The 71705-nt window shown below is 46.1% G+C and overlaps 3 protein-coding genes and 1 long non-coding RNA gene across 8 annotated transcripts; 1 reads left to right on the top strand and 3 right to left on the bottom strand.

Moving 5' to 3' along the window:
* Window positions 1–1830: 1830 nt before the first annotated feature.
* LOC130282990 (protein kinase C delta type-like) lies at window positions 1831–10009 on the bottom strand. 2 transcript variants are annotated; one of them, XM_056532073.1, is made up of 3 exons: window positions 9277–10009; window positions 4690–5006; window positions 1831–3123 (listed from the first exon to the last, which is right to left on the bottom strand). In XM_056532073.1, the coding sequence occupies exons 1-3, from the start codon at window positions 9943–9945 to the stop codon at window positions 2565–2567; spliced, it is 1545 nt and encodes a 514-aa protein (XP_056388048.1). In that variant the 5' UTR covers window positions 9946–10009; the 3' UTR covers window positions 1831–2564. The 2 variants fall into 2 exon arrangements, with proteins under 2 accessions (XP_056388048.1, XP_056388047.1); XM_056532072.1 differs by having other exon boundaries at window positions 9250–10008.
* Window positions 10010–27427: 17418 nt separating this feature from the next.
* LOC130282994 (protein spinster homolog 1-like) lies at window positions 27428–30405 on the bottom strand. The gene is made up of 2 exons (XM_056532076.1): window positions 30256–30405; window positions 27428–29018 (listed from the first exon to the last, which is right to left on the bottom strand). The coding sequence occupies exon 2, from the start codon at window positions 28991–28993 to the stop codon at window positions 27479–27481; it is 1515 nt and encodes a 504-aa protein (XP_056388051.1). The 5' UTR covers window positions 28994–29018; window positions 30256–30405; the 3' UTR covers window positions 27428–27478.
* Window positions 30346–35293, top strand: LOC130283011 (uncharacterized). The gene is made up of 3 exons (XR_008846588.1): window positions 30346–30460; window positions 33911–34098; window positions 34210–35293. It is a non-coding gene; the product is annotated as an uncharacterized LOC130283011 (long non-coding RNA).
* Window positions 35294–39870: 4577 nt separating this feature from the next.
* On the bottom strand, window positions 39871–54042 carry LOC130283004 (protein kinase C delta type-like). 4 transcript variants are annotated; one of them, XM_056532097.1, is made up of 3 exons: window positions 53846–54042; window positions 43109–43425; window positions 39871–41168 (listed from the first exon to the last, which is right to left on the bottom strand). In XM_056532097.1, exons 1-3 carry the CDS (start codon window positions 53891–53893, stop codon window positions 40610–40612), a joined length of 924 nt encoding a protein of 307 aa, XP_056388072.1. In that variant the 5' UTR covers window positions 53894–54042; the 3' UTR covers window positions 39871–40609. The 4 variants fall into 4 exon arrangements, with proteins under 4 accessions (XP_056388072.1, XP_056388069.1, XP_056388070.1 ...); XM_056532094.1 differs by lacking the exon at window positions 53846–54042 and adding an exon at window positions 48254–48571; XM_056532095.1 differs by lacking the exon at window positions 53846–54042 and adding an exon at window positions 48392–48570.
* Window positions 54043–71705: the final 17663 nt, after the last annotated feature.

Consider the following 71705-nt stretch of genomic DNA (forward strand, 5'->3'; position numbering starts at 1 on the left):
GAGATTCAGGTAGTAAATGTAAATTAGGGAATCACATTTATATTAAAGTCTTTAGAAAAGACCACCTCTTTGAGAAGACCACCCACTTCTTCAGACCAGATTTTATGTGATGGATTTTTGGACCACCATACATTATACATAGTGGTCATGCTTTTAGAAAATGCTTTTAGACGCTGCTTCGTCCACCAATAAAAAAAAAAATGATATATATAATAAATAAAACAACAAAAACATTTTTATATATTGATTTGCAATAAAATCTACATCTTTATTTAAAATCCTGCATCTTTGGATTATTGGTGGACGAAGCAGCGCCTGGATACGGTGGTTTTCTTCTTTTTTTTTCTTTCTGACATCCATACGGACGGGTTGGGTTGCCCCCTTCCAGTGACCACCCCTAGGCTGAGCAGCTTCCTCTGAAATCTATGGTACCCCGGAACTAAGGGTGATGCGCATTTTCTTTTCTCTAAGGTGAGTGGCCGCCCAGACCAAACCCTGGGTGTGTTTACTTCCTTTATTCCTAGAATCCCCCACCTTGCGAGGGTAACACACGAGGCTCTGCCTCCCGATTCTTTTTTATTTTTACTTCTACACAAGTTTTTAAAAAGACCACCCACATAGAAGCCCACTTTTAACCCCTTAAGGACCACTGGTTTTTCCGTTTTTGCACTTTCATTTTTTCCTCAACTTTTAAAATCATAACCCTTTCAATTTTGCACCTAGAAATCCATATTATGGCTTATTTTTTGCGCCACCAATTCTACTTTGCAGTGACATCAGTCATTTTACCCAAAAATCTACGGCGAAACGGAAAAAAATAATCATTGTGCGACAAAATTAAAGAAAAACACCATTTTGTAATTTTGGGGGCTTCCGTTTCTACGCAGTATATTTTTCGGTAAAAATGACACCTTATCTTTATTCTGTAGGTCCATATGATTAAAATGATACCCTACTTATATAGGTTTGATTTTGTCGTACTTCTGGAAAAAATCATAACTACATGCAAAAAAATTTATATGTTTAAAATTGTCATCTTCTGACCCCTATACCTTTTTTATTTTTCTGCGTATGGGGCGGTATGGGGGCTCATTTTTTGCGCCATGATCTGAAGTTTTTAGCGGTATCATTTTTGTATTGATCAGACTTTTTGATCGTTTTTTATTCATTTTTTCTACCACCTATGTTTATATTTATTTTTATTTACATGGTGTTTTTTTTTATGGGAAAAGGGGGGTGATTTGAACTTTTATTAAGGAAAGGGTTAAATCACATTTATTAACTTTTTTTTTTACACTTTTTTTTTGCAGTGTTATAACTCCCATAGGGACCTATAACACTGCACACACTGATCTTTTACCCTGATCCCTGCAAAGCCATAGCTTTGCAGTGATCAGGGTTATCGGTGGTCGATTGCTCAAGCCTGAATCTCAGTCTTGGAGCAATCAATCGCAGAGGGGACACGCCGGAGGCAGGTAAGAGGACCTCCGCTCTTGTCCCAGCTGATCGGGACACCGCATTATCACTGCGGTGGTCCAGATTAGCCCCGCTGAGCAGCCGGGCAGGTTTAATAGCGATCGCTGCCGCGCGCTATTAGCCCCGGTTCCCGGCATCAGATACATGCCGGGACCGACCCGATATGACGCGGGGTCACTACGTTATATCGCGGGAGCCGGCCAAGGATGTAAATATACGTCCTTGGTCGTTAAGGGGTTAAATACATTTTTTTTTTTTTTTGGGGGGGGGGGGGGGTGTCTTCTCAAAGAGGTTTATTAAAACAATACATGACCATCCAATGAAAATAAAGACACAGACACAATGATGTAAAAGGAAAAAAGGACTTTTTATTTATAGGAAGGGTATACTGGGGATACTGCGAGGCATAGAAATGTGTGTTATGTTCTATTTTGCTATGTGTGAAATATAAATGTATAGGTAAAGCATTTTTATATACTGTGTTGATCCAAAGGAAGACGAAAACCCCCTTGAGGAAAGAGCCAATTATCCTTATGTAAGGGGGGAAAATTTCTTCCTGACCCCAAATATGGCGATCGGAACAAGTCCCAGGATCAAAAGCCAGTACCTGACCTATCTAATATGGAAAACTATATGTTATAAATACTTTATATGCTATACCTTTTTTTTATAATTTATTTTTATATTATTTTATTTGTGGGAATATTTAGTAATAAATTAAAGATTTATCATACTTGACCTATTTATGGCTGAGATGATCCCAAGGAAGGCAAAAAAACCTTGAGGAATAAGCCAATTGTCCTCAAAGGGGAAAAATTCCTTCCTGACCCCAAATATGGCGATCGGAACAAGTCCCAGGATCAGAGCCGATATCTACCACTATCTGTTGTGTGTGTGTCTGTGTGTATGTGTCTATACTATCTATATATGTACCTGTGTGTATATTTCTATCTACCTGTATGTGTGTGATCCTAATGTATGTGTGATGATGTGTGATACTTACCAGGTCTGTGCTGAGGTGTTACAAGCACAGGCCGCTCCTGGGTGCAGCACTCAGATGGTACAGAGCTCTGGGCCGTGGGCTGATCTTACCATTCCCAGCTTGGAGCTATGAAGGAGAATCCTTCCAAGGGGTGAAGAGCTGTCTCTACCTCTGACCACCGCAGGTCTCCCTTCTTCAGAGCTGCCTCGGATGGTGTAAATGGCGGCTGTGCTCTCTTCTGCTCCAGTTCCTCCCAGTTGATGGTGGTGAAGAATGGATGGTCTCTGATGTTCCTGTTCACACCCAGCCGCTTCTCAGGATTCTTGTGCAGCAGTTGTTGGATCAGATGTTTCAGGTCAGCAGGGAGCCAAGATGGAATATTAGGCTTCTCTCTGGTGATGGAATCGCGAGCCATTTCTCTGTTGCAGCCAAAGTAGAATGGGGAACGTCCTGCTGACATCCGGGATACAACAATCCCCAGGCTCCACCAGTCAACCGCTGCATGGTAACTCTTCCTCTGGAGCACCTCTGGGGCCATGTAAAGTAATGTGCCCGTCACTCCTTGGATCTTGTTGGAGGAGGTGACGCCATCTTGGGCAAGTCCGAGGTCTATGATGCAGATGTGTCCATCTCGATCCAGCATGATGTTATCTGGCTTGATATCTCTGCAATTAAAGAAGAAAAAAGATTGATAAATAAAAAACAATAGTAAAATTATTCAAAATTCACTGATGGAAAGTTGGGTGGATTATTTACAATAAAGAAGGAAAAATGATTTTTTACAGCTCACCACTTAGATGTAACCGGTTAATGGGATGTCCAAGGGAGGTCTTGTGGATATTAAAAATGGATACTAGAATTCCCAATGGTCTTAAACTAGTACTCCGGCCCTAAGACATCTTATCCCATATCCAAAGAATAGGGGATAAGATGTCTGATCGCGGAGGTCCCACCGCTGCGGGGGTCCCATTTCGCATGCACCTGTGGGAGCTGCATGTAGCACTGCAGCCTCCGAGTCTGCTGGGTCACGACTATGGGGCCGGAGTATTGTAATGTCCCAACTCCGCCCCCATGTGATGTCCCGCCCCGCCCCCACAATGCAAGTCTGTCATTGTGCCAAAAAAATAAAAAATGTTACTTAGTACCTAATCCTGATAATAAACATATATAAATGTTATGGGTCTAGGACCTATATATCCCTAACAAGTAGCATTCATATCTTGCTCTCTTCCTTTGTCTTCTTGCCTTGGGGAAGGGGCGTCTCTCTCTCTCACTGTGGATAAGTCATCTGCTCTGAGTCTGGGAGCAGCCTGGCAGTCTGCAAATCACTGCCCTCCTGTAACCCTTTCCTCTCTGGTTTCATGCTGTACATGTTACACAGAGAGGAAGATTATTGGAGTTTGCCTGCAGTATTCCTAAGACATTATGGGGAGTATATACAATATTAAATGTGTAAATATAAAAATAGATCTTTATAAATTAGTGCAAGGATTTCAATGATAAAAGCACAGTAGTTTTTATGCACATATGTTCTATCTGTTCCTAGTAAAGCTGGATGCTAATCAACATAGCTGTCACTATATGCGTCATTCAGCTTTCACATACTCATGAATGCATGGTCAGCCTCTTTGTCATTCAGGAGTCAGAAAAAGCTTTGGCTGTTCAAGCATGCTGGGAGTCGTTGTTTTACAACAGCTGGAGCTTTAGTGTTTGTAAAGCACTGTGTTAGAGCAGTGGTGCCTTCAGCTGTTGCAAAACTACAAATTCGATCATGGGAGTTGTAGTTTCAGAACAGCTGAAGGCTGCAGTGGTGCAGCAGTGATCTCCTATACTGGATACCAACATGCTTTATAGTATTTAGTATGCTGCAAAATACAGAGTAGTCTGTCTGCATAAAGATAGATGACCTCTAGTGGCGGCTATGTAAATTTTTTATTTTTTAGTAAAATTTATATGTTTTTAAATAAATGTATTTTTAATAAAAGTCATTTTATCAGTAGTACTACAAAATATAAAAAGTTTTTTTTACATGACAGTGCCCCTTTAAGCCTTGAAAAAGACATCAGCGAATCGCGTTGGTTTTTATATAATCTGTAGCCCACTGGACATTTCAATATATTCAAAATAAAGCTGGAAGATTTTTAACCCAAACCTGAGTGCTGGATCTTCTCTGGTATTGGAGGCCTCTTTCCTATTCCTTATTCACAACATGACAAGGAAGTTATACTTACCGGTGGACGATGTTCTGTCTGTGAAGGAAATGGAGGCCACATGCAATCTCTGCTGTGAAGAATCTTACTATTTCGATGTTTAGACTGCTGTACACTCTGAGTAAAGCCTCCAGGCTGCCGCCGGACAGGTACTCGGTGATGAAGAAGGCATGGTCCTGAGACTGCTGTGCAGCATACAGGTGACACAGGAACGGGCAGTCTCGGGCCAGCAGGAGTATCCGTCGCTCTCTCTGTAGGATTGCTGCATTGTCCGCTGTTTTGGTGATACCTTTGATGGCGACGTAGTTGTTTCGGCCGGGGACTGATGCCAGGCCCACCTGAAAGAAAGCAAAGGGAGCAATTGAGCAAATGGAAGACTATGGGAAATATTATGTATTTCCAATACCATATAGGTTAATTTACAGAGTCATTACAACGAGAAAATCTATGGAATCTCCAACCTAGCATAAATGTACGCCCTACAGCGTTAAGTGACTTTTTTTTTAATTCCACTTCCACTTTGATTTAATTTCTGTGAAACAAATAGGGCTCAAGTCCTGCAGGAACGCGCAGGAACGGCGTTCCTTTGTTTTTTCCACAGGAGGAACGCCGTCCCTGTTACATTAGTTCTGCAGAACCGACCCGACCTCTCTGTTCTTACTCTCTCTCCGTCTCCTCCCCTGGCCCGGACTGCTAGATGCTGAAGGTGTAGGACCTGTGATGATGTCATCATCACGTGTGGGGGCGGAGCTTAGCTGTGGAGGAGAGAAAAGATCGTGGTTGAAGGACCTGTGTGATGCTGTGGAGGAGGCGGGGCTGAGCCGGAGGAGGGGTCACATGTCAGCCCAGTAAGGTAATTACATGGAAGGAGATTTGTTACAGTGTGTCACCCCAGTAGTAAGGAGATTACATGAGGAGGAGGTTTGTTACAGTGTGTCATCCCGGTAGTAAGGATATTACATGAGGAGGAGGTTTGTTACAGTGTGTCACCCCAGTAGTAAGGAGATTACATGAGGAGAAGGTTTGTTACAGTGTGTCACCCAAGTAGTAAGGAGGTTACATGAGGAGGAGGTTTGTTACTGTGTGTCACCACAGTAGTAAGGAGATTACATGAGGAGATGGCTTGTTACAGTGTGTCACCCCAGTAGTAAAGAGATTACATGAGGAGGAGGTTTGTTACAGTGTGTCACCCCAGTAGTAAGGAGATTACATGAGGAGAGGGATTGTTTCAGTGTGTCACCCCAGTAGTAAGGAGATTACACGAGGAGGAGGTTTGTTACAGTGTGTCACCCCAGTAGTAATGAGATTACATAAGGAGGGGGTTTGTTACAGTGTGTCATCCCAGTAGTAAGGAGATTACATGGGGAGTAGGTTTGTTACAGTGTCACCCCAGTAGTAAGGAGATTACATGATGAGGAGGTTTGTTACAGTGTGTCATCCCAGTAGTAAGGATATTACATGGGGAGGAGGTTTGTTACAGTGTCACCCCAGTAGTAAGGAGATTACATGATGAGGAGGTTTGTTACAGTGTGTCATCCCAGTAGTAAGGATATTACATGAGGAGGAGGTTTGTTACAGTGTGTCACCCCAGTAGTAAGGAGATTACATAAGGAGAAGGTTTGTTACAGTGTGTCACCCAAGTAGTAAGGAGGTTACATGAGGAGGAGGTTTGTTACTGTGTGTCACCACAGTAGTAAGGAGATTACATGAGGAGATGGCTTGTTACAGTGTGTCACCCCAGTAGTAAAGAGATTACATGAGGAGGATGTTTGTTACAGTGTGTCACCCCAGTAGTAAGGAGATTACATGAGGAGAGGGATTGTTTCAGTGTGTCACCCCAGTAGTAAGGAGATTACACGAGGAGGAGGTTTCTTACAGTGTGTCACCCCAGTAGTAATGAGATTACATAAGGAGGGGGTTTGTTACAGTGTGTCACCCCAGTAGTAAAGAGATTACATGAGGAGGAGGTTTGTTACAGTGTGTCACCCAAGTAGTAAGGAGATTACATGAGGAGGAGGCTTGTTAAAATGTGTCACCCCAGTAGTAAGAAGATTACATGAGGAGGAGGTTTGTTACAGTGTGTCACCCAAGTAGTAAGGATATTACATGAGGAGGAGGTTTTTTACAGTGTGTCACCCCAGTAGTAAGTAGATTACATGAGGAGGAGGTTTGTTACAGTGTGTCACCCCACTAGTAAGGTGATTACATGGGGAGGTTTGTTACAGTGTGTCACCCCACTAGTAAGGTGATTACATGGGGAGGTTTCTTACAGTGTGTTATCATGATGATAGGGACATAAGGAGGTTTTTGTTACAGTGTATTATCAGAATGATAACCCCTTAAGAACATTGGGGGAGATGTATAAAGACCTGTGCAGAGGAAAAGTGGAGCAGTTGCCCATAGCAACCAATCAGATCGCTGCTTTCATTTTCAAAAAAAATAAAGAAGCGATCTGATTGGTTGCTATGGGCAACTGGTCAACTTATCCTCTGCACAGGTTTTAATAAATCTCTCCCATTAGAGGTAAATATACATCTTGGTGCCCTGGTACTTAAAGGGGTACTCCTACCCTAAACATATTATCCTCTATCCAAAGGATATGGGATAAGATGTCTGATCGCGGGGGTCCCGCCGCTGGGGACCCCCGCGATCTCGGCTGTGGCACCCCGCTGTCATCACTGCACAGAGCAAACTCGCTGTGTGCGTAATGACTGGCGATACAGGGGCCGGAGTATCATGACTTCACGGCTAATAGTCATTTTTATTACTTTGAGGGGTACAGTTCATATAATGAGTGGGTTCTAACACGTAGGCCCCTCAGATCCACTTCTGAACTGAATTGGTCTCTAAAAATATAATATTTAGAAAATTGTTGCCAAATTTCTAAACCCCGTTAACGTCCTAAAAAAGTAAAATAACATTTAACAAATGATGCCAACAAAGAGTAGACATCGATGCACATAAATACCTAATGTATGTGGCATAAATTATATATATAATCCTATATCTTTCTTACAAGTAAAGAATCTGGAATAAAAAAAAATCCTAACTTTTCACACAACTATTTCAGAGTATTTCACACAAAACTGCAGAATGTAGTTGCCCATAGCAACCAATCATATCACTTCTTTCATTTTGAAAAGGCCTTTGAAAAATTTAAAAAAGCGATCTGATTGGTTGCTATGGGCAACTGGGCAACCTTATCTCTGCACAGGTTTGTATCAATCTCCCCTAAGGAAAAAAGAAAAAAAGAAAAGTATATATATATTTACTCAGTCAATGCTGCACTACTGAACCAAAAGTGCACAGTGCCAGCGCCCCCCGACCAGATCACAGTCCATGCAATAGAAGAAAATGGCGCAGCGCTCAAAAAATGTAGAAAAAACTGTGAATTTATTCCTTCATGTCCAACAAAAAAATCCTTTTGTTGGACATGAAGGAATAAATTCACAGTTTTGTCTACATTTGTACAATTTTGGAGCGCTGCGCCATTTTCATATATATATATATATATATATATATATATATATATATATATGAGAAAATCAGGCAGATAAATAACAATGGGGAGATTTATCAAACCTGTCCAGGCGAAAAGTTGCTGAGTTGCCCATAGCAACCAATCAGATCACTTCTTTCATTTTTTACAGGCCTTTTCAAAAATGAAAGAAGCGATCTGATTGGTTGCTATGGGCAACTCAGCAACTTTTCCACCAGACAGGTTTTACTAAATCTCCCCCAATGTATTTTCAAAATTTCTGTCAATAAATGTCCTACAAACTATACCATTAAACATTAAATTCTACAGAAACAAAGAAGACTTCCCAACAACAATCTCAAAAAAAGACATCATTTTATTAAATATACGTAAACAATACATCATAAAATACATAAATGAAGAGAAAAACAACAGAAAATCCCACAGGGCAGTGGTTGAATATACTGGTGCTCAGAGGTGTAACTTGTAGCTTCTGGGCCCCATCTGCCAATTATAATACTGGTCACTTATAGGGCAGATGTGCTTTGGGGTCCCGTTAGGCACCAGGGCCCCGGTATAATTACCTCTGTACTCCCTATAGCTTTGCCCTTGCTGGTGCTAAGTAAAAAAAAGTTTTACTCCCAAAAACTTTATTATGGGGAGGAAAATCACCGACATCTATATTCTGGCAATAATTTTACCAGACATAGAAAAATCATTATTAAGGTAACTAACTAGTTAAGGAAAATTAGATAGGGATTACTCTCTAATACAGTCTAATACCCATCTCTAGCAGACCAGATCTAATATGGGGACTTATTACAGTGCAGCGTTATATAAGGGCCCGATATCTGTCACACACAGGGATATAAACATTACTGGAGGTCTCTAGTGCTGCAGATATGTGATATATAGGAGTGATCATGGGGGCTGGTTATTTACTGGACTGTCTGTTATTCACCCCATTATGTACAGCTATCCTCATGAGCATAAGGGCTGATAACAGAAAGCAATAGCCTACATTCAGCTGCATATTAAATACATATGAGATAAAATTACATTGATTGTCCATTGAACATCAAAATAAACTTAAATAAACTTACCACTCCAAAGCTGCCCCTACCCAATACCTGATGGACAGTAAGGTGTTTGATGTTAAATTTGGGGTATTTGCTTGATGTTCCGGGGGCCTGACTGGTGCCTGGTCTTGGCTCCTCATCCTCCAATACTCTGGCATCCTCTCCTCTCCTCTTCTTTTCCTCCTCCTCGCTCTCCTTTTCCTTCTTCCTCTCCTCTCCTCTCTTCTCCTCCTCCTCTCTCTTCCTCTTCTTCCCTCTCTTCTCCTCCTCTTCGATCTCCTCTTCTCTCTTCCTCTTCTTCCCTCTCTTCCCCTCCTTGCTCTCATCTTCCTTCTTCCTCTCCTCTTCTCTCTTCTCCTCCTCCTCGTGCTCCTCTTCTCTCTTCCTCTTCGCTCCTCTCTTCTTCTCCACCTCCTCGCTCTCTTCTCTCTTCCTCTTCTTTCCTCTCTTCAGCTCCTCGCTCACCTCTTTCTTCTTCCTCTCATCTCCTCTCTTCTCCTCCTCCTCGCGCTCCTCTTCTCTCTTCCTCTTCGGTCCTCTCTCCTTCTCCACCTCCTCGCTCTCTTCTCTCTTCCTCTTCTTTCCTCTCTTCAGCTCCTCGCTCACCTCTTTCTTCTTCCTCTCATCTCCTCTCTTCTCCTCCTCCTCGTCCTCCTCTTCTCTCTTCATCTTCTTTCCTCTCTCCTTCTCGCCATCTCCTCTTCCTCCAGTAGCCGCCATCTTTGGGATCCTATAGACGTCCGTCCGCTCGGTCCAACTGACAGTTGTGGGTAAACAACAACAACAACAGCCGTTGTCCAGGTGACGTGTTGTCATAGCAACATCAGGTGGCACCTGCTGCAAGTGGTCCACCTGTGCATCCATATACACTGTAATGTGGGCATCATGGTGATAGCCTAGTGTCCAGAAAAATGGAGACATTCATGGCTGGTTCTTGTAGTGCTGTTTTATTAGTAGATGGAGCAGAGTGATGTGACTTTTATGTGCTGTATAGGTTGGCAGTGGTGCCCATAGACTCTGCTGAAAGGTTATAACAAGGGTGGTTGTGGGGGAATCCAAATAATCCTGGTGCAGGAATAACCAGATATTGTACCTGCTGTAATGGCAGGAATAATAAAGCCTTTTAAGGGCCTGTAATGTTCTGCTACATCCAATAAGTGGTCATCACCCACATACATTAGGTTGTAGGTCCATAGTCATTAATGTACAGTATATATGTCATGATACGGCTTCACCACCATTAGGACCTATTTTTTAAGCCGAGCAACATAAATTATTTTTGAGTGTCCAGTCTTAGTTATGGGAGAAGGATAAGTTCTATATAAGATGTAGACAGGTTGACAATTGACTTTGCTGAACAATCTTCTTTACTAGGTCTCAGATAATAAATGCAAAGTTGTCCATGAACATTGTATGGTTGTCTTTATTTTACACCATAGACAGATTCTAAAAATGGGTAATCTTTAGGGTTTTCCACCACCCAGGATTTACCAATATTTTCCAGAGAGGGTGTTACAGAGTTTGGAAAGTGTTCCTCTAATATTATCTAAGGATCACTATGAGGCACAGGAGAGGATTAAAGGGGAAACTCCAATATTTAAAATGATCATCTGTCCACAGGATCGGTAATAGCTAGCTTATTGGTAGGGATCTGACCAGAATGGAGGTCTCTTTTACCCTGTATGAATAGAGAGGAAGCTCACATAGTCATCCACCACAAGGGGTAATAGGAGAAAAATCCCCCCAAAATTTGTAACCCAATTAATACCTCATATGTGTATGTGAAGTGCTCGGCAAGCACAGTAGAAGGCTCAGAAGGGAAGGAGCAACAATGGGATTTTGGAGAGTGAGTTTTTCTGAAATGGTTTTTGAGGGGCATGTCACATTTAGGAAGCCCCTATGGTGCCAGAACAGCAAAAATAAAAATAAAATAAACCCCACATGGTATACTATTTTGGAAACTACACCCCTCAAGGCATGTAACAAGGGGTCCAGTTAACCTTAACACCCCACAGGTGTTTGACGACTTTTCTTTAACCCCTTCCCGCAGAATGGCATATATAAACGCCGGGTTGTGCAGTGCGTTCGCGCATCCCGGCGTTTATAAATGACATTCAGTTAACCCGGCGATGCGCAGCATCGCACTGGTTAACTGGCAGAAGTCCCGCTGTTTCCAGCAGGGGACAACTTCTGCTTCACCCCCCAGGACCATCCATTGATGGTCCTGGTCAGCGATCACTGTGATTGGTCCCTGTGGACCAATCACAGTGATCTGGGGTGAAAGTTCAGATCCCCCGCACTGCCCGCCCCTGGAAGTCGGGCAGAACGGGGGACGATGGCTGCAGGGGCTCGCAGGGACCTGCGGCATAGGGGGGGAACACCAGGGGACCAGCGGCCTTACCTGGCGGGACCGAGGAGCAGCGGCAGGACCGGGCCACGTGGACGAGCAGCGACGGGACCGGCAGGTAAGTATGTAGTCCTCAGAAGCAGCAGTGAAGATCTTCACTGCTGCTTCTAGGAGTCTGAAAACTACAACTCCCAGCATGCCTAGACAGCCTTTGGCTGTCTGGGCATGCTGGGAGTTGTAGTTTTGCAACATCTGGAGGGCCCCAGTTTGGAGACCATTGTATAATGGTCTCCAATCTGTGCTCTTCCAGCTGTTGCAAAACTACAACTCCCAGCATGCACTGACTGTCCAGGCATGCTGGGAGTTTTAGTTCAGCAACATCTGGCCCTTCAGATGTTGCCGAACTACAACTCCCAGCATGCCCTTCAGCTGTCTGGGCATGCTGGGAGTTGTAGTTTTGCAACAACTGGAGACACACTGGTTGGGAAACATTGTCTGTTTCTAACTCAGTGTTTCCTAACCTGTGTGCCTCCAGCTGTTGCAAAACTATAACAGACCATGCATGCTGGGAGTTGTGGTTTTGCAACAGCTGGTGCACCCCCCCTGTGAATGTACAGGGTACATTCACATGGGCGAGGCTTTTACAGTGGGTTTCTCGCATCTTGAGATGCAGCAAATTTTGCGCTGGGAAACTCGCTGTAATCCCCCGCCCATGTGACTGTACCCTAAAAACACTACACTACACTAAAACAAAATAAAATAAAAAGTTAAAAACACTACATATACACATACCCCTACACAGCCCCCCTCCCCCAATAAGAACGTCCGGTACACCACTGTTTCCAAAGCAGAGCCTCCAGCTGTTGAAAAACAACAACTCCCAGTATTGCCGGACAGCCGTTGACTGTCCACGCATGCTGGGAGTTTTGCAACAGCTGGAGGCACCCTGTTTGGGAATCACTGGCGTAGAATACCCCTATGTCCACCCCTATGCAAATCCCTAATTTAGGCCTCAAATGCACATGGCGCTCTCACTTTGGAGCCCTGTCGTATTTCAGGGCAACAGTTTAGGGCCACATATGGGGTATCGCTGTACTCGGGAGAAATTGCGTTACAAGGCTTGGGGGGCTTTTTCTTCTTTAACCCTTCATGAAAAGGAAAAGTTGGGGTCTACATCAGAATGTTAGTGTAAAAAAATAAAAATTTTTACACTAACATGCTGATGTTGCCCTATACTTTACATTTTCACAAGAGGTAAAAGGGAAAAAAGCCCCCCAAAATTTGTAACGCAATTTCTCCCGACTACAGAAATACCCCATATGTGAGCGCAAAGTGTTCTGGGGGCGCACAACAAGGCCCAGAAGGGAGAGCGCACCATGTACATTTGAGGTGATTTGCACAGTGGTGGCTGATTGTTACAGCAGTTTTGACAAACGCAAAAAAAACAAAACCCCACATGTGACCCCATTTCGGAAACTACACCCCTCACGGAATGTAATGAAAAATGTGAAATTTGGGGGGAAACACACATTTTAGTGAAAAAAAATATTTTTTTTTACATATGCAAAAGTCGTGAAACACCTGTGGGGTATTAAGGCTCACTTTATTCCTTGTTATGTTCCTCAAGGGGTCTAGTTTCCAAAATGGTATGCCATGTGAGGGTTTTTTGCTGTTCTGGCACCATAGGGGCTTCCTAAATGCAACATGCCCCCCAAAAACCATTTCAGAAAAACGTACTCTCCAAAATCCCCTTATCGCTCTTTCCCTTCTGAGCCCTCTACTGCGCCCGCCGAACACTTTACATAGACATATGAGGTATGTGCTTACTCGAGAGAAATCGGGCTACAAAAATAAGTATACATTTTCTCCTTTTACCCCTTGTAAAAATTCAAAAATTGGGTCTACAAGAACATGCGAGTGTAAAAAATGAAGATTGTGAATTTTCTCCTTCACTTTGCTTCTATTCCTGTGAAACACCTAACGGGTTAAAATGATGACTGAATGTCATTTTGAATACTTTGGGGGGTGCAGTTTTTATAATGGGGTCTTTTGTGGGGTATTTCTAATATGAAGACCTTCAAATCCACTTCAAACCTGAACTGGTCCCTGAAAAATAGTGAGTTTGAAAATTTTGTGAAAAATTGGAAAATTGCTGCTGAACTTTGAAGCCCTCTGGTGTCTTCCAAAAGTAAAAACTCGTCACTTTTATGATGCAGACATAAAGTAGACATATTGTTTTTTTTATTTGTAATATACATTTTCCTTACAAGCAGAGAGCTTCAAAGTTAGAAAAATGCAAAATTTTCAAATTTTTCATCAAATTTTAGGATTTTTCACAAGGAAAGGATGCAAGTTACCACAAAAATTTACCACCATGTTAAAGTAGAATATGTCACGAAAAAACTATCTCGGAATCAGAATGATAACTAAAAGCATTCCAGAGTTATTAATGTTTAAAGTGACAGTGGTCAGATGTGCAAAAAACGCTCTGGTCCTTAAGGCCAAAATGGGCTTGGTCCTGAAGGGGTTAAAGTCGGATGTGTAAATGAAAAAAATTTTTTTTCACTAAAGTGCAGTTTGTTTTTTTAAATTTACAATTCTTACAAAGGGTAATGGGAGAAAATACCCCCCAATATTTGTAACCCTATATCTTCTGAGTATGGAAATACCTCATGTTAGGACGTAAAATGCTCTGCGGGCGAACTGCAATGCTCAGAAGAGAAGGAGTCACATTTGGATTTTGGAAAGCAAACTTTGCTGAAATGGTTTTTGGAGGGCATATCACATTTAGGAATCCCCTATTGTGCCAGAACAGCAAAAAAAATAAAAAAATAAAAATAAACACATGGCATACTATTTTGGAAACTACACCCCTCAATGAAAAAAAAAATGTTTTCACTAAAATGCAGTTTTTCCCCCCAAATTTTACATTTTTACAAGGGGTAATAGGAGAAAATGCCCCCAAAATTTCTGACCCCATGTGCGTTTACAAAGCACCCCGTGGTGCCAGAACAGTGAACCCCCCCCCCACATGTGACCCCATTTTGGAAAATACACCCCTCACAGAATTTAATAAGCGGTGCAGTGAGCATTTACACCCTACTGGCGTTTGACAGATCTTTGGAACAGTGGGCTGTGCAAATGAAAAATTACAATTTTCATTTTCATGGACCACTGTTCCAAAAATCTGTCAGACACCAGTGGGGCATAAATGCTCACTGCACCCCTTACAAAATTCCGTGAGGGGTGTAGTTTCCAAAATGGGGTCACATGTGGGGGGGGGGGGGCGGTCCATTGTTCTGGCACTATGGGGGCTTTGTAAACACATGTAGCCTTCAATTCCGGACAATGGCGCTCCTTCTCTTCTGAGCATTGTAGTGCGCCAGCAGAGCACTTGACATCCACATATGGGGTATGTTCTTACTCAGAAGAAATGGGGTTACAAATGTTGGGGGGCTTTTTTCCTATTTTCCCTTGTGAAAATGAAAAATTTTGGGTAAAACTAGCATTTTTGTGAAAAAATTTTTTTTCTTCATTTTCCCATCCAACTTTAACGAAAATTCGTCAGACACCTATTAAGGCTCACTATACCCCTTGTTACGTACTGTGAGGGGTGTAGTTTCCAAAATGGGATCACATGTGGGTATTTATTTTTTTGCGTTTATGTCAGAACCACTGTAAAATCAGCCACCCCTGTGCAAATCACCAATTTAGGCTTCAAATGTACACAGTGCGCTCACTCCTGAGCCATATTGTGCACCCGCAGAGCATTTTACCCCCACATATGGGGTATTTCCGTACTCTGGAGAAATTGCGTTACAAATTTTGGGGTCTTTTTTTCCTTTTACCTCTTGTGAAAATAAATGTATATGGCAGCACCAGCATGTTAATGTAATTTTTTACAATTTTTTTACACTAACAGGCTGGTGTAGACCCCAACTTTTCCTTTTCGTAAGGGGTAAAAGGAGAAAAGGCCCCACAAAATTTGTATTGCAATTTCTCCCCAGTACAAAAATACCCCATATGTGGCCCTAAACTGTTTCCTTGAGATACGACAGGGCTCCGAAGTGAGAGAGTGCCATGTGTATTTGAGGACTAAATTAGGGATTGCATAGGGGTGGATATAGGGGTATTCTACGCCAGTGATTCCCAAACAGGGTGCCTCCAGTGGCTGTCCGGAAATGCTGGGAGTTGTTGTTTTACAACAGCTGGAGGCTCCATTTTTAGAAACACTGCCATACGATACGTTTTCATTTTTATTGAGGGGACAGTGTAATGGTGTGTATATGTATTGTTTTACCCTTTATTATTTGTTAGTGTAGTGTAGTTTAGTGTTTTTTGGGTACATTCGCACTGGCAGCGGTTTATGGTGAGTTTCCCGCTAGGAGTTTGCGCTGTGGTGGAAAATTCGAAAATTTGAAAACTTGAAGCAGGAAACCCTCTGTAAACCCGCAAGTGTGAATGTACCCTGTACATTCACATGGGGGTGGGGGGGGGGACCTCCAGCTGTTTCAAAACTACAACTCCCAGCATGCACTGACAGATGGTGCTTGCGGGGAGTTGTACTTTTGCAACAGCTAGAGGCAGGGATGCTATCAGACATTTTGGGGCCCTTCACACAGATCAAGGCCTGGGCCCCCTTGGCCGTCTCCTGGGCATGCCTGCTATCTTCCCCATCATCTATAAAAAAAATGTTTTAAACACAGGACAAGAAAAACAAGATCCCGTGAGTTCAATGAGTAAGGAAGGAAAAAGGAAATATCACCATAGATATTACCATCATACTGTTACTGACCTAATTCTGTATACTACAGGGCTTAAAGGGGTACTTTACTACTTTACTTCTTATCCCCTATACACAAGATAGATCGTTTCTGATTGCAAGGGGTCCGACCACAGATACCCCTCACGAATTCCTGCATGTCGCTCTCCTAACGCATTCATCTCTATGGAAGAGCCAGAAATACATAACGCTGTAGATAACCCCGCTTCATGTGCAAAGGGAGCCAGGGCACTGTGCCAGGTCCCCTCTGGATCGGACACTTATCCTCTATCCTGTGGATAGGGGATAAGTAGTAAAGTAGCAGAGCACTCCTTTAACAAATTTGTGTTGAATCTAGGAGCCAGAATTAAAAAATATTTTTTTTTATTTAAATAATCAGCGCAATGTTTCAGTTTTTGAGAGGCGGTTGTTAAAAATGTTTTTACACTATTTTCCCAGTTATATTTTGCACAGGGACCTGAGTAACTATTCCTGAGACCCACCCCAAGGAATAGTTCCCAGGTAGCGGCAGAATTTATAAATTATCATTACTCTGAAACACCTGGGTGACCTGAGTGTAATTCATATTGTCCCCCAATTAAAAGACAATAAACAGTAGTAACAGCAGGTCTCCCTTCTCCAGCCTCCCCCCCACCTCACACATAGCAGGACTCTCAGCCCCCCTGACCCCCTTCTCTCCACATAAGAGGCCCCACTATCTAGACCCCCCCAACACATAGCAGGACTCTCAGCCCCCCCCCCCCGCCCCCCTTCTCTATACATAACAGGCACCCCCCCAATCCAGACCCCACCTCATACATAGCAGGACTCTCAGCCCCACCTTCTCTCCACATAACAGGCCCCCCTATCCAGACCCCCCCTAATACATAGCAATACTCTCAGCCCCCCTTCCCACCTTCTCTCCACATAAGAGGCCTCCCCTATTCAGACCCCCCCAACACATAGCAGGATTCTCAGCCCCCCCTGACCCCCTTCTATCCACATAAGAGGCCCCCCCCCTATCCAACCCCCCCTAATACATAGCAATACTCTCAGCCCCCCTTCCCACCTTCTCTCCACATAAGAGGCCCCCCCTATCCAGACCCCCCCCCAACACATAGCAGGACTCTCAGCCCCTCCTGCCCCCCTTCTTTCCACATAAGAGGCCCCCCTATCCAGACCCCCCCCCCCAACACATAGCAGGACTCTCAGCCCCTCCTACCCCATTCTCTCCACATAAGAGGCCCCCCCCCTATCCAGACCCCCCCCAACACATAGCAGGATTCTCAGCCCCCCCTGACCCCCTTCTATCCACATAAGAGGCCCCCCCCCATCCAACCCCCCCTAATACAGAGCAATACTCTCAGCCCCCCTTCCCACCTTCTCTCCACATAAGAGGCCCCCCTATCCAGACCCCCCCCCCCAACACATAGCAGGACTCTCAGCCCCTCCTACCCCATTCTCTCGACATAAGAGGCCCCCCCTATCCAGACCCCCCCCCAACACATAGCAGGATTCTCAGCCCCCCCTGACCCCCTTCTATCCACATAAGAGGCCCCCCCTATCCAACCCCCCCTAATACAGAGCAATACTCTCAGCCCCCCTTCTCTCCATATAAGAGGCCCCCCTATCCAGACCCCCCCCCAACACATAGCAGGACTCTAAGCCCCTCCTACCCCCCTTCTTTCCACATAAGAGGCCCCCCTATCCAGACCCCACCTCATACATAGCAGGACTCTCAGCCCCCCTGCCCCCTTCTTTCCACATAAGAGGCCCCCCTATCCAGACCCCCCCCCTAACACATAGCAGGACTCAGCCCCCCCTGCCCCCCTTCTCTCCACATAAGAGGCACCCCCTATCCAGACCCCCCCAACACATAGCAGGATTCTCAGCCCCCTCTGCCCTCTTCTCTCCACATAACAGGCCCCCCCATATCCAGACCCCCCCTAACACATAGCAGGATTCTCAGCCCCCCTGACCCCCTTCTCTCCACATAAGAGGACCCCCTATCCAGACCCCTCCTCACACATAGCAGTACTCTCAGCCCCCCTTCCCACCTTCTCTCCACATAAGAGGCCCCCCCTATCCAGACCCCCCCTAACACATAGCAGGACTCTCATCCCCCCTGACCCCCTTCTCTCCACATAACAGGCCCCCCCCTATCCAGACCCCCCCCCCACCTAACACATAGCAGGACTCTCAGCCCCCTTCCCACCTTCTCTCCACATAAGAGGCCCCCCTATCCAGACCCCCCCCAAACACATAGCAGGACTCTCAGCCCCCCCCCTGACCCCCTTCTCTCCACATAAGAGGCCCCCCCCTATCCAACCCCCCCCCTAATACATAGCAGTACTCTCAGCCCCCCTTCCCACCTTCTCTCCACATAAGAGGCCCCCCCCCCTATCCAGACCCCCCCCTACACATAGCAGGACTCTCAGCCCCCCTTCCCACCTTCTCTCCACATAAGAGGCCTCCCCTATCCAGACCACCTCCCCCTTACACATAGCAGGACTCTCAGCCCCTCCTGCCCCATTCTCTCCACATAAGAGGCCCCCCTATCCAGACCCCCCCCCCTAACACATAGCAGGATTCTCAGCCCCCCTGCCCCCCTTCTTTCCACATAAGAGGCCCCCCTATCCAGACCCCACCTCATACATAGCAGGACTCTCAGCCCCCCCTGCCCCCTTCTTTCCACATAAGAGGGCCCCCTATCCAGACCCCCCCCTAACACATAGCAGGACTCTTAGCCCCCCTGCCCCCCTTCTTTCCACATAATAGGCCCCCCTATCCAGGCCCCCCCCAACACATAGCAGGACTGAGCCCCCCCTGCCCCCCTTCTCTCCACATAAGAGGCACCCCCTATCCAGACCCCACAACACATAGCAGGATTCTCAGCCCCCTCTGCCCCCTTCTCTCCACATAACAGGCCCCCCCCATATCCAGACCCCCCAACACATAGCAGGATTCTAAGCCCCCCCTGCCCCCCTTCTCTCCACATAAGAGGACCCCCTATCCAGACCCCTCCTCACACATAGCAGGACTCTCAGCCCCCCCTGCCCCCCTTCTTTCCACATAAGAAGACCCCTATCTAGCCCCCCCCCCCAAGACATAGCAGGACTCAGCCCCCGTGCCCCCTTCTTTCCACATAATAGGTCCCCCTATCCAGACCCCCCCAACACATAGCAGGACTCTCAGCCCCACCTGACCCTCTTCTCTCCACATAAGAGGCACCCCCTATCCAGACCCCCCCAACACATAGCAGGACTCTCAGCCCCCCTGCCCCATTCTTTCCACATAAGAGGCCCCCCTATCCAGCCCCCTCCTCATACATAGCAGGACTCTCAGCCCCCCTGCCCCCTTCTTTCCACATAAGAGGACCCCCTATCCAGCCCCCTCCTCATACATAGCAGGACTCTCAGCCCCCCCTGCCCCCTTCTTTCCACATAAGAGGACCCCCTATCCAGCCCCCTCCTCACACAAAGCAGGACTCTCAGTCCCCCCTGCCCCCCTTCTTTCCACATAAGAGGACCCCCTATCCAGCCCCCTCCTCACACAAAGCAGGACTCTCAGCCCCACCTGCCCCCTTCTTTCCACACAAGATGACCCCCTATCCAGAACCCCCCAACACATAGCAGGACTCTCAGCCCCACCTGCCCCCTTCTTTCCACATAAGAGGACCCCCTATCCAGACCCCCCCAACACATAGCAGGACTCTCAGCCCCCCCTGACCCCTTCTTTCCACATAAGAGGACCCCTATCCAGACCCCCCCAACACATATCAGGACTCTCAGCCCCCCCTGACCCCTTCTTTCCACATAAGAGGACCCCCTATCCAGCCCCCTCCTCACACATAGCAGGACTCTCAGCTCCCCCTGCCCCCCTTCTTTCCACATAAGAGGACCCCCTATCCAGCCCCCTCCTCACACATAGCAGGACTCTCAGCCCCCCCTGCCCCCTTCTTTCCACATAAGAGGACCCCCTATCCAGCCCCCTCCTCGCACATAGCAGGACTTTCAGCCCCCCCTGACCCCTTTTTCCACATAAGAGGCCCCCCTATCCAGCCCCCTCCTCACACATAGCAGGACTCTCAGCTCCCCCTGCCCCCCTTCTTTCCACATAAGAGGACCCCCTATCCAGCCCCCTCCTCACACATAGCAGGACTCTCAGCTCCCCCTGCCCCCCTTCTTTCCACATAAGAGGACCCCCTATCCAGCCCCCTCCTCACACATAGCAGGACTCTCAGCCTCCCCTGCCCCCCCTTCTTTCCACATAAGAGGACCCCCTATCCAGCCCCCTCCTCACACATAGCAGGACTCTCAGCCCCCCTGCCCCCCTTCTTTCCACATAAGAGGCTCCCCCTATCCAGCCCCCTCCTCACACATAGCAGGACTCTCAGCCCCCCCTGCCCCCCTTCTTTCCACATAAGAGGACCCCCTATCCAGCCCCCTCCTCACACATAGCAGGACTCTCAGCCCCCCCTGCCCCCCTTCTCTCCACATAAGAGGCCCCCCCTATCCAGCCCCCTCCTCACACATAGCAGGACTCTCAGCCTCCCCTGCCCCCTTCTTTCCACATAAGAGGCCCCCCTATCCAGCCCCCTCCTCACACATAGCAGGACTCTCAGCCCCCTGCCCCCCTTCTCTACACATAAGAGGCCCCCCTATCCAGCCCCCTCCTCACACATAGCAGGACTCTCAGCCCCCCCTGCCCCCTTCTTTCCACATAAGAGGCCCCCCTATCCAGCCCCCTCCTCACACATAGCAGGACTCTCAGCCCCCCTGCCCCCCTTCTTTCCACATAAGAGGCCCCCCTATCCAGCCCCCTCCTCACACATAGCAGGACTCTCAGCCCCCCTTCTTTCCACATAAGAGCCCCCCCCCTATCCAGCCCCCTCCTCACACATAGCAGGACTCTCAGCCCCCCTTCTTTCCACATAAGAGCCCCCCCCCTATCCAGCCCCCTCCTCACACATAGCAGGACTCTCAGCCTCCCTTCTCTCCACATAAGAGGCCCCCCTATCCAGCCCCCTCCTCACACATAGCAGGACTCTCAGCCCCCTGCCCCCCTTCTCTACACATAAGAGGCCCCCCTATCCAGCCCCCTCCTCACACATAGCAGGACTCTCAGCCCCCCCTGCCCCCTTCTTTCCACATAAGAGGCCCCCCCTATCCAGCCCCCTCCTCACACATAGCAGGACTCTCAGCCTCCCTCGCACAGTAATATGAGGAGGCTCTCCTCTCACCCAGTGTAGCAGATCTTCCCCTGAGCAGCTCCTGTTCCTGTGTGCCATCAGCAGGAGGAGTCAGAACCAGTGAGGAGGAGGCAGACAGTAGAGGCAGCAGTGAGTGTCCTGTCTGTACAGTATATAGTAGACTCTGTATCCTCCGGACCTCTGGTCACTGTATCACTCTGTTAGCTGCAGGACCTGTGTGTGCAGCTGTAGCTGCGGTGCGCAGGTCCTGAGTTCTGACAGGCTGACACAGTGGCTGATCTGTATGTGTCCTCCAGCCACTGCAGGGGGGTGCAGCGGGGCCGGGCCTCCTTGGGAGCTCGGGCCCCTTACTGGGGTACTGGCTGTACCCCCCTGATGGCAGCCCTGGCTGGAGGCACACTGGTTGGAAAACCTTCAGTTAGGTTCTGTTACCTAACTCAGTATTTTCCAATCAGTGTGCCTCCAGCTGTTGCAAAACTACAACTCCCAACATGTATTGATCGCCAAAGGGCATGCTGGGAAATGTAGTTATGCAACAGCTGGAGGTACGCAACTACAACTCCCAGCATGCTGAGACAGCTGTTTGGGCATGCTGGGATTTACACTTTTGCAACATCTAGAGGGCCACAGTTTAGAGACCACTGCACAGTGATCTCCGAACTGTAGCCCTCCAGCTGTTGCAAAACTACAAATCCCAGAATGCCCACAAAGCAAACAGCTGTCTGGGCATGCTGGGAGTTGTAGTTTTGCAACATCTGGAGGGCTACAGTTTAGAGACCACTATATAGTGGTCTCAAACTGTAGCCCTCCAGATGTTGCTAGGCAACTTGCCGACTTCCGTAGGATCCAGGGAGCCGCATCGCCGTCCTCTTCTGGCGCCGATGGTCGCCTCTGCCACCGCCGATGGGTAAGTGGATCTTCAGCACCGGTCCCCTTCGGTTTCCCCGGTTTGCCCCACCTATTGTGGTTGGGCAGAACGGATAAACCGAAAGTTAACCCCCCCTCGCCCCCGATCTGCTATTGGTCGTCGCTTCTAGACGACCAATAGCAGGGATAGGAGGGGTTGAACCCCTGCCACCTCACTCCTATCCCTTCAGGGGGATCGTTGGTGTCTTGGACAACCCCGATTCCCCTTATTTTCTGGGTCACCGTAGACCCATATGACCCGGAATAGCCGCAAATCGCCAGTGTGAGCTCACTGGAGAATTGCGCCGACATGGGAGGGTCTCAGGACCCCCCTGAGCATTGGCACGGGATGCCTGCTGAATGATTTCAGCAGTCATCCTGGTCCGATCACCGCCCAGCGAGCAGCAATGATCGGAAATGCGCCCTCAGTCCTTAAGTACCGGGATGCGATGGCGTATCCATACGCCCTCCATCAGGGCCGTACTGGGTGTGAAAACCAGCCCTGGAAAAAATTACATACCAGCCCCATAGTGTTGCGTCATTATACCAGCACGTGGTCATTTTCTTGCTCATAAAAGGTAAAATCATGCATTTTAAAGCATATTAGTTTCCCCACATTAGGTGCAGTATAGTTCCCCACATTAGGTGCAGTATAGTTCCCCCCACATTAGGTGCAGTATAGTTCCCCCCCACATTAGGTGCAGTATAATTCCCCACATTAGGCTGGCAGTATAGTTCCCCCACATTAGGTGCAGTATAGTTCCCCACATTAGGTGCAGTATAGTTCCCCACATTAGGTGCAGTATAGTTCCTCACATTAGGTGCAGTATAGTTCCCCCCCCCCACATTAGGTGCAATATAGTTCCCCCCACATTAGGTGCAGTATAGTTCCCCCCACATTAGGTGCAGTATAGTTCCCCCCCCCCCCACATTAGGTGCAGTATAGTTTCCCCACATTAGGCTGGCAGTATAGTTCCCCCACATTAGGTGCAGTATAGTTCCCCCACATTAGATGCAGTATAGCTCTCCACAAGAGAGAGAGCAGCTAGGGTGGCGGGCGCACTGATCGGTGGTACAGTGAACTCCGACGTTGCGCTGCTGCGCTTAGACGTGCGGTCACGTCACCCCCACGGTGACGTGACCTCACGTCTGAGCGCAGCAGTGCGCCACGCCGGAACTCAAAGTGCCTCTCCCAGGCAGCTGACCACCCAGGGCCGTATTTATCGTCGGCGCCAGGCGGCCTATGCGGGCCACCTGTGCAGCCCGCTCAGGGCTGGTGCAAGGATTTTTGCCGCCCTAGGCGAAAGTGAATTTTGCCGCCCCCTTGACCCCGCCCACTGGCTCCGCCCTTTTACTCGCCCCACCTTACTACTGGGCTGACACACTGTAACAAACCCCTTCCTCATTTAATCTCCTTACTACTGGGATGACGCACTGTAACAAACCCACTCCTCATGTGATCTCCTTACTACTGGGGTTACACACTGTAACAAACCTCCTCCTCATATAATCTCCTTACTACTGGGGTTACACACTGTAACAAACATCCTCCTTATGTAATATCCTTACTAATGGGGTGACACACTGTTACAAACCCCCTCCTCATGTAATCTCCTTACTACTGGGGTGACACACTGTAACAAACGTCCTCCTCATGTAATCTCCTTACTACTGGGGTGACACACTGTAACAAATGTCCTCCTCATGTAATCTCCTTACTACTGGGGTGACACACTGTAACAAACCTCCTCCTCATGTAATCTCCTTGCTACTGGGGTGACACACTGTAACAAACCTCCTCATAATGTAATCTCCTTACTACTGGGGTGACACACTGTAACAAACCCACTCCTCATTTAATCTCCTTACTACTGGGGTGACACACAGTAACAAACCTCCTCCTCATGAAATTTCCTTACTACTGGAGTGACACACTGTAACAAACCTCCTCATGTAATCTCCTTAGAACTGGGGTGACACACTGTAACAAACCTCCTCCTAATATAATCTCCTTACTACTGGGGTGATACACTGTAACAAACCTCCGCCTCATGTAATCTCCTTACTACTGGAGTGACACACTGTAACAAACCTCCTCCTCATGTAATCTCCTTACACAAGTATAGCATACAGTATCACACATTATAGCATTAGATAAAGGGACTCAACAACCAGTATCTGTGTATCTATAGGGGGATTAGATACACAGCTCCGCAGACAATATCACACATAGAGCCATTAGATAAGTGTTTCCCAACCAGGGTGCCTCCAGCTGTTGCAATACACAGTTAATACACAGTGATGTCACATTACAGAGATAATACACACAGTGATGTCACAGTACAGGAATAATACACAGTGATGTCACAGTACAGGAATAATACACAGTGATGTCACAGTTCAGGGATAATATACAGAGTGATGTCACAGTACAGGGATAATATACAGAGTGATGTCACAGTACAGGGATAATACACAGTGATGTCACAGTACAGGGATAATACACACAGTGATGTCACAGTACAGAGATAATACACACAGTGATGTCACAGTACAGGGATAATACACAGTGATGTCACAGTACAGGGATAATACACACAGTGAGGTCACAGTACAGGGATAATACACACAGTGATTTCACAGTACAGGGATAATATACACAGTGATGTCACAGTACAGGGATAATACACACAGTGATGTCACAGTACAGGGATAATATACACAGTGAGGTCACAGTACAGGGATAATACACAGTGATGTCACAGTACAGAGATAATACACACAGCGATGTCACAGTACAGGGATAATACACAGTGATGTCACAGTACAGAGATAATACACACAGTGATGTCACAGTACAGGGAGGGATAATATACACAGTGATGTCATAGTACAGGGATAATACACAGAGTGATGACACAGTACAGAGATAATACACAGTGATGTCACAATACAGGGATAATACACAGAGTGATGGCACAGTACAGAGATAATACACAGTGATGTCACAGTACAGGGATAATACCCACAGTGATGTCACAGTACAGGGATAATACACAGTGATGTCACAGTACAGGGATAATACACAGAGTGATGTCACAGTACAGGGATAATACACAGAGTGATGTCACAGTACAGAGTTAATGCACAGTGATGTCACATTACAGGGATAATACACAGAGTGATGACACAGTACAGAGATAATACACAGTGATGTCACAGTACAGGGATAATACCCACAGTGATGTCATAGTACAGGGATAATACACAGTGATGTCACAGTACAGGGATAATACACAGTGATGTCACAGTACAGGGATAATACACACAGTGATGTCACAGTACAGGGATAATACACAGAGTGATGGCACAGTACAGAGATAATACACAGTGATGTCACAGTACAGGGATAATACACAATGATGGCACAGTACAGAGTTAATACACAGTGATGTCACATTACAGGGATAATACACAGAGTGATGGCACAGTACAGAGATAATACACAGTGATGTCACAGTACAGGGATAATACACAGTGATGTCACAGTATAACCATCTCACAGCCGGACCACCATGTGATTTCAGCAGAAAATAAAGCAGGGCCTCATGTTCAAGTTTCGCCTAAGGCCTCACAAAGTCTAGAGCCGCCTCTGGTGGGCCCTACCATGGGACCCGGTGGGACCATAAGTCCCTTGTGGCACTTTTCAGGGGCGGCATTTTGCTGCCCCTTTTTTTTTGTGCCTAGTAGGTTCATGGTAGGATTGGTGCTGCCGTTGCTCACTGTTCTAAAGCAGCTGCGGGGTATAATAGCGCAGCGGGCACTTTAGACTGTGAGTCTGCCTCCGGCCGACCGGGGTCTGACGAGGGACGTCGCACAAGTGACGTACTTCTGCAGACCCGCTCAGGAGGACGTCAGTGACGTCATTCGTCAGGCCGCTGCCGGAGAGGAGAAGCGCTGTGCAGGGCAGGTAAGTGTGTCTCTGTGTGTGTCTGTGTCTGTCTGCGTGTTTGGGGGGGGGCTATGGCTACCTAATGTGAGGAATCTATGCTACCTAATGTGGGGAAACTATGTTACCTAATGTGGGGAATCTGTGCTACCTAATGTGGGGAATCTGTGCTACCTAATGTGGAGAAACTATGCTACCTAATGTGGGGAAACTATGCTACGTAATGTGGGGAAACTATGTTACCTAATGTGGGGAATCTGTGCTACCTAATGTGGGCAAACTATGCTACCTAATGTGGGGAAACTATGTTACCTAATGTGGGGAAACTATGTTACCTAATGTGGGGAATCTGTGCTACCTAATGTGGGGAAACTATGTTACCTAATGTGGGGAATCTGTGCTACCTATTGAGGGGAAACTATGCTACCTAAAGTGGGGAAACTATGCTACCTAATGTGGGCAAACTATGCTACCTAATGTGGGGAAACTATGTTACCTAATGTGGGGAAACTATGTTACCTAATGTGGGGAATCTGTGCTACCTAATGTGGGGAAACTATGTTACCTAATGTGGGGAATCTGTGCTACCTATTGTGGGGAAACTATGCTACCTAATGTGGGGGAAACTATGCTACCTAATGTGGGCAAACTATGCTACCTAATGTGGGGAAACTGCTACCTAATGTAGGGAATCTATGCTACCTAATGGGGGGAAACTATGCTACCTAATGTGAGGAAACTATGCTACCTAATGTTGGGAATCTATGTTACCTAATGTGGGGGGCTTGAATGAGCTGCGGCATATGGGAGGCCTTAATAAATAATTAGAAACTTATACAGCAAGTGACATATGGGGGTCCACCTGAGTAAGTGACACATGGAGGGGGGGTGCTGAACAATTGATGTTTTTTTGGGGGGGGGCACAGGAACATTCTTTGCACAAGGGCCCTCTGCTGTCTGTGTCCGCCCCTGGGTAGAGAATAAGGGGTAAAGTGGAACATAGAACAAATGCAGTTATTTCTTTTCTTAATTTTTTTTAATGAAGTAAACGAGATAAAGGTAAGCAATGACTTTTCCTCAGTCTGGAGCGCGGTCCTCATCGGCAGGAAGCAGTGAGGAGGAGGAGGATGACGGAGGTTCTGATTCCATCTCTGCTTCTTTTTCGTCTCTCTCTATAAATAGGGCCGTGGCCATGAAGAAGGCCCCTCCGATGACTGCCATTATGGTGCAGGTCATGAGGGCATACTCCAGGCTGCGGTATTTCAGAAGAGGGGATTTGGCATATCCTCGTTCGTAGGTGTCAGATATCAGGCCGATGAGGTACGGGCTGCCGGCGTCACCTAGGAGGTGATAGATTGTCATCTGCACGGCCAGGGCTGAAGATCTCCTCCACGGAGTTACTACTTTTAGTATAATGTCAGATATGAGGGTGAAATTTACTGACAGAAGCGTCTCTCCGATGAAGATGAAGATGTTGGTGGCAACGAGGCTGATGTTGCCAAAAGTCAATGCCAACAGAAGAAAAGGGGCGGAGAGCATCATCGCGCATCCACACACAAGCGGGTCCGCCCGTGGGTTGGATTTGCGATATCTTTTACTTATCTCCGTCCCTGCTACAACTCCCAGAATGCCGGAAACGACTGTAACCACACCAAATATTAGGATGTCGTGATAGTCACACGGTTCATCACGGCAAGGGTCCTTCTCTTGTAGGAGTGTTCGTGCGTGGGTCAGGTATGACGGACCCCATACACCTATGGCTCCCACTATGAAGGATACAGCCGTCGATCCCATGGTGGTGAACATGAAGCTTCGATTTTTAAATAGTTTTTTCAGATCTGTCGCCCATTTGGCAAACTTCTGGGATTTGTTGTTCTTCTTCCCGTTTGAAGTCGTTCTTGGAAGCTCCTTTGTGACCAAAATCATCAAAGCCACAGCTATGAGGCCCAGGCCAGGGGTGACCCGAAATGCCCAGTGCCAATCGCCCCTTGCTGCATCAGTCACTTTGGGCCCGATGATGTATCCTAGTCCGCAGCCTACAGGTATGACGGAGTAAAACACGTTCAGCATGCGGGTCCGCTGGTCACTTGTAAAAAGGTCTGCAATGATTGAGGGGGCGATGGTGCAGAAAGTCGCCTCTCCGGCTCCAACCAGTCCACTCGTCAGCAGGAAGAGCAGGAAGTACCCGTCAGGGATGAATGACAGGGTAAGTGTCATGCTCAGCCAAACGATGACTCCTGCGCAAACAGTATATTTCTTATTACAGTGGTCGCCCAAATATCCGGCAATTGGTGCGACCAGCACGTAGCTTCCAATGAACAATGTATTCAATAAGCCAGACAGACTAGCATTGGTGTCATATGCTTTCTGTATATAAGGCAGCACCCCCGCCACGCTGGAGCGATTTGCATAGATGAGCAAATTAACAAAGGCGAGGATCACTACGGTGATGATGGAACGTGCGGTGGACATCACGCTTAGAGATGGCAGGTTCTGCCTCTCAGGGATATCGCCCTTTTCTACATCCATATCACTATGGTCCTCCATTGCTTCTTCCTCCTCCTTCAGCAATGGGTCTTGTGGAGAGGCCATGGTCACAGGTCAGAGCCTGAAAACACTAGAGAGAGAGAGAGATAAGTGAACACATTAGACAACATGTCATCATTCCTGTCATTATACAATAGATCCTTCATACAGAGCAGAAATGTCCAGCACAGAACCACAAGATAACACTAAGACCATCGCAGCCTCAGAAGAAGACGCTTCTCTATAAGTGTTTTATATGGAAACGTCTTCCCTGAGGTTACCAATGTCTGATAACCCTGAACCTGTCCGGTCCTAGTAATATCTGATAACCCTGAACCTGTTCGGTCCTAGTAATATCTGATAACCCTGAACCAGTCCAGTCCTAGTAATATCTGATAACCCTGAACCTGTCCTGTCCTAGTAATATCTGATAACCCTGAACCTGTCCGGTCCTAGTAATATCTGATAACCCTGAACCTGTCCGGTCCTAGTAATATCTGATAACCCTGAACCTGTCCGGTCCTAGTAATATCTGATAACCCTGAACCTGTCCGGTCCTAGTAATATCTGATAACCCTGATTCTGTCCGGTCCTAGTAATATCTGATAACCCTGAACCTGTCCGGTCCTAGTAATATCTGATAACCCTGAACCTGTCCGGTCCTAGTAATATCTGATAACCCTGAACCTGTCCGGTCCTAGTAATATCTGACAACCCTGAATCTGTCCTAGTAATGGCGGATTATAAGGGCTTGGCTGTATGGTCACTGGGCCATGTGAACTTCATACTGTAGATACAATTGGGCTATCCTGCTATATACATTTACTAATAATGAACCTACCCCACCTCATTGGGATCTATCCATCCCCTATATGACTTTCTGCCACTAGTTGATTTGAAAATGTTCCCTTTCGGAGTACCCAGAGTATTTCTATTGTTAGTACACACAGAATTCTATTATATAATATTATATTTCTGCCCTAATCTTTCTGTCATTCTTTTACTACTCCACCAAATCTTTCTCATAGACTTATATCTTTTAGAACTTCATGAATTAGGACTCTTTTTCTTGGGGGCTTTTTTGGGCATAATTGCATTTTAGCACTTTTGCAAGAAAAAGCTCTGGTCATGTTACTATCTGTGCGTTTTATTATGTTTAATGCCTAAGCCAAGTATTGTCACAATGCTATGAGAAATATAACTTTTGTTATTTCTTTTGGAAATTAATTTCTTGTTTTTTTTTTTGCTAAAAAAAAAAGCAACAACAATAAAAAAACTGTCAAACAAAATGCCCTGTGTATGTATGAATAGAAGAGGCTGAGACTTACCTTGTGGTTCTCTCTTCAGACAAGGAACGGTCAAAATCTTGAATTCTCTATCGTAAATAGAAACTCTCTAACAAACACTTTGCACCACAGGTTGTGAATGCAAAACACACTGAAGAGACTGCAGCCGGCGCGCACCTCCTTGTACAGCTTACGGTGACATCATCACAAGCATGTGTGACATCACAGGGTTCTAAACCATCTTCAGGTATGTGTATATCTGTATAGTAAATGTGAGTAGCCGTATTAGTCCAGTGATGCAGATTGTAATACCTTTTTTATTGGACTAACAGAATTTTGTAGAGACAAACTTTTGGGATTCCTCCCTGATAATTTATCAAGTCCTTTGATTATTAGTCCTTGTCTATTGGACTTGATAAAGGGAGGAATCCTGAAAGCTTGTCTCTACAAAATTCTGTTAGTCCAATAAAAAGGGTATTACAAGAGACTGCAACATATTTTTGATTTGTGTGTGTGTGTATATATATATATATATATATATATATATATATATATATATATAGTTCCAAGCGTGAGTAGGTGCCTCCCGCTAGGGTCCGTGTCCAGGATTCTGCATACGTAGTTCCAAGGAAAATGCTGTGGCACTCAAGGTATGGTGAAAAAATGAAAACTATTTATTCATCCCAAATGTGCAAAGAGCAACGTTTCAATGGTCTCACACCATCATTATCAAGCCACTTGCCAAGCCACAAGCCACTTGATAATGATGGTGTGAGACCATTGAAACATCGCTCTTTGCACATTTGGGATGAATAAATAGTTTTCATTTTTTCACCATACCTTGAGTGCCACAGCATTTTCCTTGGAACTACGTATGCAGGATCCTGGACCCAGAACCTAGCTGGAGGCACCTACTCACGCTTTAGGAGTGCTGCTTTCTTCTTTGATATATATATATATATATATATATATATATATATATATATATATATTAATATACACCTAGAAATACATCAAGTACATAAAAACATCTTTTAGAAAAATATTTCTCCAGGCCTGCCGAGTATATCCCTGTACTTCACAGTGTCTTCTTAGTTTATATATTTTAATCTTTTGAAATTTTAACCCCACTAAGACCAAGGGCATCCTGGGACTTAAAGGGGTATTCCAGGCCAAAACTTTTTTTTATATATCAACTGGCTCCAGAAAGTTAAACAGATTTGGAAATTACTTCTATTAAAAATTCTTAATCCTTTCAGTACTTATGACCTTCTGAAGTTAAGGTTGTTTTTTTCGGTCTAAGTCCTCTCTGATAACACCTGTCTCGGGCAACGCCCAATTTAGAAGCAAATCCCCATAGCAAACCTCTTCTAAACTGGGCGTTTCCCGAGACAGGTGTCATCAGAGAGCACTTAGACAGAAAATAACAACCTTAACTTCAGAAGCTCATAAGTACTGAAAGGGTTAAGAATTTTTAATAGAAGTAATTTACAAATCTGTTTAACTTTCTGGAGCCAGTTGATATATATGTAAAAGTTTTTGCCTGGAATACCCCTTTAAGATTGAACCGATTATTATTGATATATGTCATGAATGCATCTACGGTCAGATGGTCAGACGACCAAATGATGACCACATCGTCTACATACCTCCCATACAATGCGAGGCATGTGGAAAATGAATTGGTGTCAGAAAAAATAAACTGCTCCTCCCACCAAAAAACAAAAAGCTTAGCCCGAGCTGGTGATGACTTTGCTCCCATTGAAGCACCCGTGCGCTGCATATAAAAATTGTTACCAAACATAAAATAATTGTGTTTTAACACAAAATCTACCACCTCAATAATGTAATGTCTCAAATCCACAGAATATTTAGAAAATCTCATCAGTATATCCGAGATAGCTGATAATGCCAGGTTTTTCGGAATACAGGAATAGAGCGATTCAATGTCGCAAGTAAGCCATGACAGAGAATCGCTCCATGTGAAGTTAGTTCTTCTGACCAGGAGTTTACTGAAAATTCAGATTGTTCAGATACCACGGACACTAGCGGGGACTCAGAACCGCAATATGTGAACACTCACAAGAATCGCAATGCGAGAAGACAGTCAAAAAACGAGGAAGGCGCGGTGGCAGAAAACATAGGAAGAAGAGCTTCGGAGCGTAACAAGGACAAACGGAAAAAGTAATAAAAGAGGATTTTCAAGTCATTAACATTTCTGCACAAATCATTACAGATGAAGAAACCTCGGTCCTGTGGAAAGGACTGGGTTTCTCTCCTACACATCATTTTGATGTTTATCGGACAATTTTGGATATAAATAAATTTGTGAGAACTTTAACAGTTAAGAAACATTTTTTTGTGGAAAATGCTGATGAACCATCGGACCCACCTCAACTTTCTATAAACCCTGATTTACCACTAATGCATACGTTAGCAGAACAAATTGCTTTTAGAGATCTCTGTCTCCTTTGAAAATAGTGGGATATCAATTTGTGATGAAGTGAATACTGCACATACCTTCTCCACTAAAAACCTAAATTTTTACCCCATACAGACCAGACCAGCAATTTTTGATTGGTTCCAGGACCTTATCATGAAAGATTTGGTTAATCTACAATCAAAAGTAATGTCCAATACAACTCGTCCTAATTTGAATAAAAAGGAGGCTGCTGCCATAAAGAAATTAAAGAAAAACTAAAATTTAACGATCCGCCGATAAAGGCGGCTCGGTAGTATGTATGGACACGGGACTGTATATCAATTTAAATGAAAATCTGCTATCTGATGATAAAACTTACCTTAAACTTTGTGGGGATCCCACTGAACCTTTTAAAAAAGAACTGTTGACTCTGTTGGAAGAGGGGAAAGCCAGATCTATTTTGACCCAAAAAGAAGTGGATTATATTTTCGTGCCTGCTCCAATTATTCCTATCTTCCACTCGCTACCCAAGCTGCATAAGGACCGATTCCCGCCGCCGATGCGTCCGATCGTGACGGGGATCGGATCCCATAACGAGCACCTATGCGAGTGGTTGGACTCAGTACTGCAACCTCTGGTTCTGCAATGCCCAAGTTATATCAAGGACACTAAGCACTTGCTAAAAATCATGGATGAATTCACATGGAGCGATTCTCTGTCATGGCTTACTTGCGACATTGAATCGCTCTATTCCAGTATTCCGAAAAACTTGGCATTATCAGCTATCTCGGATATACTGATGAGATTTTCTAAATATTCTGTGGATTTGAGACATTACATTATTGAGGTGGTAGGTTTTGTGTTAAAACACAATTATTTTATGTTTGGTAACAATTTTTATTTGCAGCGCACGGGTGCTTCAATGGGAGCAAAGTCATCACCAGCTCGGGCTAAGCTTTTTGTTTTTTGGTGGGAGGAGCAGTTTATTTTTTCTGACACCAATCCATTTTCCACATGCCTCGCATGGTATGGGAGGTATGTAGACGATGTGTTCATCATTTGGTCGTCCGACCATCTGACCGTTGATGCATTCATGACATATATCAATAATAATCGGTTCAATCTTACGTTTACCCACACATGGTGTAAAAGGGAAACCCCCTTTTTGGATGTCATATTACGTGGCAACCCTGATACAAATAAAATTGAGGTTGATCCTTGCAGAAAAAAGATATCAGGCAATACCATCCTAAGGGCGAATTCATGCCATTCCAGACAAACAGTAAGAGCCATACCAGTAGGTGAACTTATACGAATTAAGCGGAACAGTTCTTCCGCCGAGATGTACCGCAGGGAAGCTGATGCAGCATGCACACGCCTGGCGGCTCGAGGTGACCCTGGATGGCTCTTGAAAAAAGCTCGGTCGAGAGTGGATCCTATGGATCGAAAATCCCTTTTAACAAGTAAGCAACCATCTGAATCACAAGATTGTCCTACATTTGTCACCACGTACAGTCCAGAATTTAATGACATCAAACGCATTGTAATTAAACACTTACCTTTGCTATCAACAGATCCCACGGTAGGGGAGATTATAAAGTCAGGTGTGAGATTTGCAGCGAGGCGGGCACCTACTCTATCCAATCTCCTTGTTCCCAGTATGGTGGACACGGCTAGTGTTACCACCCAGTGGATTAGCACCAAGGGCTTCCACAAGTGCGGTAAATCGCGGTGTGTGGTATGTCCCTTTGCCGAAAAATGCCAGAAAATAGAAGGTACGGTGGATGGCAAATGCCATGTCATTCACAACTTTATAAACTGTGATAGCACTTTTGTTGTATATAAAATCATGTGCACACAATGTCACTTAACATATGTGGGTTCCACCAAAAGGTCCCTTAAAAAACGCATGCAAGAGCACATTAGACATGCTGCTGGCCCTTTAAGCTCGAACATTTCTAACATATCTAAACATTTTCTAATATGTCATAATTCAGACACCACTTCCCTCAGGTTCTCAGGCATTGAGAAGGTGAAGCTAAATAAAAGGGGAGGTGACCATATTCGATCCCTCCACAATAGGGAAATCATGTGGATTTATCTTTTGAATTGCATTCAACCCCATGGTCTAAATAGCAAAACAGATTTAATATTACATTACTGATATGTCTCCGAATAATTTATCTGTGTTTGGTCCCATGTTTTTGTTTTAATCACGCGCACATGTGATGTGGACCTGTCCCTTCCCTTCCTGTGGGAATGGGGAAAATGCCCTGCAGTATATAAGGGTGCCTCATTTGAGGATCTACAGGCTATGAGTAAGGATTGATAGATCAGAAACGCGTCAGCCATGCTTGGGACCCCCCTCTGTTTGTGCAATATTTCATATTTTTGATATGTTCACGGTTTGTCTGCCACCATGAAGGCTTTTAAGGAAGAACCCTGAATAAAGACGGACGTTTTACTTCTACTTGCTGGCTTTTTTAGTATTTTATTTTAGTTTTATCCACTGTGCCAGGGATGAAAATTATTCCAAAAGAAACTAACTCAACTGTCTATGCTCCCCCGTTGCTCCAATATTGGTGTCCCGTTCTCTGTTCGCCGCCTTCTGCTTTTCCTGCAGGTCAGTGAATCACGGTGCGCTCAGTGTCATCATTGTTTCAGCACCAGTTTTACAAATAAGTGTGCCTCCAGCTGTTGCAAAACTATAACTTCCAGCATGCCTTGACAGCTAGAGACTGTCCGGGAATGCTGGGAGTTGTAGTTTTGGACCACCTGGAGAGACACTGTTTTGAAAACACTGCCTTAGTCAGTATTTTCCAACATGGGGACTTCCAGCTGTTGCAAAACTACAACTCCCAGCATTCCCCTGACAGTCTTTAGCTGTCCAGGCATGCTGGGAGTTATAGTTCTGCAACAGCTGGAGACACTCAGGTGTGGTAGGTAGGTCCTTAGTCCATTGTTTTCCAACCTGGGTGCCTTCAGCTGTTGAAAAACTCTAACTCCCAGCTTAAGACTGTCCGGGCATGCTGGGAGTTGTAGTTTTGCAACAGCTGGAGGCCCCCAGGTTGGGAAACACTAACTACGGCAGTGTTTTCGAAACATTGTCTCTCCATCTGTTGCAAAACTACAACTCCCAGCATGCTCGGACAGTCTTAAGCTGGAAGTTAGAGTTTTGCAGCAGAAGGTGGCATTTTGGTGGGTAGTTGGGCCCTTAGTCCAGTGTTTCCCAACCTGAGTGCCTCCAGCTGTTGCAAAACTACAACTCCCAGCATGCCCAAACAGCCAAAGCCTGTTTGGAAAACACTGGACTAAGGGCCTACCTACCAAATGTAACGTGGCCACCCACCTACCAACCAAACATATTACCTACCTAGCAAATGCTTTTCCTGCCTACCTAACAAATGTATACCGTATATACTCCAGTATAAGCCGAGTTTTTCAGCACGATTTTTCGTGCTGAAAACACCCCCCTCGGCTTATACTCGAGTGAACTCTCCGCCCTCAGTGGTCTTCAACCTGCGGACCGACAGAGGTTTCAAGACTACAACTCCCAGCAAGCCCGGGCAGCCATCGGCTGTCCGGGCTTGCTGGGAGTTGTAGTTTTGAAACCTCTGGAGGTCCGCAGGTTGAAAACCACTGCGGCCTTCAACATCATCCAGCCCCTCTCACCTCCTTTAGTTCTGTACTCATCTCCGCTCGGCGCTGGTCTGGTGCTGCAGGACTGTCCGGTGGGGAGGTCGTCCGGTGGGATAGTGGTTCCGGGCTGCCATCTTCATCGGGGGGGCCTCTTCTCCGCTCTTTGGGCCCGGAATAGTCACGTTGCCTTGACGACGACGTAGAGGTACGTTGATTACCAACGTCCCTCTGCGTCATCGTCAAGGCAACGCCTCTATTCCGGGCCCGAAGCCTGAAGATGGCAGCCCGGAACCACTATCCCACCGGACGACCTCCCCACCGGACAGTCCTGCAGCACCGGACCAGCGCCGAGCGGAGGTGAGTACAGAACTAAAGGGGGTGAGAGGGGGCTGGATGATGTCGAAGGCCGCAGTGGTCTTCAACCTGAGGACCTCCAGAGGTTTCAAAACCAGCAAGCCCGGACAGCCGATGGCTGCCCGGGCTTGCTGGGAGTTGTAGTTTCGAAACATCTGGAGGTCCGCAGGTTGAAGACCACTGTATCAGACATTGACAAGCGGTGATGATGATGACATGTGGTGATGATGACAAGGGGATGATGAAGGGGGGGTGGGATTATGACAAGGGGATGATGAAGGGGGGTGTGTGGGATGATGACAGGGGGATGATGAAGGGGGGGTGTGGGATGATGACAAGAGGATGATGACAAGAGGATGATGACAAGGGGATGATGAAGGGGGGTGGGGATGATGACAAGGGGATGATGACAAGGGGATGATGAAGGGGGGTGGGGATGATGACAAGGGGATGATGAAGGGGGGTGTGGGATGATGACAAGGGGATGATGACAGGCGGTGATGATGAAGGGGGGATGATGACAGGGTGATGATGAAGGGGGGATGATGACAGGGTGATGATGATGAGGGTGTTAATGACGGGGGTCTGGATGATGACAGGGGGGGATGATGTATTTCCCACCCTAGGCTTATACTCGAGTCAATAACTTTTCCTGCGATTTTGGGGTGAAATTAGGGGCCTTGGCTCATATTCGGGTCGGCTTATACTTGAGTATATACGGTAACCTACCTACCTAGCGGCAAACCTTTACTTGCCTTCCTACAAACTGAACTTACTACCTGCCTAAATAACTTGCAAACTTACTACTTGCCTACCTACTTAGAGAATGTTCTACTTACCTAATTTACCACTTGCAAACGTACTACCTGTTTGCCTAGCAAACATATTACCTGGGTGGGGGGGGGGCCCACATTTCTGGTGTGTGGAGATTTAAAGGGGTACTCCACTGGAAACATTTTTGTTTAAATCAACTGGTGCCAGAAAGTTAAACAGATTTGTAAATTACTTCTATTAAAAAAATCTTACTCCTTCCAGTATTTATGTGCTGCTGTTATGATCCACAGGAAGTTCTTTTCTTTTTTAATTTCCTTTCTGTCTGACCACAGTGCTCTCTGCTGACACCTCTGTCCATTTTAGGAACTGTCCAGAGTAGGAGCAAATCCCCATAGAAAACCTCTCCTGCTCTGGACAGTTCTTGACATGGACAGAGGTGTCAGCAGAGAACACTGTGGTCAGACTTAAAGGAATTTCAAAAAGAAAACAACTTCCTATAGATAATAACAGCAGCTGATAAGTACTGGAAGGATTAAGATTTTGTTCATTGAAGTACTTTACAAATCTGTTTATCAAGCATGAATTGATAAACAGCAAAATGGGGGGGGGGGGTTCAGGTAGTAAATGTAAATTAGGGAATCACATTTATATTAAAGTCTTTAGAAAAGACCAACTCTTTGAGAAGACCACCCACTTCTTCAGACCAGATTTTATGTGATGGATTTTTGGACCACCATACATTATACATAGTGGTCATGCTTTTAGAAAATGCTTTTAGACGCTGCTTCGTCCACCAATAATCCAGATGCAGTATTTAAAAAAAAAAAGATATATATATAATAAATAAAACAACAAAAACATTTTTAGATATTGATTTGCAATAAAATCTACATCTTTATTTAAAATCCTGCATCTTTGGATTATTGGTGGACGAAGCAGCGCCTGGATACGGTGGTTTTCTTCTTTTTTTTTCTTTCTGACATCCATACGGACGGGTTGGGTTGCCCCCTTCCAGTGACCACCCCTAGGCTGAGCAGCTTCCTCTGAAATCTATGGTACCCCGGAACTAAGGGTGATGCGCATTTTCTTTTCTCTAAGGTGAGTGGCCGCCCAGACCAAACCCTGGGTGTGTTTACTTCCTTTATTCCTAGAATCCCCCACCTTGCGAGGGTAACACACGAGGCGCTGCCTCCCGATTCTTTTTTATTTTTACTTCTACACATGTTTTTAAAAAGACCACCCACATAGAAGCCCACTTTTAACCCCTTAAGGACCACTGGTTTTTCCGTTTTTGCACTTTCATTTTTTCCTCACCTTTTAAAATCATAACCCTTTCAATTTTGCACCTAGAAATCCATATTATGGCTTATTTTTTGAGCCACCAATTCTACTTTGCAGTGACATCAGTCATTTTACCCAAAAATCTACGGCGAAACGGAAAAAAATAATCATTGTGCGACAAAATTGAAGAAAAAACGCCATTTTGTAATTTTGGGGGCTTCCGTTTCTACGCAGTATATTTTTCGGTAAAAATGACACCTTATCTTTATTCTGTAGGTCCATACGGTTAAAATGATACCCTACTTATATAGGTTTGATTTTGTCGTACTTCTGGAAAAAATCATAACTACATGCAAAAAAATTTATATGTTTAAAATTGTCATATTCTGACCCCTATACCTTTTTTATTTTTCTGCGTATGGGGCGGTATGAGGGCTCATTTTTTGTGCCATGATCTGAAGTTTTTAGCGGTATCATTTTGTAATGATCAGACTTTTTGATCGTTTTTTTATTCATTTTTTCTACCACCTATGTTTATATTTATTTTTATTTACATGGTGTTTTTTTTATGGGAAAAGGGGGGTGATTTGAACTTTTATTAAGGAAAGGGTTAAATCACATTTATTAACTTTTTTTTTAACACTTTTTTTTTGCAGTGTTATAGCTCCCATAGGGACCTATAACACTGCACACACTGATCTTTTACCCTGATCCCTGCAAAGCCATAGCTTTGCAGTGATCAGGGTTATCGGTGGTCGATTGCTCAAGCCTGAATCTCAGTCTTGGAGCAATCAATCGCAGAGGGGACACGCCGGAGGCAGGTAAGAGGACCTCCGCTCTTGTCCCAGCTGATCGGGACACCGCATTATCACTGCGGTGGTCCCGATCAGCCCCGCTGAGCAGGCGGGCAGGTTTAATAGCGATCGCTGCCGCGTGCTATTAGCCCCGGTTCCCGGAATCAGATACATGCCGGGACCGACCCGATATGACGTGGGGTCACCACGTGACCCCGCGTTATATCGCGGGAGCCGGCCAAGGATGTAAATATACGTCCTTGGTCGTTAAGGGGTTAAATACATTTTTTTTGTTTTTTTTTGGGGGGGGGGGGGTGTCTTCTCAAAGAGGTTTATTAAAACAATACATGACCATCCAATGAAAATAAAGACACAGACACAATGATGTAAAAGGAAAAAAGGACTTTTTATTTATAGGAAGGGTATACTGGGGATACTGCGAGGCATAGAAATGTGTGTTATGTTCTATTTTGCTATGTGTGAAATATAAATGTATAGGTAAAGCATTTTTATATACTGTGTTGATCCAAAGGAAGACGAAAACCCCCTTGAGGAAAGAGCCAATTATCCTTATGTAAGGGGGGAAAATTTCTTCCTGACCCCAAATATGGCGATCGGAACAAGTCCCAGGATCAAAAGCCAGTACCTGACCTATCTAATATGGAAAACTATATGTTATAAATACTTTATATGCTATACCTTTTTTTTTTTATAATTTATTTTTATATTATTTTATTTGTGGGAATATTTAGTAATAAATTAAAGATTTATCATACTTGACCTATTTATGGCTGAGATGATCCCAAGGAAGGCAAAAAAAACCCTTGAGGAATAAGCCAATTGTCCTCAAAGGGGAAAAATTCCTTCCTGACCCCAAATATGGCGATCGGAACAAGTCCCAGGATCAGAGCCGATATCTACCCCTATCTGTTGTGTGTGTGTCTGTGTGTATGTGTCTATACTATCTATATATGTACCTGTGTGTATATTTCTATCTACCTGTATGTGTGTGATCCTAATGTATGTGTGATGATGTGTGATACTTACCAGGTCTGTGCTGAGGTGTTACAAGCACAGGCCGCTCCTGGGTGCAGCACTCAGATGGTACAGAGCTCTGGGCCGTGGGCTGATCTTACCATTCCCAGCTTGGAGCTATGAAGGAGAATCCTTCCAAGGGGTGAAGAGCTGTCTCTACCTCTGACCACCGCAGGTCTCCCTTCTTCAGAGCTGCCTCGAATGGTGTAAATGGCGGCTGTGCTCTCTTCTGCTCCAGTTCCTCCCAGTTGATGGTGGTGAAGAATGGATGTTCTCTGATGTTCCTGTTCACACCCAGCCGCTTCTCAGGATTCTTGTGCAGCAGTTGTTGGATCAGATGTTTCAGGTCAGCAGGGAGCCAAGATGGAATATTAGGCTTCTCTCTGGTGATGGAATCGCGAGCCATTTCTCTGTCGCAGCCAAAGTAGAATGGGGAACGTCCTGCTGACATCCGGGATACAACAATCCCCAGGCTCCACCAGTCAACCGCTGCATGGTAACTCTTCCTCTGGAGCACCTCTGGGGCCATGTAAAGTAATGTGCCTGTCACTCCTTGGATCTTGTTGGAGGAGGTGACGCCATCTTGGGCAAGTCCGAGGTCTATGATGCAGATGTGTCCATCTCGATCCAGCATGATGTTATCTGGCTTGATATCTCTGCAATTAAAGAAGAAAAAAGATTGATAAATAAAAAACAATAGTAAAATTATTCAAAATTCACTGATGGAAAGTTGGGTGGATTATTTACAATAAAGAAGGAAAAATGATTTTTTACAGCTCACCACTTAGATGTAACCGGTTAATGGGATGTCCAAGGGAGGTCTTGTGGATATTAAAAATGGATACTAGAATTCCCAATGGTCTTAAACTAGTACTCCGGCCCTAAGACATCTTATCCCATATCCAAAGAATAGGGGATAAGATGTCTGATCGCGGGGGTCCCACCGCTGCGGGGGTCCCATCTCGCATGCACCTGTGGGAGCTGCATGTAGCGCTGCAGCCTCCGAGTCTGCTGGGTCACTACTATGGGGCCAGAGTATTGTAATGTCCCAACTCCGCCCCCATGTGATGTCCCGCCCAGCCCCCACAATGCAAGTCTGTGGGAGGGGGGCGTGACATAATGTATTTCTATTAAACCTCCTTGCTGGATCTCTCTTGTGTGCTGCCTTTTTACTCCTGCCACTATACTACAGGATTTATAACATTAGTTTATATGGTGGGATTTATGTTATGTATGTATACTATTATTATCATTTAAATGATTATTAATATCATGGTATCCCATTATATTATACTTATCTATTGTTTATCTTTATTGTGTACACCCCTTGCAAAATGATGTTAGTCAATAAGGAGTTATTTTTTTGTATCTTTGAAAGTGTTGGTGATTATACAGGTGCACAAACAAAAAGGTTTTTCTTTTTTCTTATATACTATTTATATCGTGTCGAGGGCCATTACTTTAAAACGTACCTGTCATTGTGCCAAAAAAATAAAAAATGTTACTCAGTACCTAATCCTGATAATAAACATATATAAATGTTATGGGTCTAGGACCTATATATCCCTAACAAGTAGCATTCATATCTTGCTCACTTCCTTTGTCTTCTTGCCTTGGGGAAGGGGCGTCTCTCTCTCTCACTGTGGATAAGTCATCTGCTCTGAGTCTGGGAGCAGCCTGGCAGTCTGCAAATCACTGCCCTCCTGTAACCCTTTCCTCTCTGGTTTCATGCTGTACATGTTACACAGAGAGGAAGATTATTGGAGTTTGCCTGCAGTATTCCTAAGACATTATGGTGAGTATATACAATATTAAATGTGTAAATATAAAAATAGATCTTTATAAATTAGTGCAAGGATTTCAATGATAAAAGCACAGTAGTTTTTATGCACATATGTTCTATCTGTTCCTAGTAAAGCTGGATGCTAATCAACATAGCTGTCACTATATGTGTCATTCAGCTTCTACATACTCATGAATGTATGATCAGCCTCTTTGTCATTCAGGAGTCAGAAAAAGCTTTGGCTGTTCAAGCATGCTGGGAGTTGTTGTTTTACAACAGCTGGAGCTTTAGTGTTTGTAAAGCATTGTGTTAGAGCAGTGGTGCCTTCAGCTGTTGCAAAACTACAAATTCGAACATGGGAGTTGTAGTTTCAGAACAGCTGAAGGCTGCAGTGGTGCAGCAGTGATCTCCTATACTGGATACCAACATGCTTTATGGTATTTAGTATGCTGCAAAATACAGAGTAGTCTGTCTGCATAAAGATAGATGACCTCTAGTGGCGGCTATTTTAATTTTAATTTTTTAGTAAAATTTTAATGTTTTTAATTAAATGTATTTTTAATAAAAGTCATTTTATCAGTAGTACTACAAAATATAAAACGTTTTTTAAAATGACAGTGCCCCTTTAAGCCTTGAAAAAGACATCAGCGAATCGCGTTGGTTTTTATATAATCTGTAGCCCACTGGACATTTCAATATATTCAAAATAAAGCTGGAAGATTTTTAACCCAAACCTGAGTGCTGGATCTTCTCTGGTATTGGAGGCCTCTTTCCTATTCCTTATTCACAACATGACAAGGAAGTTATACTTACCGGTGGACGATGTTCTGTCTGTGAAGGAAATGGAGGCCACATGCAATCTCTGCTGTGAAGAATCTTACTATTTCGATGTTTAGACTGCTGTACACTCTGAGTAAAGCCTCCAAGCTGCCGCCGGACAGGTACTCGGTGATGAAGAAGGCATGGTCCTGAGACTGCTGTGCAGCATACAGGTGACACAGGAACGGGCAGTCTCGGGCCAGCAGGAGTATCCGTCGCTCTCTCTGTAGGATTGCTGCATTGTCCGCTGTTTTGGTGATACCTTTGATGGCGACGTAGTTGTTTCGGCCGGGGACTGATGCCAGGCCCACCTGAAAGAAAGCAAAGGGAGCAATTGAGCAAATGAAAGACTATGGGAAATATTATGCATTTTCAATACCACATAGGTTAATTTACAGAGTCATTACAACGAGAAAATCTATGGAATCTCCAACCTACCATAAATGTACGCCCTACAGCGTTAAGTCACTTTTTTTTGAATTCCACTTCCACTTTGATTTAATTTCTGTGAAACAAACAGGGCTCGAGTCCTGCAGGAACGCGCAGGAACAGCGTTCCTTTGTTTTTTCCACAGGAGGAACGCCGTCCCTATTACATTAGTCCTGCAGGACCGACCCGACCTCTCTGTTCTTACTCTCTCTCCGTCTCCTCCCCTGGCCCGGACTGCTAGATGCTGAAGGTGTAGGACCTGTGATGATGTCATCATCACGTGTGGGGGCGGAGCTTAGCTGTGGAGGAGAGAAAAGATTGTGGTTGAAGGACCTGTGTGATGCTGTAGAGGAGGCGGGGCTGAGCTGGAGGAGAGGTCACATGTCAGCCCAGTAAGGTAATTACATGGAAGGAGATTTGTTACAGTGTGTCACCCCAGTAGTAAGGAGATTACATGAGGAGGAGGTTTGTTACAGTGTGTCACCCCAGTAGTAAGTAGATTACATGATGAGGAGGTTTGTTACAGTGTGTCACCCCAGTTGTGAGGAGATTACATGAGGAGGAGGTTTGTTACAGTGTGTCACCCCAGTAGTAAGGAAGTTACATGGGGAGAGGGTTTGTTACAGTGTGTCATCCCAGTAGTAAGGATATTACATGGGGAGTAGATTTGTTACAGTGTCACCCCAGTAGTAAGGAGATTACATGATGAGGAGGTTTGTTACAGTGTGTCATCCCAGTAGTAAGGATATTACATGAGGAGGAGGTTTGTTACAGTGTGTCACCCCAGTAGTAAGGAGATTACATGATGAGGAGGTTTGTTACAGTGTGTCATCCAAGTAGTAAGGAGGTTACATGAGGAGGAAGTTTGTTACTGTGTGTCACCACAGTAGTAAAGAGATTACATGAGGAGAAGGTTTGTTACAGTGTGTCACCCCAGTAGTAAGGAGATTACATGAGGAGGAGGTTTGTTACAGTGTGTCACCCCAGTAGTAAGGAGATTACATGAGGAGAGGGTTGGTTACAGTGTGTCACCCCAGTAGTAAGGAGATTACATGAGGAGGAGGTTTGTTACAGTGTGTCACCCCAGTAGTAAGGAGATTACATGAGGAGAGGGTTGGTTACAGTGTGTCACCCCAGTAGTAAGGAGATTACATGAGGAGGTTTGTTACAGTGTATCACCCAAGTATTAAGGAGGTTACATGAGGAGGAGGTTTGTTACAGTGTGTCATCCCAGTAGTAAGGATATTGCATGATGAGGAGGTTTGTTACAGTGTGTCACCCCAGTAGTAAGGAGATTACATGAGGAGAGGGATTGTTTCAGTGTGTCACCCCAGTAGTAAGGAGATTACACGAGGAGGAGGTTTGTTACAGTGTGTCACCCCAGTAGTAATGAGATTACATGAGGAGGAGGTTTGTTACAGTGTGTCACCCCAGTAGTAAAGAGATTACATGAGGAGGAGGTTTTTTACAGTGTGTCACCCAAGTAGTAAGGAGATTACATGAGGAGGAGGCTTGTTACAGTGTGTCACCCCAGTAGTAAGGAGATTGCATGAGGAGGGGGTTTGTTACAGTGTGTCACTCCAGTAGTAAGGAGATGACATGAGGAGAAGTTTTGTTACAGTGTGTCACCCCAGTAGTAAGAAGATTACATGAGGAGGAGGTTTGTTACAGTGTGTCACCCCAGTAGTAAGAAGATTACATGAGGAGAGGGTATATTACAGTGTGTCACCCCAGTAGTAAGGTAATTACATGAGGAGGAGTTTTGTTACAGTGTGTCACACCAGTAGTAAGGAGATTACATGAGGAGGAGGTTTGTTACAGTGTGTCACCCAAGTAGTAAGGATATTACATGAGGAGGAGGTTTGTTACAGTGTGTCCCCCCAGTAGTAAGTAGATTACATGAGGAGGAGGTTTGTTACAGTGTGTCACCCCAGTAGTAAGGTGATTACATGGGGAGGTTTCTTACAGTGTGTTATCATGATGATAGGGACATAAGGAGGTTTTTGTTACAGTGTATTATCAGAATGATAACCCCTTAAGAACATTGGGGGAGATGTATAAAGACCTGTGCAGAGGAAAAGTGGAGCAGTTGCCCATAGCAACCAATCAGATCGCTGCTTTCATTTTCAAAAAAAATAAAGAAGCAATCTGATTGGTTGCTATGGGCAACTGGTCAACTTATCCTCTGCACAGGTTTTAATAAATCTCTCTCATTAGAGGTAAATATACATCTTGGTGCCCTGGTACTTAAAGGGGTACTCCTACCCTAGACATCTTATCCTCTATCCAAAGGATATGGGATAAGATGTCTGATCGCGGGGGTCCCGGTGCTGGGGACCCCCGCGATCTCGGCTGTGGCACCCCGCTGTCATCACTGCACAGAGCAAACTCGCTGTGTGCGTAATGACTGGCGATACAGGGGCCGGAGTATCATGACTTCACGGCTAATAGTCATTTTTATTACTTTGAGGGGTACAGTTCATATAATGAGTGGGTTCTAACACGTAGGCCCCTCAGATCCACTTCTGAACTGAATTGGTCTCTAAAAATATAAAATTTAGAAAATTGTTGCCAAATTTCTAAACCCTGTTAACGTCCTAAAAAAGTAAAATAACATTTAACAAATGATGCCAACAAAGAGTAGACATAGATGCACATAAATGACTAATGTATGTGGCATAAATTATATATATAATCCTATATCTTTCTTACAAGTAAAGAATCTGGAATAAAAAAAAATCCTAACTTTTCACACAACTATTTCAGAGTATTTCACACAAAACTGCAGAATGTAGTTGCCCATAGCAACCAATCATATCACTTCTTTCATTTTGAAAAGGCCTTTGAAAAATTAAAAAAAGCGATCTGATTGGTTGCTATGGGCAACTGGGCAACCTTATCTCTGCACAGGTTTTTATCAATCTCCCCTAAGGAAAAAAGAAAAAAAAGAAAAAAAGAAAAGTATATATATATATTTACTCAGTCAATGCTGCACTACTGAACCAAAAGTGCACAGAGCCAGCGCCCCCCGACCAGATCACAGTCCATGCAATAGAAGAAAATGGCGCAGCGCTCCAAAATTGTACAAATGTAGAAAAAACTGTGAATTTATTCCTTCATGTCCAACAAAAAAAGCCTTTTGTTGGACATGAAGGAATAAATTCACAGTTTTTTCTACATTTCTACAATTTTTGAGCGCTGCGCCATTTTCATATATATATAGAAGAAAACCAGGCAGATAAATAACAATGGGGAGATTTATCAAAACCTGTCCAGGCGAAAAGTTGCTGAGTTGCCCATAGCAACCAATCAGATCACTTCTTTCATTTTTTACAGGCCTTTTCAAAAATGAAAGAAGCGATCTGATTGGTTGCTATGGGCAACTCAGCAACTTTTCCACCAGACAGGTTTTACTAAATCTCCCCCAATGTATTTTCAAAATTTCTGTCAATAAATGTCCTACAAACTATACCATTAAACATTAAATTCTACAGAAACAAAGAAGACTTCCCAACAACAATCTCAAAAAAAGACATTATTTTATTAAATATACGTAAACAATACATCATAAAATACATAAATGAAGAGAAAAACAACAGAAAATCCCACAGGGCAGTGGTTGAATATACTGGTGCTCAGAGGTGTAACTTGTAGCTTCTGGGCCCCATCTGCCAATTATAATACTGGTCACTTATAGGGCAGATGTGCTTTGGGGTCCCGTTAGGCACCAGGGCCCCGGTATAATTACCTCTGTACTCCCTATAGCTTTGCCCTTGCTGGTGCTAAGTAAAAAAAAAAGTTTTACTCCCAAAAACTATATTATGGGGAGGAAAATCACCGACATCTATTTTCTGGCAATAATTTTACCAGACATAGAAAAATCATTATTAAGGTAACTAACTAGTTAAGGAAAATTAGATAGGGATTACTCTCTAATACGGTCTAATACCCCTCTCTAGCAGACCAGATCTAATATGGGGACTTATTACAGTGCAGCGTTATATAAGGGCCCGATATCTGTCACACACAGGGATATAGACATTACTGGAGGTCTCTAGTGCTGCAGATATGTGATATATAGGAGTGATCATGGGGGCTGGTTATTTACTGTACTGTCTGTTATTCACCCCATTATGTACAGCTATCCTCATGAGCATAAGGGCTGATAACAGAAAGCAATAGCCTACATTCAGCTGCACATTAAATACATATGAAATAAAATTACATTGATTGTCCATTCAACATCAAAATAAACTTAAATAAACTTACCACTCCAAAGCTGCCCCTACCCAATACCTGATGGACAGTAAGGTGTTTGATGTTAAATTTGGGGTATTTGCTTGATGTTCCGGGGGCCTGACTGGTGCCTGGTCTTGGCTCCTCATCTTCCAATACTCTGGCATCCTCTCCTCTCCTCTTCTTTTCCTCCTCCTCGCTCTCCTTTTCCTTCTTCCTCTCCTCTCCTCTCTTCTCCTCCTCTTCTCTCTTCCTCTTCTTCCCTCTCTTCTCCTCCTCTTCGATCTCCTCTTCTCTCTTCCTCTTCTTCCCTCTCTTCCCCTCCTTGCTCTCATCTTCCTTCTTCCTCTCCTCTTCTCTCTTCTCCTCCTCCTCGTGCTCCTCTTCTCTCTTCCTCTTCGCTCCTCTCTCCTTCTCCACCTCCTCGCTCTCTTCTCTCTTCCTCTTCTTTCCTCTCTTCAGCTCCTCGCTCACCTCTTTCTTCTTCCTCTCATCTCCTCTCTTCTCCTCCTCCTCGCGCTCTTCTCTCTTCCTCTTCGCTCCTCTCTCCTTCTCCACCTCCTCGCTCTCTTCTCTCTTCCTCTTCTTTCCTCTCTTCAGCTCCTCGCTCACCTCTTTCTTCTTCCTCTCATCTCCTCTCTTCTCCTCCTCCTCGTCCTCCTCTTCTCTCTTCATCTTCTTTCCTCTCTCCTTCTCGCCATCTCCTCTTCCTCCAGTAGCCGCCATCTTTGGGATCCTGTAGACGTCCGTCCGCTCGGTCCAACTGACAGTTGTGGGTAAACAACAACAACAACAGCCGTTGTCCAGGTGATGTGTTGTCATAGCAACATCAGGTGGCACCTGCTGCAAGTGGTCCACCTGTGCATCCATATACACTGTAATGTGGGCATCATGGTGATAGCCTAGTGTCCAGAAAAATGGAGACATTCATGGCTGGTTCTTGTAGTGCTGTTTTATTAGTAGATGGAGCAGAGTGATGTGACTTTTATGTGCTGTATAGGTTGGCAGTGGTGCCCATAGACTCTGCTGGAAGGTTATAACAAGGGTGGTTGTGGGGGAATCCAAATGATCCTGGTGCAGGAATAACCAGATATTGTACCTGCTGTAATGGCAGGAATAATAAAGCCTTTTAAGGGCCTGTAATGTTCTGCTACATCCAATAAGTGGTCATCACCCACATACATTAGGTTGTAGGTCCATAGTCATTAATGTACAGTATATATGTCATGATACGGCTTCACCACCATTAGGACCTATTTTTTAAGCCGAGCAACATAAATTATTTTTGAGTGTCCAGTCTTAGTTATGGGAGAAGGATAAGTTCTATATAAGATGTAGACAGGTTGACAATTGACTTTGCTGAACAATCTTCTTTACTAGGTCTCAGATAATAAATGCAAAGTTGTCCATGAACATTGTATGGTTGTCTTTATTTTACACCATAGACAGATTCTAAAAATGGGTAATCTCTAGGGTTTTCCACCACCCAGGATTTACCAATATTTTCCAGAGAGGGTGTTACAGAGTTTGGAAAGTGTTCCTCTAATATTATCTAAGGATCACTATGAGGCACAGGAGAGGATTAAAGGGGAAACTCCAATATTTTAAATGATCATCTGTCCACAGGATCGGTAATAGCTAGCTTATTGGTAGGGATCTGACCAGAATGGAGGTCTCTTTTACCCTGTATGAATAGAGAGGAAGCTCACATAGTCATCCACCACAAGGGGTAATAGGAGAACCCCCCCCCCCCCCCCAAAATTTGTAACCCAATTAATACCTCATATGTGTATGTGAAGTGCTCGGCAAGCACAGTAGAAGGCTCAGAAGGGAAGGAGCAACAATGGGATTTTGGAGAGTGAGTTTTTCTGAAATGGTTTTTGAGGGGCATGTCACATTTAGGAAGACCCTATGGTGCCAGAACAGCAAAAATAAAAATAAAATAAACCCCACATGGTATACTATTTTGGAAACTACACCCCTCAAGGCATGTAACAAGGGGTCCAGTGAACCTTAACACCCCACAGGTGTTTGACGACTTTTCTTTAAAGTCGGATGTGTAAATGAAAAAACGATTTTTTCACTAAAGTGCAGTTTTTTTTTTTTTAATTTACAATTCTTACAAAGGGTAATGGGAGAAAATGCCCCCCAATATTTGTAACCCTATATCTTCTGAGTATGGAAATACCCCATGTTAGGACGTAAAATTCTCTGCGGGCGAACTGCAATATTCAGAAGAGAAGGAGTCACATTTGGATTTTGGAAAGCAAACTTTGCTGAAATGTTTTTTGGGGGGCATGTTACATTTAGGAAGCCCCTATTGTGCCAGAACAGCAAGCAAAAAAAAATAAAAAAAAAAATAAACACATGGCATACTATTTTGGAAACTACACCCCTCAATGAAAAAAAATTTTTTTTCACTAAAATGCAGTTTTTCCCCAAAAATTTTACATTTTTACAAGGGGTAATAGGAGAAAATGCCCCCAAAATTTTTGACCCCATGTGGCGTTTACAAAGCACCCCGTGGTGCCAGAACAGTAAACCCCCCCACATGTGACCCCATTTTGGAAAATACACCCCTCACAGAATTTAATAAGCGGTGCAGTGAGCATTTACACCCCACTGGCGTTTGACAGATCTTTGTAACAGTGGGCTGTGCAAATGAAAAATTACAATTTTCATTTTCATGGACCACTGTTCCAAAAATTGGTCAGACACCAGTGGGGCATAAATGCTCACTGCACCCCTTACAAAATTCCGTGAGGGGTGTAGTTTCCAAAATGGGGTCACATGTGGGGGGGAGGGGGCGGTCCATTGTTCTGGCACTATGGGGGCTTTGTAAACACATGTAGCCTTCAATTCCGGACAAATTTTCTCTCCAAAATCCCAATGGCACTCCTTCTCTTCTGAGCATTGTAGTGCGCCAGCAGAGCACTTGATGTCCACATATGGGGTATGTTCTTACTCAGAAGAAATGGGGTTGCAAATTTTGTGGGGCTTTTTTCCTATTTTCCCTTGTGAAAATGAAAATTTTGGGGTAAAACCAGCATTTGTGCGAATGTTAAAAATGTTTTTACACTATTTTCCCAGTTATATTTTTCACAGGGACCTGAGTAAATTAGTCCTGAGACCCACCCCAAGGGTCCAGCCTCCCCCCCATCTCACACATAGCAGGACTCTCAGCCCCTCTGACCCCCTTCTCTCCACATAACAGGCCCCACTATCTAGACCCCCCCCAACACATAGCAGGACTCTCAGACCCCCCCTGCCCCCCCTACTCTCCACATAACAGGCACCCCCCCTATCCAGACCCCACCTCATACATAGCAGGACTCTCAGACCCCTTCTCTCCACATAAGAGGCCCCCCCTATCCAGACCCCCCCCTAACACATAGCAGGACTCTCAGCCCCCCTTCCCACCTTCTCTCCACATAAGAGGCCCCCCCTATCCAGACCCCCCCTAACACATAGCAGGACTCTCGTCCCCCCTGACCCCCTTCTCTCCACATAACAGCCCCCCCCCCCTATCCAGACCCCCCCACCTAACACATAGCAGGACTCTCAGCCCCCCTTCCCACCTTCTCTCCACATAAGAGGCCCCCCTATCCAGACCCCCCCAACACATAGCAGGACTCTCAGCCCCCCCTGACCCCTTCTATCCACATAAGAGGCCCCCCCTATCCAACCCCCCAATACATAGCAGTACTCTCAGCCCCCCTTCCCACCTTCTCTTCACATAAGAGGCCTCCCCTATTCAGACCCCCCCCCTAACACATAGCAGGACTCTCAGCCCCCCCTGCCCCCCTTCTCTCCACATAAGAGGCCTTCCCTATCCAGACCCCCCCCCCTCACACATAGCAGGACTCTCATCTACCCTGCCCCCCTTCTTTCGACATAAGAGGCCCCCCCTATCCAGACCCCACCTCATACATAGCAGGACTCTCAGCCCCCCCTGCCCCCCTTCTCTCCACATAACAGGCCACCCTATCCAGCCCCCTCCTCACACATAGCAGGACTCTCAGCCCCCCCTGCCCCCCTTCTTTCCACATAAGAGGGCCCCCTATCCAGACCCCCCTAACACATAGCAGGACTCTTAGCCCCCCTGCCCCCCTTCTTTCCACATAATAGGCCCCCCTATCCAGACCCCCCCAACACATAGCAGGACTCAGTCGCCCCTGCCCCCCTTACTCTCCACATAAGAGGCCCCTCTATCCAGACCCCCCCCAACACATAGCAGGACTCTTAGCCCCCCTGCCCCCCTTCTTTCCACATAATAGGCCCCCCTATCCAGACCCCCCCAACACATAGCAGGACTCAGTCCCCCCCTGCCCCCCTTCTCTCCACATAAGAGGCCCCCCCAACACATAGCAGGATTCTCAGTCCCCCCTGCCCCCCTTCTCTCCACATAACAGGCCCCCCCATATCCAGACCCCCCCAACACATAGCAGGATTCTCAGCCCCCCCTGCCCCCTTCTTTCCACATAAGAGGACCCCCCTATCCAGCCCCCTCCTCACACATAGCAGGACTCTCAGCCCTCCCTGCCCCCTTCTTTCCACATAAGAGGCCCCCCTATCCAGCCCCCTCCTCACACATAGCAGGACTCTCAGCCCCCCTGCCCCCTTCTTTCCACATAAGAGGACCCCTATCCAGCCCCCTCCTCACACATAGCAGGATTCTCAGCCCCCCCTGCCCCCTTCTTTCCACATAAGAGGCCCCCCCTATCCAGCCCCCTCCTCACACATAGCAGGACTCTCAGCCCCCGTGCCCCCTTCTTTCCACATAAGAGGCCCCCCTATCCAGCCCCCTCCTCACACATAGCAGGACTCTCAGCCCCCCTGCCCCCTTCTTTCCACATAAGAGGCCCCCCCCTATCCAGCCCCTCCTCACACATAGCAGGACTCTCAGCCCCCCCCTGCCCCCCTTCTTTCCACATAAGAGGCCCCCCCTATCCAGCCCCTCCTCACACATAGCAGGACTCTCAGCCCCCCCCTGCCCCCTTCTTTCCACATAAGAGGCCCCCCTATCCAGCCCCCTCCTCACACATAGCAGGACTCTCAGCCCCCCTTCTTTCCACATAAGAGGCCCCCCTATCCAGCCCCCTCCTCACACATAGCAGGACTCTCAGCCCCCCCCTGCCCCCCTTCTTTCCACATAAGAGGCCCCCCTATCCAGCCCCCCTCCTCACACATAGCAGGACTCCTCAGCCCCCCCCTGCCCCCTTCTTTCCACATAAGAGGCCCCCCTATCCAGCCCCCTCCTCACACATAGCAGGACTCTCAGCCCCCCTGCCCCCCTTCTTTCCACATAAGAGGCCCCCCTATCCAGCCCCCTCCTCACACATAGCAGGACTCTCAGCCCCCCTGCCCCCCTTCTTTCCACATAAGAGGCCCCCCTATCCAGCCCCCTCCTCACACATAGCAGGACTCTCAGCCCCCCTTCCTTCTTCTTTCCACATAAGAGGACCCCCTATCCAGCCCCCTCCTCACACATAGCAGGACTCTCAGCCCACTGCCCCCCTTCTCTCCACATAAGAGGCCCCCCTATCCAGCCCCCTACTCATACATAGCAGGACTCTCAGCCCCCCTGCCCCCTTCTTTCCACATAAGAGGCCCCCCTATCCAGCCCCCTCCTCACACATAGCAGGACTCTCAGCCCACTGCCCCCCTTCTCTCCACATAAGAGGCCCCCCTATCCAGCCCCCTACTCATACATAGCAGGACTCTCAGCCCCCCTGCCCCCTTCTTTCCACATAAGAGGACCCCCTATCCAGCCCCCTCCTCACACATAGCAGGACTCTCAGCCCCCCCTGCCCCCTTCTTTCCACATAAGAGGCCCCCCCTATCCAGCCCCCTCCTCACACATAGCAGGACTCTCAGCCCCCCCTGCCCCCTTCTTTCCACATAAGAGGACCCCCTATCCAGCCCCCTCCTCACACATAGCAGGACTCTCAGCCCCCCTTCCCCCTTCTTTCCACATAAGAGGCCCCCCCTATCCAGCCCCCTCCTCACACATAGCAGGACTCTCAGCCTCCCTCGCACAGTAATATGATGAGGCTCTCCTCTCACCCAGTGTAGCAGATCTTCCCCTGAGCAGCTCCTGTTCCTGTGTGCCATCAGCAGGAGGAGTCAGAACCAGTGAGGAGGAGGCAGACAGTAGAGGCAGCAGTGAGTGTCCTGTCTGTACAGTATATAGTAGACTCTGTATCCTCCGGACCTCTGGTCACTGTATCACTCTGTTAGCTGCAGGACCTGTGTGTGCAGCTGTAGCTGCGGTGCGCAGGTCCTGAGTTCTGACAGGCTGACACAGTGGCTGATCTGTATGTGTCCTCCAGCCACTGCAGGGGGGTGCAGCGGGGCCGGGCCTCCTTGGGAGCTCGGGCCCCTTACTGGGGTACTGGCTGTACCCCCCTGATGGTGGCCCTGGCTGGAGGCACACTGGTTGGAAAACCTTCAGTTAGGTTCTGTTACCTAACTCAGTATTTTCCAATCAGTGTGCCTCCAGCTGTTGCAAAACTACAACTCCCAACATGTACTGATCGCCAAAGGGCATGCTGGGAGATGTAGTTATGCAACAGCTGGAGGTACGCAACTACAACTCCCAGCATGCTGAGACAGCTGTTTGGGCATGCTGGGATTTACACTTTTGCAACATCTGGAGGGCTACAGTTTAGAGACCACTGCACAGTGATCTCCAAATTGCGGCCCTCAAAATGTTGCAAAACTACAAATCCCAGCATGCCCAGACAGCGACTGCTGTGCGGGCATTCTGGGAGTTGTAGTTTTGCAACATCTAGAGGGCCACAGTTTAGAGACCACTGCACAGTGATCTCCGAACTGTAGCCCTCCAGCTGTTGCAAAACTACAAATCCCAGAATGCCCACAAAGCAAACAGCTGTCTGGGCATGCTGGGAGTTGTAGTTTTGCAACATCTGGAGGGCTACAGTTTAGAGACCACTATATAGTGGTCTCAAACTGTAGCCCCTCCAGATGTTGCTAGGCAACTTGCCGGCTTCCGTAGGATCCAGGGAGCCGCATCGCCGTCCTCTTCTGCCGCCGATGATCGCCTCTGCTGCCGCCGATGGGTAAGTGGATCTTCGGCACCGGTCCCCTTCGGTTTCCCCGGTTTGCACCACCTATTGTGGGTGGGCAGAACGGATTAACCGAAAGTTAACCCCCCCTCGCCTCCGATCTGCTATTGGTCGTCGCTTCTAGACGACCAATAGCAGGGATAAGAGGGGTTGAACCCCTGCCACCTCATTCCTATCCCTTCAGGGGGATCGTTGGTGTCTTGGACAACCCCGATTCCCCTTATTTTCTGGGTCACCGTAGACCCGTATGACCCGGAATAGCCGCAAATCGCCAGTGTGAGCTCACTGGAGAATTGCGGCGATCGCCGATATGGGAGGATCTATGGACCCCCCTGAGCATTGGCACGGGATTCCTGCTGAATGATTTCAGCAGTCATCCCGGTCCGATCACTGCCCAGCGAGCGGCAATGATCGGAAAATGCGCCCTCCGTCCTTAAGTACCGGGATGCGATGGCGTATCCATACGCCCTCCATCAGGGCCGTACTGGGTGTGAAAACCAGCCCTGGAAAAAATTACATACCAGCCCCATAGTGTTGCGTCATTATACCAGCACGTGGTCATTTTCTTGCTCATAAAAGGTAAAATCATGCATTTTAAAGCATATTAGTTTCCCCACATTAGGTGCAGTATAGTTCCCCACATTAGGTGCAGTATAGTTCCCCCCACATTAGGTGCAGTATAGTTCCCCCCCACATTAGGTGCAGTATAATTCCCCACATTAGGCTGGCAGTATAGTTCCCCCACATTAGGTGCAGTATAGTTCCCCACATTAGGTGCAGTATAGTTCCCCACATTAGGTGCAGTATAGTTCCTCACATTAGGTGCAGTATAGTTCCCCCCCACATTAGGTGCAGTATAGTTCCCCCCACATTAGGTGCAGTATAGTTCCCCCCACATTAGGTGCAGTATAGTTCCCCCCCCCCCCCACATTAGGTGCAGTATAGAGTTTCCCCACATTAGGCTGGCAGTACAGTTCCCCCACATTAGGTGCAGTATAGTTCCCCCACATTAGTTGCAGTATAGCTCTCCACAAGAGAGAGAGCAGCCAGGGTGGCAGGCGCACTGATCGGTAGTACAGTGAACTCCGACGTTGCGCTGCTGCGCTTAGACGTGAGGTCACGTCACCCCCACGGTGACGTGACCTCACGTCTGAGCGCAGCAGTGCGCCACGCCGGAGCTCAAGGTGCCTCTCCCAGGCAGCTGACCACCCAGGGCCGTATTTATCGTCGGCGCCAGGCGGCCTATGCGGGCCACCTGTGCAGCCCGCTCAGGGCTGGTGCAAGGATTTTTGCCGCCCTAGGCGAAAGTGAATTTTGCCGCCCCCTTGACCCCGCCACTTGCTCCGCCCTTTTACTCGCCCCACCTTACTACTGGGTTGACACACTGTAACAAACCTCCTCCTCATGTAATCACCTTACTACTGGAGTGACACACTGTAACAAACCCCCTCCTCATGTAATCTCCTTACTACTGGGGTGACACACTCTAACAAACCTCCTCCTCATATAATCTCCTTACTACTGGGGTTACACACTGTAACAAACATCCTCCTTATGTAATATCCTTACTACTGGGGTGACACACTGTTACAAACCCCCTCCTCATGTAATCTCCTTACTACTGGGGTGACACACTGTAACAAACGTCCTCCTCATGTAATCTCTTTACTACCGGGGTGACACACTGTAACAAACGTCCTCCTCATGTAATCTCCTTACTACCGGGGTGACACGCTAACAAACCCACTCCCCATGTTATCTCCTTACTACTGGGGTGACACACTGTAACAAACCTCCTCCTAATGTAATCTCCTTACTACTGGGGTGACACACTGTAACAAACCTCCTCCTCATGTAATCTCCTTGCTACTGGGGTGACACACTGTAACAAACCTCCTCATAATGTAATCTCCTTACTACTGGGGTGACACACTGTAACAAACCCACTCCTCATGAAATCTCCTTACTACTGGAGTGACACACTGTAACAAACCTCCTCATGTAATCTCCTTAGAACTGGGGTGACACACTGTAACAAACCTCCTCCTAATATAATCTCCTTACTACTGGGGTGATACACTGTAACAAACCTCCGCCTCATGTAATCTCCTTACTACTGGAGTGACACACTGTAACAAACCTCCTCCTCATGTAATCTCCTTACACAAGTATAGCATACAGTATCACACATTATAGCATTAGATAAAGGGACTCAACAACCAGTATCTGTGTATCTATAGGGGGATTAGATACACAGCTCCGCAGACAATATCACACATAGAGCCATTAGATAAGTGTTTCCCAACCAGGGTGCCTCCAGCTGTTGCAAAACTACAACTCCCAGCATGCCCGGACAGCCAAAGGCTGCAACATCTGGAGGCACCCTGGTTGGCAAAAACTAATATAGAGGTATATACCAGCTGTATACAGATCTGTATGCCAAATAAGTGATTATATACAGGAACATATAGAGGTATATACCAGCTGTATACAGATCTGTATGCCAAATAAGTGATTACAGTTACATTTTGGGACTCACAATTACATCTCTTCTGATCAGCGTCGTCCTCTATTCTTTTCTTCTCCATCCGGCTCAGACCGCCACGGCGTCTTCTTTCAGCCAAAACTTCATCTCTTCAGCATCTGCAGGACAAACATGTTAGACCCTGCATTTTTCCAGTGCTCTCTATTGCCGATCCCCCCTCCTGCCCCCCTGTACGATTTCATTAAGTCCCCCCTCCTCTCCCTTACATGAGGAGGTTTGTTACAGTGTGTCATCCCAGTAGTAAGGTCATTACATGAGTGGGTTTGTTACAGTGTGTCACCCCAGTAGTAAGGAGATTACATGAGGAGTGGGTTTGTTACAGTGTGTCATCCCAGTAGTAAGGTGATTACATGATGAGAGGGTTTGTAACAGTGTGTCACCCCAGTAGTAAGTTGATTACATGAGGAGTGGGTTTGTTACAGTGTGTCACCCCAGTAGTAAGGTGATTACATGAGGAGTGGGTTTGTTACAGTGTGTCACCCCAGTAGTAAGGTGATTACATGATGAGAGGGTTTGTAACAGTGTGTCACCCCAGTAGTAAGGTGATTACATGAGGAGTGGGTTTGTTACAGTGTGTCACCCCAGTAGTAAGGTGATTACATGAGGAGTGGGTTTGTTACAGTGTGTCACCCCAGTAGTAAGGTGATTACATGAGGAGTGGGTTTGTTACAGTGTGTAACCCCAGTAGTAAGGAGATTACATGAGGAGGGGGTTTGTTACAGTGTGTCATCCCAGTAGTAAGGAGATCACATGAGGAGGGGGTTTGTTACAGTGTGTCACCCCAGTAGTATGGAGATTACATGAGGAGTGGGTTTGCTACAGTGTGTCACCCCAGTAATAAGGTAATTACATGAGGAGTGGGTTTGTTACAGTGTGTCACCCCAGTAGTAAGGAGATTACATGAGGAGGAGGTTTGTTACAGTGTGTCACCCCACTAGTAACCATCAGACAGCCGAGTAAAATCAATGGATTTATTAGATGCAACGCATTTCGCTGCGCATGCGCAGCTTCATCAGGCATGACAAGGGAAGGCTGGTAACAGATATATATACCTCCAGGAATTAACCATTAGAGTGCTTTTTGAAAAGGTTGTTACATAGAATTACATATCCATATGACAATGTATGAAAAAAAAAAAATATATATAGATAGATATAAATAAATATAAATAGATAAACAGAGAAATAGTAATAAAACAGCAATATAAAAGCACAGAAAACTAGAAACTATCCCCATTCATTTACCTAATAGAATACAAAGATTGAACAATCGCGAATCCTTTTGGATTCACAAACTACATACTTTGCATCCTCAAGGTTTTAACGAATGTATCGATACAGTTAAATAATTTGATTATTTGGGGTTTAAAAATTTCCCATTTCTTCATATGGATTAATTTCGAAAATATTATATCTTGATTTCTTTTCGTTCCTTCTGTGCTGTTCACCCTGGAGCGCCCCACTGTGTATTTATTATTTCTTATGTTTTATTATCTACATACAAATACTTTTGTATTTTTTATTTATCTATTGTTTGTTATTTTGGATTTTTGTACGAATATTCACACCCTGCGTTTTCGCTGGTTGCTGTATTCAATACCGCACTAGTTATTCGAGTTCATCCTATTTTCTAAGTAGTTTTTATACATTTCTTTCTGGTCAGTTGCGATTTGGTTTACCGCACTGTCATCTATTTATTCTTTATTTTATTTTAATAAGGCAGCGATATACAATTAAATAATTTTTCTATCCCTTGAATTAATATACATAACTCTTTATATCATATACATTTTTTGAAATAATATCCAACTTGTGTTGTTGAATGCCGCACCGGTGACTAAGCGGTGTGACTTCTTGAGTCACTTGTGGTGTTATATTCACACCACATGCGATAATTATATTATATTTTATATATCTATATATATATGTTTACAAGATTGCATTGTGCTTTTATATTGCTGTTTTATTACTATTTCTCTGTTTATCTATTTATATTTATTTATATCTATCTATATATATATATATTTTTTTTTTCATACATTGTCATATGGATATGTAATTCTATGTAACAGCCTTTTCAAAAAGCACTCTAATGGTTAATTCCTGGAGGTATATATATCTGTTACCAGCCTTCCCTTGTCATGCCTGATGAAGCTGCGCATGCGCAGCGATACGCGTTGCATCTAATAAATCCATTGATTTTACTCGGCTGTCTGATGGTTCCTCTCTGCGCCAGACAAACTCCTGACTCCCTGGTCATTCGCTTTTGATTCTACTCTTACCCAGGAGGGCTGCAGTGGACCTTCTTCCATATTTCTTCTGCTCTTAACCTTGTTGTGTGTGGGCGCACAACCAACCTCGGTAAGCGGCTTGGGAATTACCGTCCCCTACTTCCACCTGCAAGATCTAGTGATCCCGCACATGAGGCGCCTTCCTTTCTTTCTCTAGACCCCACTAGTAAGGAGATTACATGAGGAGGCAGGGGAGGTGGGGGTTTAATGAAATTAACACCCCCTACCCCCCTCCTCCTCCCCCCTGTACAATTTCATGAACACACTCCCCCTCCTCCCCATCTCTGTACGATTTAATTGACCCCCCCACCCCCTCCTCCCCACCCTTGTACGATTTAATTGACCCCCCACCCTCGCTTCCCCACCCCTGTACGATTTAATTAACCCCTCCACCCCACCCCTGTATGATTTAATTGACTCCCCACCCCTGTACGATTTAATTCACGCCCACCCCACGACGACTTAATTAAATCCCCACTCCACTAATCCCCCCCCCCCCCCCCAGCTGCCGTCTCACCTGCACAGATCAGTCAGGGCAGCGGGAAGGCAGGAGGCAACGTGTCTACTCACCAGAGTGTCTCACAGCAGGGGGCGCGCTCCGGTGATGACGAGTGACGTCCCCCTGCGCAGCGTCAGGGGCGTCACTCGTCCTCCAGTGGCGGCCCGCCGCTTGGCCAATTAGAATGGTGAGCGCGGCGGTAGGGTGATGCGGGGGGGGGGGGGCTTTTCGCTTGCCGCGCTCCTCAAACATGGGACGGGGATATTATATGGTCTTTGCTGGGCGATTGCGGCTACAGGCAGAGCAGCGCGCTATAGGCAAAACCGGCCCTGAGCCCGCTGGACCTATTTTCATGTAGGGGCCTGGAGCCCCTATGTTAATCTGGCCCCAAAGCGGCCCCAGGTCCAGCGGCCCACCAAGATAATTCCCCGTATCCCGGTAGGCCAGTCCGGGCCTGCCCTCCATCCCCAACAGGTTAAGCAGCTTTTACCCATACATATTACTGATGGTTGGAGCTTCATTCTACTTGTTTAGACCTCTAATACTGCAATCTGTTGTGTGTAAATAACCATATAATACATATGAGGGGGTGATTGGAGCCACAGGGACCTCAATGGCAATAAATATGCATGTAGATGTTGTGTATAGGGGGACATGTAAATAAGCCTGTACTATGCATTGTAAAAAAATAATAATAATGCACCCAGACAGAAATGTCAAATTGCATTGCTGCAAAACTCTGCATATAGTTATGTATCAGGCAGATATGTAACTAATTACAGGTGTGGTCTTACCACAAGAGGGCATACGAGTACTTTATACCTTGTCCTGTAAAAAGGCTCTCAGAGGCTACTTATGGGTAATATACCATTGGTGAGTAGAGGCTCATCATTGGACTGAGAGAAGCTGGACGGTCATTTTGACAAACTGCTTAACATCTAGGCTGCTGAGACCGAACTGTTTGGTGGTGTTGGGAGCAGTGGTTACATGAGGGGACGCACACATGGCGAACAGGCACCAGCGATTAAATGATCCTGTCTACTGTTGGCCCAGACCACAGATAGAGAGGATCATTAGATCCACCAGTAAATATGAGCAGCTCCCTCAGTTTTCTTGTCCACCATCCAGGCACAGGTGGCACCTTCATTATACACTCCTCTTTCTACTCAGACCATTTCCAAACACTTAGTAGATGTAAATTTGGAGTCATGACCAAGAAATCTACAGGGTGGGCCATTTATATGGATACACCTTAATAAAATGGGAATGGTTGGTGATATTAACTTCCTGTGTGTGGCACATGACTGGTGGTGACTAGAGATGAGCGAATCGAAGTTGACGAACCCGAATTCGTTACGAATTTCATGAAAAATTCGATTCGCAAAGAATGCGAATATCGCCGCGATCCGATAGTGCAAATCGCTTCATTAAACTCCATTTTACAGCGTTCCAGGCTGTTGGAGACCTAAGATGGCGGATCCACATGAGAGTACATGGGGCAGGGGCTTATGGTAGGGCGGGAAACAGCGGCGGGAATGAAGGTAGGCGGGCTGACCCTGAATCACATGTGAGATGCAGCCTATCAGTGTTCACTGACCCCTGTGATGTCACAGCCCCTATATAATCGGCGGCCATCTTGCCTCTCTTCATTTCATCTATGCACTCGGATAGAGAGGACGGGACTGTGCGTGTGTGAATAGCTCATACCACAGCGTTACACTGCAACTGCTAGTCACATCAGCATTAGGGAAAGACAGGAGTGCAGAGTGCTTTGCTGTTACACTGAGAAGGATCATTGATAGCTAAACCTCCTATTCACATTATTGAGCATTGCAGCAGAGAGGGGCAGATAGCTGTCAGCTGCCTCATACAGATCTCCAAGCTGCCTGAACTTTCTGAAGCATCTTATCTCCTCATTTTTCAGCTCTATTGAGTTTTTTTTACTTTACAAATCTTCTGCTGCTCAGAATTGTGTGACAGAGTGCAATCTAGGGTTAATCCCTGGATTTTTTTTTTGGTGGTGCTGCACTGTTGGGTCCTGCTGCTGTTCAGAAATAAGTCATATTAGTGTGGACTTTAGTGCCTTTTTACAATTTTTCACCTGTTACTCTGTCTCTGTGCTAAATTCAGTGTTATACCACACGTTATACACCTGCCGGTGTATTAAAGAAAATAAATTTTTTCCTGAGTAAAAATACGCTTAACAGTGGCCTTATCATTGCAAAGGGCCTAAATACAAGCAAATAGCGTACCATATACTACCTTTTTTTCTGTCTCTGTGCTAAATTAAGTGTTATACCACACGTTATATACCTGCCGGTGTATTAAAGAAAAAAAAGTGTTTCCTGCATAAAAATACGCTTAACAGTGGCCTTATCATTGCAAAGGGCCTAAATACAAGCAAATAGCGTACCATATACCGCATATACTCGAGTATAAGCCGAGTTTTTCAGCACGATTTTTCGTGCTGAAAACACCCCCCTCGGCTTATACTCGAGTGAACTCTCCACCCGCAGTGGTTTTCAACCTGCGGACCTCCAGAGGTTTCAAAACTACCAACTCCCAGCAAGCCCGGGCAGCCATCGGGAGTTGTAGTTTTGAAACCTCCAGAGGTCCGCAGGTTGAAGACCACTGCGCCCTTCGACATCATCCAGCCCCCTCTCACCCCCTTTAGTTCTGTACAGTACTCGCCTCCGCTCGGCGCTGGTCCAGTGCTGCAGGACTGTCCGGTGAGGAGGTCGTCCGGTGGGATAGTGGTTCTGGGCTGCTATCTTCACCGGGGAGGCCTCTTCTAAGCGCTTCGGGCCCGGCCCCAGAATAGTCACGTTGCCTTGACGACGACGCAGAGGTACGTTCATTACCAACGTACTTCTGCGTCATCGTCAAGGCAACGCCTCTATTCCGGGCCCGAAGTGCGGAGAAGAGGCGCCCCCAGTGAAGATAGCAGCCCGGAACCACTATCCCACCGGACGACCTCCTCACCGGACAGTCCTACAGCACCGGACCAGCGCCGAGCGGAGGCGAGTACTGTACAGAACTAAAGGGGGTGAGAGGGGGCTGGATGATGTCGAAGGCCGCAGTGGTCTTCAACCTGCGGACCTCTGGAGGTTTCAAAACTACAACTCCCAGCAAGCCCGGACAGCCGATGGCTGCCCGGGCTTGCAGGAAGTTGTAGTTTTGAAACCTCTGGAGGTCCGCAGTTTGAAGACCACTGAGGGCGGATGATGACAAGAGGATGATGAAGGGGGGTGTGGGATGATGACAAGAGGATGATGAAGGGGGGGTGTGGGATGATGAAGGGGGGTGGGGATGATGACAAGGGGATGATGAAGGGGGGGTGTGGGATGATGACAAGGGGATGATGAAGGGGGGGTGTGGGATGATGACAAGGGGATGATGAAGGGGGGTGGGGATGATGACAAGGGGATGATGAAGGGGGGGTGTGGGATGATGACAAGGGGATGATGACAGGTGATGATGATGAGGGTCTGGATGATGACAGGCGGTGATGATGATGAGGATGTTAATGACGGGGGTCTGGATGATGACAGGGGGGGGATGATGTATTTCCCACCCTAGGCTTATACTCGAGTCAATAACTTTTCCTGGGATTTTGGGTTCAAATTAGGGGCCTCGGCTTATACTCGGGTCGGCTTATACTCGAGAATATACGGTACTACTTTTTTTCTGTCTCTGTGCTAAATTAAGTGTTATACCACATGTTACATACCTGCCGGTGTATTAAAGAAAAAAAAGGTTTTCCTGCGTGAAAATACGCTTAACAGTGGCCTTATCATTGCAAAGGGCCTACATACAAGCAAATAGTGTACTATTTAGTACCTGTATTTCTTTTTTATACCACACGTTATACACCTGCCGGTGTATTAAAGAAAAAAAAGGTTTTCCTGCGTAAAAATACGCTTTGTCAGTGGCCTTATCATTGCAAAGGGCCTAAATTCAAGCAAATAGTGTACCATATACCACCTTTTTTTCTGTCTCTGTGCTAAATTAAGTGTTATACCACACGTTATACACCTTCCGGTGTATTAAAGAAAAATACAAAAAGTTTTTCCTGCGTACAAATACGCTTAACAGTGCGCTCATCATTGCAAAGGGCATACATACAACCAAGTAGTGTACTATTTAGTACCTGTATTTCTGTCTCGGTGCTAAATTCAGTGCTATTCCACACATTAGTATATACTGGCTGGTGTATACAACAAAAAAAGAGTTTTTTTCTGCGTATAAATACACTTAACAGTGCGCTCATCATTGCAAAGGGCATACATACAACAAAAGAGTGTACTATTTAGTAACTGTTATTCTGTCTAGGGCCTATATACTTTGAAAGGACAGCCGTAAGTAATCGCCTGCTGCTGTTCTATAACCTCATAAACGCACTAAGTATGTCGGGCAGGGAAGTGCCAGAATGTGCACAGAGAATGGTCAGAGACCTACATACGTCAGGCAGAGTTGGCAGCAGACTTGGGGCGAGTGGCAGCAGGAGTCGCAGCAATAGGCCTGAGCTCCCGTTAACACCCAGCGGTTGTGTCGTCGACCCATCTCTCCTCGTCAATTGGTTTGCACACTCATCCCCATCATCACAAGCGACATCTGACAACCCCAGTCAAGAGTCGATGGGTTCCTCAGACACAACCCTCAGTTGGCATGGCCCGGGAGCAGTCCCTGTAATCCCATTGCCTTTGTCCTATGCTGTTCCCTCTCCCAAAGAAGTATCTCATGCTTTGGGTTCAGCTCCACTATTTAGCGAGGACGATGTAATAGAGGACAGTCAGCATCTAATGGGCAGCCAAGAATGTGAGAAGACATGCGTCCCTTGCTCCGCAAGGCGGCCAAGTAGTGATGCGGAGAGTGACGTGGGAGGCGGTGTTTCAATTGCTCAGGGTCCTGAGGCAGACACTGTTGTGGAACACGAGGAGGACATCAGTGACGTGCACACATCTTTTGATGATGATGAAGCCGATCGCAATTGGGAGCCGGGTGCAGAAGCCAGGGCTTCATCATCATCAGGAGAAGAGATTTGCTCTTTGTCTATGAGGCAGCAAGGCGGTAGCACGGTTGGCAATCAGCGTGGTGGTGGCAGTAGTGGAAATTCAGGAGCCAAACGTGCCATGGGGAGGTCACCTGCTTCGCGGCAAGCTACCATTCAGGGAGGTAGTGGAACAGGGGTTCCTGGAGACGGCGCCAATAGCAGTGAAATAGTGCAAACTACGGGTGGGAAAATCAGCTACTGTGCGGTGTGGTTGTTCTTCATAAAGAATCCGGAGGACCTTAGCGTAGTCACATGCAAAATCTGTGGGCAGAAAGTGAAGCGTGGCCAGGGTCCCAATCTCGGCACCATGGCCCTGCGTCAACACATGATTCGCCACCATAAAGCGGACTGGGATAACCATGGCTCCGAGGTAGTGGTCCAGCCTGCCGCATCACCCAGTGGCCATCCGCTCCCTCTGTCATCCAGCCAAGGCTCCACCACCTCAGCCGAAGGTAGCATTATGTCAAACCATCCTTCTTGCGCTCCTGCTTCCTCCGCTCGTAGTCAGCCATTCCGCCAACAATCGATCGGCGAAGCCATGTCCAAGAGACAACAGTATGCGCCCAGTCATCCAACGGCGCAGAAGTTGAATGTGCTCCTGTCCAAGTTGCTGGTGTTGCAGTCCCTCCCTTTCCAACTGGTGGACTCTGCAGCTTTCAGGGAATTGAGGGCTTGTGCCAAGCTGAGGTGGAGAGTCCCAAGCCGTCATTTCTTTGCGAAGAAGGCAGTACCAGCCCTGCATAAGTTTGTACAAGAGAAGGTGAGCCAGTCCTTGAGCCTGTCGGTGTGTTCAAAAGTGCACGGCAGCGCTGATGTGTGGAGCTGTAACTACGGGCAGGGACAATACATGTCTTTTACGGCCCACTGGGTAAATGTTGTTCCTGCACAGCCACAGCAGCAACTTGGACAGGTCACACCGCTTCCTCCTCCACGCTCTTGCTTCCAGGCAGTTGGTCCTTTTACAGTGTGCGCCTCCTCCTCCCCCGTGTCCTCGGCCTCCACTGCACATCCAAATTTCGGTGGCCCTTCATCGTACCACATGCGTAGGGCACAGCAGTGTCAAGCCGTCCTTCACATGGTTTGCCTTGGCGAACGGAGTCATACAGGGGAGGAACTGCTGAAGTTCATTAGGGAAGAAATCCAAGTAGAACATTGTGGCCGCGCTGCGACAAGGAAGTGTGAACCATTCGCCCTGCATGGCACACGTTGAATCTGGTTGTCAAGAAGTTTATCAAGTCTTCACCCCATTTGCAAGACGTCCTGACAATGGCAAGGAAACTGTGCATGCACTTCAGCCACTCCTACACCGCCAAGCACACTTTGCTTGAGCTGCAGCGTCAGAACGGTATCCCACAACATAGTCTCATTTGTGACGTTGCCACATGTTGGAATTCCACCCTCCATATGTTGGACAGACTATACGAACAAAGAAAAGCCATCACGGATTTTTTGATGATACAAGCAGATAGGAGTACTCCCCTGTGTAACTCAATGTGAACGAGTGGCAGCTCATACGTGACACCTGCCGTTTGCTGAGGCCCTTTGAGGAAGCCACATTTTTTGTTAGTCGCTCGAATTACGCCATGAACGAGGTAATTCCACTCCTACATTTACTCCAAAAAATGATTGAAAACATGGCTGGTCACGGCAATGGAGATGTTGCGCCTACATCAGAAGGCTACATGAGTCCTTTGGGGGATGAACTGGAGGAGGATGATGAGGGGCAGAGCGGAGCACAGTTTACGGTGGATGAAATGGCCGGTGTTTCTGGTCATTTGAACCGAGGGGAGGAGCATGAGCAGCCAGAGGAGCTGGAGGGTTATTACGAGGGAGGCGAGACAGAGGACCCAGACACACCGTGGCAGTATGCAGTGGAGATGGAGGCAGGTAGTCCCAGTGAGTCACTGTCACAAATGGCACGATGCATGCTGAGTTGCTTGCGTAGGGACCCCCGAATTGTCAAAATTCATCAGCGCGATGAATTCTGGATCCCTACCTTATTAGACCCTCGCTACCGGCTCAGTATGGGAGCCTTTTTTACACCCACTGAGAGGGAAGACAAACTGACCTACTTCAGGGAGCTTCTACGTAGTCGGTTGGCCGATGCCTATCAGCCACATGGTCCATCCACTCGCAGGTCTGACTCGGGGGGCCCTCTGTGCTCACCTTCCACTGCCACGGCTGCTGGGGAGGGGTGGCAGGAGCAGTACCGGCTCAATCAGCAGCAGCCTGAGTCTACAGTCGCTGATGAGTAGCTTCCTTCGGCCGCATAGTGAAGCTACTCATCAGCAGCAGGTGGACATGGAGCAGGACCTGAACCAGCAGGTGATGGCTTACCTTTACATGACCCTGCCAACAACCGTTGTAGATCCGCTGGACTTCTGGGCAGCCAAACTCGATTTATGGCCGCAACTAGCGGAGTTTGCCCTGGAAAAGCTGTCCTGCCCGGCCAGTAGTGTGCCATCAGAGCGGGTGTTTAGTGCGGCCGGGGCCATAGTCACCCCAAGACAAACTCGTCTGTCCACTAAAAATGTGGAGAGACTGACGTTTGTCAAGATGAATCAGGGATGGATCAGCCAGGATTTCCAGCCACCAATGACAGATGGGTCTGAGTAGATTGACCATGCTCCTACAACAAAATTTTCTCTATTGCGGTTGGTTATGAAACCCTCTGGGGCAGACCTGGGGATTGTACGGCCCGCTTGACACATACGGCCCTTTGATTGGCTCTGACCGACCTGCGCTGATTGGGGGACAACTATGCTGCCTAATCTGGGGGACATCTATGCTGCCTAATCTGAGGGACAAGTATGCTCCTAATCTGGGTGACATCTATGCTGCCTAATCTGGGGGACAACTATGGTCCTAATCTGGGGGACATCTATGCTGCCTAATCTGGGGGACAACTATGCTCCTAATCTGAGGGACAAGTATGCTCCTAATCTGGGGGACATCTTTGCTGCCTAATCTGAGGGACAAGTATGCTCCTGATCTGGGTGACATCTATGCTGCCTAATCTGGGGGACAACTATGCTCCTAATATGGGGAAAACTGAAGCTTCTGGCTTTGGGCCTATAATTTTTTGAAGTTTAGCAGTAGCTAAATACATGCTTAATGCAAATGTCAACATTGATCTTTAAATGTAAGGGGTTATGAAACCCTCTTGGGTACTGCGAATGACTGCTCCAGACTCATTCTGTGTTTTTCACAAACTACTTGCCTCCCTGGTGCCTCTGGCCTTGGGCCTTGAATTTTTGGATGTTTAGCAGTAGCTAAATACATGCTTAATGCAAATTTCAACAATGATTGTTAAATATTCAGCGATCTGCCAGGGCCTTCTCCTACCCCGCCTGGGCCGATCCGAGGACTAACCAACTCACTAACTAATCCAATCGCTTATAGCGACGGGCGGTGTGTACAAAGGGCAGGGACTTAATAAACGCCAGCTTATGACCCTCACTTACTGGTAATTCCTCGTTTTAAGATTAAATAATTGCAATCACAGATCCCTATCACGAACTGGTTTCAGCGTGCAACACGCACCTGTCCTTGAAAGATAGAGAGACGCTAATCCGTTCAGTGGAGCGCTAGTGCGGCCCAGGACATCTGAGGCCATAACACACCTGTTATTGCTCGATCTCGCAATTGATCGGGCATGGTAAGGGGTTATTAAAGCCTCTTGGGTACTGCTGAGGCATACTCCTGACTGCTCCTGGTGCAATGTATGGGGTAATTAAACACTCTTGGGTAGTGTTATTGTTAAATTTACTGGTAATTTTATCAGTAATAAAATTTAATTTTGCAGAATGCTTACCGTTACACAACGGAACGCTTGTTGCGTGTGATTTTTTAATGAAAAAAAAAAATAGATGGAGAGGGATTAACTCTGCTTAATAATTTTTGGCGAATAGAATCCTTTTGCCATCTGATTTTTTGGAGACAGGTGAACTTACACACATGTAAAAAAAAATTTAACCACATTTCAAACATTGTGTGGTTTATTACTTTTGAGAAGAATGTCTTTGGGTGGTCCACCATCCTGCATTATAGAGTCTTCTGAACTGCTGTATATGCACTTGTTTTTAAAAAAAAAAAAGTTATTTTGTCAGACAATTTCGATAACATTTTGTGTTTTTTTGGGGTGGATTGTGAAGCCCGGGTGACGGGTATGTAGTGTGTATTCGTGCATAAGTCAACTCCAGTCTGTGTCCGTTAGGCAAAATATGGGTTACTGATGCAGCAGAGGTGGGGCCTTGGTCTTGGAATTTCAATTATTAAAAAAAATTGAATATATTGTGTGGTTTATTATATTATAGAAGAATGTCTTTGGGTGGTCCACCGTACTGCATTATAGAGTCTTCTGAACTGCTGTATATGCGCTTGTTTTAACAAAAAGGTATTTTGTCAGACAATTTAAAAAAAAATTGCATTTTTTTGGGGTGGATTGTGAAGTCTGGGTGTGTACTCATGCATCAGCCAACTCCAGGCTGTGTCTTTCAGGCAATCTATGGGTTACTGATGCAGCTGAGGTGGGGCCTGGGTCTAGGAATTTCAATTTAAAGGGTACCTTTCATCAAAAAAACTTTTTATATATTATAGATTAATGTATGCAGAATAACTTTCCAATAGCATGTTATTACAAAATATGCTTCTTTCTTTTTAATTTTCCACTTTGAAAAAAATGACCACTAGGGGTCTCCCTACCAGTCCTTTTTTTTTTATAGATTTCAGACTCATGCAGGAGTCCTAAATCTCAGACTGCATCCGGGACACAGACAAGCTCAACACTGCTCCCTGGCAGTGAGCAGGTGAGTTTGTCTGTGTTCCAGTTGCAGTCTGAGATTTAGGACTCCTGCATGAGTCTGAAATCTATAAAAAAAGGACTGGTAGGGAGACCCCTAGTGGTAATTTTTTCAAAGTGGAAAATTAAAAAGAAAGAAGCATATTTTTTTAATAAAATGCTATTGGAAAGTTATTCTGCATACATTAATCTATAATATATCAAAAGTTTTTTTCATGAAAGGTACCCTTTACAAAAAAAAATTCAACAATTATGTGGTTCATTATTTTTGAGAAGAAATTCTTTGGGTGGTCCACTGTCCTGCCTTATAGAGTCTTCTGAAATGTTGGATATGCGCTTGTGCTTACACAAAGTTGTAAATTTAAAAAAAGAAATTTATACAATTTTGTTGATTTTGGGGCGGATTGTGAAGCCCTGTGTGTACTGGTGCATCAGCCAACTCCAGGCTTTGTCCTTCAGGCAATAAATGGGTTCCTGATGCCGCAGAGGTGGGGCCTGGGTCTGGGAATTAAAAATTTTTGGATTGCGGGTGCTACAAAAAAAAGATGGACACACCCTAATCCGTTCAGTGGAGCGCGCCTGCGGCCCCGGACATCTGAGGGCATAACACACCTGTTATTACTCGATCTCAGGAGAAGCGGGTTCATCATCGGGAGAAGAGAGTTGCAGGTTGCCCTTGAGTCAGCAAGGCGGTAGCACGGTTGGCAGTCAGCGTGGTGTGGCAGTGGTGGAAATTCTGGAGCCAAACGTGCCCGGGGGAGACCACCTGCTTTGCGGCAGCTTACCTTTCCGGGAGTTAGCGGGTTACCAGCACCGCTGAAAGATAGAGACACGCTAATCCGTTCAGTGGAGCGCGCCTGCGGCCCCGGAAATCAGAGGGCATAACACACCTGGTATTGCTTGATCTCGCAATTGATCGTGCAAAGGTAGGGGGCTATTAAAGCCTCTTGGGTACTGCTGAGGCCTACTCTTGACTGCTCCTGGTGCAATGTATGGGGTAATTAAACACTCTTGGGTAGTGTTTTTTTTTTTTATTTACTGATAATTTTATCAGTAATAAAATTGAATTTTCCAGAATGCTAATCGTTACACAACGAAACGCTTGTTGCCTGTGATTTTTAATGAAAAAAAAATACGGACAAGGATTAACTCTGCTTCATCATTTTGGGCGAAAAAAGTCCTTTGGTGATCTGATCTTTTGGAGACAGATGCGCTTACACACATATTGAATTAGTTTTTGTAAAAAAATTTCAAACATTGTGTGGTTTATTATTTTTGAAAAGAATGTCTTTGGGTGGTCCACCGTCCTGCATTAGAGAGTCTTGTGAACTGTTGGATATGTGCTTGTTCTTACACAAAGGTATTTCTTTAAAAAATTTCTAAAATGTTGTTGTTTTTTGGAGGGGATTGTGAAGCCCGGGTGTGTACTGGTGCATCAGCCAACTCCAGGCTGTGTCCTACAGGCAATATATGGGTTCCTTATGCCGCAGAGGTGGGGCCTGGGTCTTGAAATTTTAAATTTTTGAATAGCGGGTGCTACCAATGAGAAATCTTTGACAAAAATTTCATATATTGTGTTGGTTTTGGGGGGGGGGGGGGGGATTGTGAAGCCCTGGTGTGTACTCTTGCATCAGCCAACTCCAGGCTGTG

The sequence above is a fragment of the Hyla sarda genome, chromosome 7 (genome assembly GCF_029499605.1).
Source record: "Hyla sarda isolate aHylSar1 chromosome 7, aHylSar1.hap1, whole genome shotgun sequence".
NCBI lineage: Eukaryota > Metazoa > Chordata > Amphibia > Anura > Hylidae > Hyla > Hyla sarda.

Bases quoted from the DNA above. Each gene is read 5' to 3' on its own strand.
- LOC130282990 (XM_056532072.1), bottom strand. From the start codon at position 9,945: ATGGCGGCTACTGGAGGAAGAGGAGATGGCGAGAAGGAGAGAGGAAAG. The intron at 5,007-9,249 runs GTAAGTTTATTT...GCTTTCTTTCAG, and splicing joins GTAGGGGCAGCTTTGGAGTG to GTGGGCCTGGCATCAGTCCC. The intron at 3,124-4,689 runs GTAAGTATAACT...CTTTAATTGCAG, and splicing joins AGACAGAACATCGTCCACCG to AGATATCAAGCCAGATAACA.
- LOC130282994 (XM_056532076.1), bottom strand. From the start codon at position 28,993: ATGGCCTCTCCACAAGACCCATTGCTGAAGGAGGAGGAAGAAGCAATG.
- LOC130283004 (XM_056532094.1), bottom strand. From the start codon at position 48,505: ATGGCGGCTACTGGAGGAAGAGGAGATGGCGAGAAGGAGAGAGGAAAG. The intron at 43,426-48,253 runs GTGAGCGAGGAG...GCTTTCTTTCAG, and splicing joins ATGAGAGGAAGAAGAAAGAG to GTGGGCCTGGCATCAGTCCC. The intron at 41,169-43,108 runs GTAAGTATAACT...CTTTAATTGCAG, and splicing joins AGACAGAACATCGTCCACCG to AGATATCAAGCCAGATAACA.